This window comes from Hermetia illucens, chromosome 7 (genome assembly GCF_905115235.1).
Source record: "Hermetia illucens chromosome 7, iHerIll2.2.curated.20191125, whole genome shotgun sequence".
Lineage (NCBI taxonomy): Eukaryota > Metazoa > Arthropoda > Insecta > Diptera > Stratiomyidae > Hermetia > Hermetia illucens.
This window is the reverse complement of record NC_051855.1, coordinates 9,481,063-9,549,350: the sequence shown is the minus strand read 5'-3', so window position 1 is coordinate 9,549,350 and position 68,288 is coordinate 9,481,063. Positions and strand designations below refer to the sequence as shown.

At 41.0% G+C, this 68,288-nt stretch overlaps 1 protein-coding gene across 4 annotated transcripts; it reads right to left on the bottom strand.

The window, feature by feature from the left end:
* Positions 1–39,448: 39,448 nt before the first annotated feature.
* On the bottom strand, positions 39,449–66,683 carry LOC119660916 (glutamate receptor ionotropic, kainate 2). 4 transcript variants are annotated; one of them, XM_038069887.1, is made up of 15 exons: positions 66,499–66,683; positions 65,802–66,436; positions 65,554–65,715; positions 65,156–65,407; positions 64,899–65,074; positions 58,726–58,779; positions 54,846–55,013; positions 54,640–54,792; positions 54,376–54,579; positions 54,102–54,305; positions 53,908–54,012; positions 43,474–43,968; positions 40,444–40,641; positions 39,993–40,383; positions 39,449–39,931 (listed from the first exon to the last, which is right to left on the bottom strand). In XM_038069887.1, the coding sequence occupies exons 2-15, from the start codon at positions 65,923–65,925 to the stop codon at positions 39,651–39,653; spliced, it is 2,967 nt and encodes a 988-aa protein (XP_037925815.1). In that variant the 5' UTR covers positions 65,926–66,436; positions 66,499–66,683; the 3' UTR covers positions 39,449–39,650. The 4 variants fall into 4 exon arrangements, with proteins under 4 accessions (XP_037925815.1, XP_037925814.1, XP_037925816.1 ...); XM_038069886.1 differs by lacking the exon at positions 66,499–66,683 and having other exon boundaries at positions 65,802–66,485; XM_038069888.1 differs by lacking the exons at positions 43,474–43,968; positions 66,499–66,683 and adding an exon at positions 48,737–48,994 and having other exon boundaries at positions 65,802–66,484.
* Between the last annotated feature and the right edge of the window lie 1,605 nt (positions 66,684–68,288).

Sequence of the window (68,288 nt, the reverse complement as noted above, 5' to 3'; positions counted from 1 at the left end):
ACCTAAACCAGGCCAAAGTGAATTTTTTAGTGAGGATGCTGGGAATTGATTCATCGTCTGATGAGTTTCTTCAAGACGACAAAAGAGGAAGTAAGTTGCTTCCCAAGTGGTCGAGTCCGTCATCAATTGGGTGCGGGCAGCATCTGTCCTGAAGTCCCGCGTCAACCGGTCTTGCCATGTAATGGTATGCTGAACTCAACTAGGACCAATACTGTCGTACGCTTGTTTCAAATTTACACAAGATCCGTGTCGTATTACTAATATTTCCCCAAGATTTACTTCACCGAGAGTTTTTAATCGATCGTCAAATTGCCTACTTGAAATTCTCTTTGATATTCGACGATTCTGTTCTCGACGAAAGAATACTTTAGAAGACCCAGGAAAGAACTATTAGGAAGCTCCAATGTAGTTCTAAAGCCCCAGAAACTATCTGCATAGTTGAAAATCCTAATTATAATTGGAAAGCCTAAAAATAGATGCGAAACCTAACACCATTAAATAAGCTTAAGAATAGTCTGTTAATAATTGAAAAGCATTGAACAGTTGAAAAACTCCATAATGGTTGGGAAATTTCTGTCAACTGGTGAAGCCTCACAATAGTGGGAAAGCCGAACAATACAGTGAGCGCAATTTCTATATACGCACTTGCAATTTTAAGCCTATGGAAATAAATAAACGCATATCGACTGGTTACTAATATTGCCCCCATTGTATGTTATGACTTCAAAAATCCGATTTGGCATTGAGGCTATTAAATTTTTTAAAGTGATTCCTTCGATTTGGTCCCAGCATTTTAAAATTTGTTTCTTTAACTCAAGTACCGAGTTAATTGGCCTCCATTCGCGTAGACTTTCCTTGCAAGTATCCCCCATAGATTCTTTAGGGAGTTAAGATCAGGACTTTGAACTCGTCATTGCAAAATTTTTATTTGTTTGTCATTTAAAAATGACTTTGTGCATGCAGAAGCGTGTGCTGCGGCGTTGTCCTGTTGGAAAGTCCAGTCAGTGTTATTATTTTCATCTAAATATGGCATCAAAATAGCTTCCAGAAGCACAGTGTAGATTGCAGAGTTCATTTTGGTTGGTACGATTCCCAGTCGAAGCTTGCCGTGAAATGAAAATGCCTCAAAACCACATTTATTTTTTCTAGATCGTGCGAAAATGCATTAAATCCTTCTGGGCCATCAAGATTGAATTTCTTTTCATCCGAAATAAATACTGCCTTCCATTCTTCTTCTTATTTCGTCCACGATCTAGCCAATTTGAGACATGCCTCTTTATGTGTCGGTGTTAAGCAGCCTTTTTATATTTAATCCTGTCATCAGCATCCGAAATCTGCTGCATCCGTCACTTTTTAATAGGAAGAAGTAATTTGGACACGATCTGAGATGAATTCAGTTTATTTCTGGTAGATTCCACCTTGATCAGGGCCATTTCCCTTTCGCCGATTTTCTTATTTCCACGTTGATGTTTTTTTTTGCACTGTATTTTTCTTTTAATCTGAAGAATTTCCGCACAACTCTGTTGGATCTACCAATTTCCCCCGCGATTGGTCTCATTGTGTAGCGCTTTTCCGCGAGGCAGCGCTTTAATCTAAACACAAGAAATTTTCACGTCATACCGTTTATAATTAAAAAAATTTCAAAAGTAATTTTATTCACCTTTTAGCTACCTCCGTTTATAGAAATTGCGCACTTACAAACGATTGTTTTCAACCAGAAACAAAATATTCAACATTTTTCAGTTATTATTATTATTCTGTTAAGGGAAAGTCGGACTGCGTCCTTGAAGAACTATTGTGCCCTTTTTACTGGTAATAGTGTACCTATTGATCATAGTATCTCAAGCAGGCCTATAGCCTATAGGAACTTTAGTTAGTTCCCTAGTTCCAGATCTTTCAGCTTTGCATCTCGTATTACGTGTTCTCCCAGATGCCTCGACCTACTTTGCACAAGTGCCGGACACTTCCCAGGACGTGTATAGAGGTTTCGTTCTCCTCAAGCAGGCAGTGTCCTAGCTTCCCTAGGTGGTAGTTCAGCCGACAATGACCAGCGAAAATTCCCATTTGGAGGTTCTTTTTGGTGAGGTTTAAGCAATCCTTTGTGCGTATGGGTTCGTATCCCCCAATAAGTACCCTGGACTGCTCCATCTCCGGTAGGCCCGCTCAGTACAGTTCACTCAATCGTTCCTCCTCATTTCTTAGATTCATAGCCATGAAACCGTTTCCGATTTCACAGAAGGGTTCTGGCCTGTGTAAAAGCGTCCCTGCTCCCTTTTTGGCTAGTTCGTCCGCTGCCTCGTTGCCTTCCCACCCAGCATGGCCTGGAAACCAAAGTATCCAAACCCTGTTGGACGAGCCGAGTGTATTCAGTCTCTCAAGGCATTCCCATACCAGTTTAGAGTTCACGATTTAGATTTTTCAGCTGGACTATATGCCGCTGTTATAACGAATTCTCAGGAAGCCAAGGAACTTATATTTCCTTGAATTGTTTTACACAATCTTGGCATCATATGCATTTTCTAAGAAAAAGAGAAAAAATTTGACTGCTTATGTAGAAATTGCGTTCACAATAGCTGAGAGACTTCACAATGATTGACAAGTTTCATTATAATTGGAAAGCCCCGCAATGGTTGGAAAGCCTCTGAAAAATCTTAGAGTAATCAGGACGTTTCATTTGAATCATTCTGCGACAATACAAGACAAGACAAGCCAAAAGCCAGTTCTAAGATGCTTGCCATGTTATTAATTCTGCTAAAATAATTTTTTATCGAATTGATATTTTTAAACAAAGTATATATAACAATATGATTTCTACATATGTACAGAATGAGGTAGGAAAATCTCAATTTTACGGTGAAATATTTTCAGATTCAAATTAATAAAAAACGGGAATACATTTTGTTTCAAAGAAGAAATGAAAACATATACATCAGTGTGTATGTCAATGTGAAGATGAAAGCTATTAAGCGATATATATATGTATATAAGAGAACCATAAAACAATATACATACATATATATATAAATATATAAATAAGAGATTTTAATTTTAACTTCATTGACTAATAAAATAGGATAGAATCATAATGTGGATGCAGATGAATTAAAATATCAACCAATTTTTGTACGAATATATATATATAAAAATCTATATTGAATACAGAAAAAATATAATTGCATCTATATTTATTTGAGATAAAATTAAAATTAAAATGAACAAGAGCGTAAAATAACCATAATTTAAAACCATGACATCGCATACAGTATATTCACATTTGCAACAAATGCAATATGTTATTTTTTTTACGCAACCAAAATAAAATAATAAAATAGTTTGGGAAGTAACCAAAAAAATAAAAGATGAACGTATCTACACATAACGTGAGTATTTAATAAAACAGAACATTTTGAGAATAAAACCGAAAAAAAAAGAAGAAAAATTAGAGTTTCATACATAATAACGACCCACGTTATTTATTCATAAATATTATTTAAAAGTATTTATTTATAAACAACATCTCTGAGTATTTTTTATAAATTCTGATTTATAAATATTATTGATAAATACTAATTTATTAATAATATTCAAGAGTATTAGTTTATAAATATTATCCATAAATAAGTATTTATAAATATAAGTTTAATATTTTTATAATTTGTGTCTACGTAATATACGAAAAATTAAACAATTTGATTTGAAACTTTCTTAAAATCTTCAGATATAAAAAATAATTTCAATGAATTATTGATTAGAGTTTAGTAAAATAAAGGAATATAACCGTGCATTATAATGATTATATTATAAGAAAGGAATGTAATAGGAGAGAATAACAAATAAAGCGATATGAAATAAAGACTCGTCAATAGACCCTATGTATGTGTATATACTCACCAGAATAGTAATTTATTTAGAGTGTAAACTCCGATCTAGCAAAAATGATTTAAGAAAAGGAAATATACTACATAGAAGAAATATAGAAATATATATAATATATAAATATATCTATCAAATTATTTAAATTAGTAAAAAAGCGGTACTGATCGAAAATTCAATATAAATATATATTTATATAAATTACTAAATATCTCGTAAAATAAATCAAAGATATTTATGAAATTATCGTTAAGTATAAAGAAAAAAAAAAGACATTTTCAAAGGATATAAGTCATATTGAGAAAAGAACCAGTATCACATTTTTTGTAACATGATACATTTTTTTTTTTTTAATTTCAACTTTTGAGCGGTACAATAGTCTTGCGGAACACCTTGAAAAGTCATTTAATTTCTTTTTTCTTGCTACTTCTAAACCACACATGGAGATTTCTCTTCCACTATATAGTTTCAATCGACACTTCTCAATTTCTACAAATATCTGTATATTTCCTTACATTGAAAACAGAAAAACAAAAAAACAAGTTCAAATCCGTAGGACTAGCGCCTATAATTCTCTTTATTTCTAATTTCCATCTTATTCACATTCCATTATTTGCTAAATCCAATCTTATTCTCATTCTCTGTTAATATTTTATTCAGATAATTTTTATTATATTTAATAAATATGTTTATTTTTGGAATACGGTTGTGAAGATTATGAAATAAATGTAAGTTGAAAATAATAATAATAAATAAATAAATAGAAAAGAATACAAGCCTATAAAGCGTGGAAAAGAAGAAAATAAAATTCAAAGTTTAAATAATTAATAAATTGAGTGAAATTTGAATTAAAATTATAAGCATATAAGAATATGCGAGAAGAAGGTAGATCATATGCAATGTAAGTTCGCTTTATTTTATTTTAAGTTACACGGATAAACCGTTTTTATTTGGTTTTCTCGTTATGCTGTTTCAATTTTCTATCCTTTCTCTTTGATTTCATTTTTAATTTTCTTTTTATCTAATTTAAAAAATCAAATTTTTAATATTTTGTTCTCTATAATTCCTCTTTTTAAGGTTTTGTGTAAAACAAAACCTTATTAAAATCGATTCAATGTCTGCCTGTTTGTCTGTCTGTCTGTCACACGCACTTTGCTCCAAAACGGCTAAACCGATCCAACCGAAATTTGGTGGACAGATGGGAGCTATGAAATCTCACGCATACAGCGAGTGGCATAAATTTTGGGTGGAGTTTAAAGGGGGCTCTCCATACATGCAAGGGGGGGGGGGATTAAAAATTTTTTTTCTCCGAATATAGTTGTGTAGGGTGTACTTTCCGAAACTGACATTAGTTTTGGCATAAATTTCAGAGTGCGTGAGTAAGCAGTCAAAATGTACGCACTTGAAGTGAGACAGGACTCATTTTCGGAAACTACCCAACCTAAAAATCCGAAAAAGATCAGGGTGGTGCGCCTAGATGAAATCTAGGCCTCAAAATATGTCCCATTCCGATATCTGCTCAAATAAACTTACTAATAGTATATTACTACTTTTTAGAAATTTACTGAAAAACCCCGCTTAAATTCATCCTAGGACTTCCGGATTCTGTACCAGCATAGAGGACAATATTTTGTGTACTCGTATATGCGCTAAATTTCAGGCAATTAACGCCAAAGTTATAGCAGTTCAAACTTAGCAATTTCGCGCGAGTTTACTGCTTCCAAAGCCATACAAATCAGATGCTGACGTCATAATTACCCGGAATAATTGACATTCGCGTGGAATGTTAAAGTCGCATTTATGAAGAATGTACTTATCTGCAGCCCTTTTTAAGGTTTTGTGTAAAATCTAATCTTCGAGAGATGTCCTATTCCAGTATCTGCTCAAATAAATTTACTAATAGTATATTATCAACTTTTAGAAATTGACTAAAAAACTTCCCTTAGGTTCATCCTAAGTGTACTAAATTTTGCACCGACATAGAGGACAGCCTCGCGCATACACATGCCAAGTTTCATGAAAATCCAACTATTATTGGGAAAGTTATAGCAGTTCAAACTTATCAATTTCGTGCTAATTAACAGCATCCTAAGTCATACAAATAAGATACTGACGTCATAATTAACGAGAATAATTGAAATTCGAGTGAAATATTAAAATTCGATTCAAGAAGAATCTAATTCTCCCTAGCCCTTTTTAAGGTTTCGTGTAAAACAAAACCTTATTAAAATCGATTCAATGTCTGTCTGTCTGTCTGTCTGTCTGTCACACACATTTTTTATATTTGATGTTGGTTAAATTGTTGGCATTTGCTAATAATATTAAACTCAGGGTGTGAGGCGTATGAGGTTGACCATTATCAACACAGGGCTTCCCATCAAATGATTTATTTAAATCGCTTTCTAGAAAATAAAGGGCAATGGAATTTTTAGCTATATTGCACGGAGCTGTCGTGCACTCGTCGTTCCTCACATCTTTTTCTTTTTGTTCAGCCATCAGTTTACAAGCGGGGTCGGCCTGTGGTGATCGGTTTCGTCATTTTATTTTATCAAATGCCTGATCAGGATGTAATCTTGAGACCTTTAAATCCCCATCCAGCATATCAAGCCACCATTGTTTTGGCCGGCTTTTTGGTTGCTTACCATTGCTTTCGATGTTCTGACCAATACTGGTTATTGAATTCTCGTTAGTGTGAATTACGTGACCACACCATCGAAAACGCCTCTCTTGTAGTTTTTCCACGATTGGTGCAAACCCGTTCGATCGTGGATATTCTCATTTCAGACGTAATCAAAACGTGTCACGCCACCAGTGCAATGCAGCATCTTCGTCCCCATTACCGCAAGACGTCGTTCATTGACGTTTATAGTCGGCCAATACTCAGAACTATAGAGAGCGGCAGACGGACGACATTGCAGTCAATTTTAGATTTGGGACGTGCGCAATATGGTATTACCGTCTCTTGCTAAGCTTTGTGCCACAGTCGATGCTACTGGAACCTAACCGCTTGCCCCCATTCTATAGTCCTTCAAGCCTCTGTATGTTAGGTTTTCTTTTCTCCCGTTGTTTTGTTATTTTTTATCTCCTTCCTATAGCCATTTTGATCGGCGTATACAAGCTGTTATCTATGTACAATCTTCCAAAATTAGTAAATGCCTTTCTTACAACGAGGAGTGTGCCTAACAGAGCTTCTTTCTTTGGGGAGGAAGCTGAAATGAATTTATGAACAGAGCGCCGGAATTCTATTCAGATATAGACTATAGGCTTTAATTTCTAGGAAACCTTCGGGGAACTGATTAACATATTGCATCTGGCTACGCCTATTCAGACTAGAAGCGTAAAATCCATGATTGATGGAATCTCAACTACCCTGACACCTTTCAATCCTTTTCATTGTGAGAATACCTTGATTGCAACATGTTGTCATGTACTGAGACTGTGACTCCTCCCTTTATGTGCGCTTGTTTTTTTGTACTTTTCACCTTTTCTGAGGTATATAGACTTCCACTTTGCTACTCTAAAACTATGGGAATAATTTCTCCCATCACAAATACCGCTGGCTACGAAACATTGCGATAGGAAGACACTGCTTGCGAGCCACCTTCATTGTGTCTGCGTAAAGGAGCCATCCCAAATTTTCGAATTATCGAGAAAGACGGTCTTCACCGCGTTTAAGACACAATAAATGACTCCTACCGGATCTAGGATGTTCGCTTTAGCCGACTGCTCCGAATCTGTTAGAAGAACTTATTTCCGAGCCTATTGTACCTCAATAACTCGTAGAGAAAGACCTATGAGGATCCTCTCTTTGGTAAGGACGATCATTTCGGTTTTTCCCAGGGCTAGGCAAGATCGATGTTTCGTTGTCTTTCTAGTGACCAACCTTGCCATGATTCCCAGCATGCACTGGACGTGTTCGAATCGGAAGAGAACTTAATAAAAGGCGTTCCAGATATTGGTGAGCTTCTTCTATGACCGCAGTGTTCAAAGATATATCAGACTTTGTCGCCTCAGGTAACACCTTCCTCTGAAAAACCTTTGGCATTCTGCGAGAATTCATTTGGATTGCCGTTCTTCTCCTTACAGATTGCCTGATGCTCATTGTAAGTATAGTCTTCCCTAGCGTACCGACTCTCCAATTGATATGGCGCTCACGTCTGCCAATGGTGAACCCTGGATGAACATGTACCGATCACTGAGTTTCCCAAAATCCAAGCCAACTCGTTTGTTTTCCACACTATCCGCTCACTTTCGCATCCTGTTGCGCCACATCACTCTGCCCCCAAATGAAACCTAGGGGTTTCAGCGACCGAACCCGGAACTGCGAAGCGAACACGACGTTGTTTTCGGGCGCACACGGGCTTCAGCCTGGACAGGGAGACCGCCTTTTTGTGTCCACCGATCTCGAGTTGGAAGAAATGTTCTCCTCGCTCGAGAACGCGGTACGGGCCTTCATATGGAGGCTGCAGCGGTTTCCGGACGTCGGGTGTCGGGTGGGGGGAGTAGTTTTGATGCGTCGGAGATTGTCTCTCGGCAGAGGCACCAACCCCGACTTTGTGAGACCCGATCTCTTGTCGAAGACTGGATCACTTGGGAGTCTTGGGTTCTCCCCGTATACCAGCTCCGCGGGGCTGGCTGCAAATTCCTTTCGGTGGGTTGTACATAGGCCGAGTAGTACGAGAGGCTAGACGGATCGTCGCCTGCCATAATGGCGGCTTTGAGGGTCCGGTGCCAACGTTTTAGCATCCCATTGGATTGCGGATGGTATGCAGTAATCCGCTGGCGTTTAAAACCCAGGAGTTTGCCTAACTCCGAGAAAAGGGTGGACTCAAATTTCATTCCCTGGACAGTGATGACCACTGCAGGGACGCCAAAGCGAGGTATCCACTCTCGACAGAGGGCTTCGGCACAAGATTGCGCCGTAATGTCCTACAGAGGTATTGCCTCAGGCCACCGTGTAAACCTGTCGATGATTCTAAGGCAATACTTGTAACTGTGCGAATCTCACAAAGGCCCTACTATGTCGAGATGTATGGCGGTGGAACCCGGAGCTGTGGTTCGTACATCTGGAAGCACAGTTCCAGATGTTTGGTATAACGACGGACGCGACTCGCTTCAATTACGCGGTGGTCGGCCTGGATGAGGAGTCCATCCTACTGGTGTCCGACGTTGTAAAATCGGCATCGTATACGACCCTAAAAACCGAGTTGATCAGACGCCTGTCGGTAAGTGAGTCAACAAAACTGGATCACTTACTGGCGGGTTTAACATTGGGTGATCGAACTCCCTGCCAATTGCTGCGCAAAATGAGGCAATTGGGTGGGAGCAAGATCGACGATGGCCTAACGAAATCGCTCTGGTTGCGTCGGCTCCCGGAGGTCACCCAGGCGGTCCTCGCGTGCTTCTCCGGCTCGTTGGAGGCACTGGCAGCTGCGGCCGACAAGGTGCACGAGGTGTACGCACGCCTGACCATAGTGGCGTGAGATAGAGTCGGTCCACTATATATCCAGGTTTCTTGCTCGGAAAATATCTGGATCTTCGGCTCCTTCTCGCCCCTTCACTATTCCTCTTCACAGAGTTGTAGTTCGCTAATTATGGATGAATGGATAGATAATCTGCGGTAGTAAGTTATTCGTTGTTTCGCAGTGGTTATTGTTAATGTACATCAACCTAGTCTGAGGGCTTCCATGTATTCCGGGTATATACTTCTGACTGCATTGTGCTGATGGTTCAAAGCTTGTTTCTTCGGAATTCGCGTTAGTTCCGCTATCCTTCATGATATAGTTCTCTGCTTCGCATTCTCTGCATTGGTTGGGTCGCAACTGAGCGATTGGCTAAGTAAGTCAAAAGGAGAAAAATTATTTTATTAATTAGAGACCCTATTATCGTTACAATAATTTCTAAATAATTCACTAACGTTGATAATTCTTTTTGATTTTTTTTTTTTGCTAATTTAAATGAAAGGAAAAGGATAAATCCATATGGAAATGAAAATTTATAATGGTTTCAAATTGAGATACATTTTTTGTGTATTAGAATAATTATGATATGAAAATATATTATATGAAATTTTTTTCCTAAGCGGACATAATCGAAACTTAATATTATATAAGTTTATGGCTGACAAAATGAGGAAATAAATATATTATGCATATTACATATAAAAAATAGAATCTAATATTATACATGAGTAATTAAAGTTGAAAAAAAAACAAAAAAAAAATTAATATAAAATAGAATAAAGAAATATTAAATCATGTTTTTTTCTATATTGTGTGAATACAACGAATTTTATAATGTAATTTTTCGTTTTCATGAAACTACAATTTGAGAAAAAGAAACCAACATCAGATGAGTCTTTATAGAACTGAACATGTTAATATATAATAGAAGATAATTTATTTATATACATCTAATGTAGAAGTATTGACACGACGCAAAGCCTGCATTCGACAAAATAAGTCGAAACTAAAACCAAGGACATAAGCAAAACCCTATTCAGTGGTATCTAATAAAGTAATATGTCTATTATAACACTCAAAACAAGAAAAGATGAAAAACCAGTACATACATAAGAATAATCAGTAATTATTTATTAATTGAAAATTTGTATCTACATATATATTTATATTTAAATATATATACAAGTATAATGATTAAATATGGATATAAAGGAAATTATAAATCGAGAGATAAATGAATTTTCTACGTCTTTTTGAAAAAATTCGAATATTTAATTGTAATGCAATGTTATGAGAAATAATACTCTTAAAAAATGAATTAAAATTAATAAATAAATCCAAGTGAATGAATTTGACAAAGATAAAAACTTTCTAAAGAAATATGAAATACTTTATCTTTTTTATAACACTGAACAATAGGAAAAATGAAAATGAAATAACTTAAACGACAACACAATTTAATAATAACAATAAAATGAAAAAGAGAAGAAAAGGTCGCAGTAACGACAGCTTTTATTAGTAAATATAAAACTTCGATCAGATATAATTCTGATAAATATAAAATTGATTATTATCCAAAGAGGCTTGGGTATATCGAAAGTATGTAGGTTATCGATAAATAAAAATAGTCAGCTCTTTGTAGCTCCTTTTCAACCAGAGTAGAGTAAAAGCATAAATTTTATATTAATATAAATTATGCCTGTCGAGAAGGCAATGAAGCGTAATGTACAAAGGATGCTGCAAATGGAAAAAATGAAATAAATTGAATGAAAATGAAGTAAAAGCGAAAAAGGAGTCTATGATTGAAATAGAATGGAAAACATGGAAATGAAATTGGAATAAGTTGGAAAAATGAAGTAAAAAGGGATATAAAATGGATAAAACTGAAATAATCCTAAAACATCAAATAAAAAAATAATCACCAAAAATAAAAGACTTAAGGTTTTGCATTATAAATAAACTCAAAAAGCGAAAAAAAAATCTCAATTAAAAAAAAAATTGAATATAAGATCTAAGTCATCGTCCCAATTTAAAATAAATAGTAATAATAACATTCAAAGGTAAATATGGATTTCGAAAATAAGAAATAAGCAAGAAGAACGAATTAATTTGTATCATTCCAGGAGAAGTGATTGTAAACCAACGACGACACTCAAAGTTAAAATCTTTACACTATCGCTTGGTTGTATGCCCTCTATCTTCTACGTGATAGATTGAAACCAGATTGTTTGCTATTTTATTTTTCAAAGTTCTTCTCTAGATTTAGATCCAGTAGTAACTTTCTTGTAGCCGGTCGATATGTTAGCGTTTTCTGCATTAGCATTTAACAGTTCTTGCTTGGATTACTAAAGGTTTTCGCTATTCAGGTCTTTTCCTCCTTTCTTTAGAATGAGTACTTTTTTAAATTCTGAAGCTGTTATAAGAAATAGCGTGAATGGCAAAGATGAGGAATCCACTTTCAAATATAACACTTTCAAATGATTAAACTATAATGTCTGAATCGTTGGAAATACTACTAAATGCCAGAAGATTTATTAAATTAAAATTCTTTCAACCATGCTCTTATTTGCTTATTTTGATCCTTTGATGTTGATCCAAATAAAAATTAACTAAAGCAAGTCATAAAAATAGATAAACCAACAAGAAAGGTTATATAAAAAACTAAAAAAAAAAAGTTAGACTTATCATTGAAGCGCACAAAAAGAGATAATTATTACGAATAGAATAATTCCAAAGACTATAAACATTTTAGACAACAAATAGTCAGATTCACATATATCTTACTTTTATCCAGCATATTTGCTAGAATTTGAGTAGCAATTTTTCATAAACAATATAAATTTATCTGCAATTATACGAGAAGTTTCAGTATCGACCATTGGTTTGTTGTCAATAAAAGAAATTAAATACGTCATTATTATGGCGCTAAATCGGATGGTAACAATCAATAGACTGATTATAATGAATCCTGCATCAACATGCTAGGCAGTTGCATGCACGGGTGTAAAATAAATTCACCATACGTGAAACCATCCCGGCATCTTCTTATAGCATTCACCGAGTATTTTAGTGTAATTTTTCAGTTCACGTTTTGCCTAAGAATCAGTGTTAATTGCAAGCAATCAATAGTTTTCTCAGATACTAAATAATTAAACTAATTTTATTTATTCTAATTTCACAATCAACAAGATAAAATTTTAAAATCAATACTACTCCTGATTTCAAAATAAATATTTATATTTAAAAATTTTATTTCAATTAATAAAATTTACTAATATTAATATTTTCTGAAGCAAAAAAAAAAAAAAGATTGTTTTAACTTGAAAAATAATCAAATTTAGAAGAAATTATTAATTATCTACTTAAAAAAAATCATTGCATTCCACGTTCCCACACATATTTACACATCCGGACAAATGAATACATTTTACAACCAATATATCGAAAGTAATATAAAAAACAATTTAAAATAAGGCTTGCAAAAAGTGAAAAGTATTAAATTAAATGAATATTAAAATAACATAATTTTAAACAGAAAAAAAAAAATCGAAGTAAAAACAGTAAAACGATTTGAAGACTGATTTACACTATTGTATTGTATTAAAGAAAACAAAAAAAACGAATTAAATAAAAAAGGGAAATATGAAACAGAAAAAATGGTGCAAAGATCACAAATTATTACAGCATAAAGGCGGAAAAAGTCTGTGCATATGTACGTGTGGGGTGAAAAGCATTGAAATATACAGCTTTAAGTAGTAAAACCCGGGAAACAAAAATAAAGAAGAAAAAACAAAATATATCTGAGAAAGACAATTTTGCTTTGTAAAAAGAAAAAGCTTAAAAATATAAACAATCAAAACCAAAAATAATTATATATAGTAGAGAGAGAAATAATTAAAGATAAATTTGATGTAAAAGTCCAGACTTTACCAGCCACAACTTTTCTATTCATTTTATTTCATATATATATATATATATATATTTACGTGCACGGAGGTGGAAAATCTTAGAAAGACTCGTCTGGTCCAGCTTGACTGCACACACGCCGGAGTTATAGCACGTGCGGGATTTGCACCCACTACAAACCACTCACGGTCTCTCCAGCCCCAGCCCCAGCCTCACGGGACCACTATTCCAGCATAACTTTGAGGAGTGGGTTTAACTTTAGACACTCCTCCTTCCTTCCTCCACCGGCCCATTTTCGATTTTCATAATTGCAGAGGAAACCGTAAGCCAGCTCTCCTTTGACCTTCGTATCTCTGCAACTATACTCTCGGTTCTCCCGTTCTTTCTTAGCACTTGGTTCAGGGTCCTTCTTTCCATCGTGAACCTTGGGCAGTGAAGCATGATATGCTCTGGATCCTTCGGTGTGCCACTATATGCACGACAATTTGACGAATCACTTGCTATGGTAATCGGCCAACATCCTCTGACATCCAGACCTAAAGCGCTCAGCATTTGCTTATACTCTGGGTGGGGCATAGCAGCTGTATATGTGAACTCTTTTCACCTTCACTCTGATGAACCTTTCTACCAGGTGTTCCATTATTTCCTGCAAACCTTGCTTTCCGCAAGTCCTTAACGCTGTTTGGCCCGTTTGTTCCTTGAGGTAAATGTCACTATCGTAATTTCGATATGGCTCACTAATTATGGCCATGTCGATACTTTTCCCGCGGATGGTTTGCGAGTGTAGATCCTGCGCCGCCTCGCAATGCTTGAGATTGATTTGTATGTATCAAACTCATGTGCTACTTGTGTTGAGGGCTCCCCTGCATTCCGGGCACCTGCTGTTGCCCTCCTTCCCTTAGTCCCTTAGTCCTTGCTGATGTGGACCTTCGCTCCGCATCTCCGGCATTAGTTCGACCTACCATCGGCATTGGAACATGGCTTCGCGATGTGACCGTGGTCAAGGCATCTAAAGCACCGTTTCAGCGACACTTGATCTCTAATGCGACAAATAACCCAGCCTATTCTTACTCTCCTGCTGCCAGTAGTTTGAACGCTGGCTCCATTGATGATGGTGGTTTGGGTCCCACCGTAGGTCGTATCTTCTTCTTATCTCTCTTTTTCTAAGGGGCCACCATTTTCCAGGCTTCCACATCCTCCTTGGGGGTCCACACCCTCTCCCCGGAATTGCGGCTATATGAGGTTACCTAACAGTCCAGAAGTCCTCCTTACTTGCTCCACTTTTTTTGGGGGCCGACCCCTTTTTCTCTTAGGGATTTGCTGGCCAGTTGACTCGTTCAACCGCTCGCGCCGCCTATTTCTGGTTTTTCCTCTCTCGAGTTTTGAGTGGGCGTCACTTGTGTTGCCTGCTTACTATTTCGCCCGATACCTTCACTCCTCTTTCTTCTTGGATCTTGCCGTACGCCAACCTGACGCCTAGAATCATCGCCCTTATATTTTGGTGGATATTCCAGCGTTCCTTGATGAATTCGCAAAGCTTTATTACATAGTGCGATGAAAGCAGCTTTGTCGCTGCATTGTTTCCTCTTTCTCGTACCCCGCTACGCTCTCCCCCTTGGGAGAAGCATTTTCTTCCGGGGGGGATTGTGCCTGTAAGGTTGGATATTTGCAAAGAATGGTGCTTCTTCTGAACAGGACCGTCAATAGAACTCGATCGATCACGTTTGAAAGATTTGATGCCATAGTCAAGGTTTCCCTTATTGAGGCACTACGTCGTTAGACATCGATCGCCTCACTCCCAAAAGCTGCCGATACTTGGTTTCCGAAACTATGCACCGTTACTTTCACTCTATTCTTCTCCTAAATGTTTGGTTTTATTTTTGGGTATCCTTCTCATAGCCAATTTTTATCCATGTGGGCTTTTTTATTCTCACGTACGCAGTCTGCGCGTCCACACACGCCCATCTCCAGATGTGTGTGTTCCGTTATCCGCATGAAGGGACCCGCTTGATGGGAGATTTGGCAACTCCGCTGTAAATGAGTACCACATTGCTTTCTATAGGGTACTATAATCCTGTAAGGCAGCGTCATGGTCTTGAGTGAGGCGCTCTAACACACTTCAAGGGCCTGATCCAATTGCATTGTTGCACCAACGATGATATATATATACGTTCCTACAGGGATATGGAAAATCTTAGGATGACACCTCCGGCCCAGCTCCGCCGCACCAACGCCGGAGCTCTAGTGGGCGCGTGTAGAATTCGCACCCACTTAAAGCCCACTTGAGGTAGGTTTGCCCTTGGGCATTTGTCCTTCTTCTGCTCCCGACTTTTCTCCTCCTTTGCTCCTTCAGCAACTCCTCCTGCATTTGTACGATTGCGGAAGGAACTATAAGCCAGTTCTCGTTGAACCTCGGTATCTCCGTTACTATACTCTCCGGGTTCACGCTCCTGTCCAACGCTTGGTTTAGGTTCCTTCTTTCCATTGCGAGCCATGGGGAAGTGAAACTTCACATGTTTTGGATCCTCCTGTATGCCGCCACATCTAGGCAACTAGGAGAATCATACAACCCAAAGCGGTGTAGATACTGCTTGAAGCAAACCGGTCTTCATGTATCCGTTGGGAATGAGGTTGTGCGGCCACCGATCCTTTGTAGATTCGTCTCATCTGCGTTCCCAGAAATCATGAGATTTTGGCCTTACGGCATTCCCATATTCTGTGTGCTCCTCCATACGTCGCGCATGGTACAGGACACTTATTTCTTTTGCCAAAATGTCGACAGGGATCATGCCCGCGCCATCAATACTGCCTCATCCAATATGGCTCTAAAAGCACTGCAAACTCTCATTAGCCGGTAAAACGAGATGACCTGCTTTCGTCTCTGAGAGTTTGGAAGCGCCGGTGTAAAGCAGGATGGATCGCTATACTCCGCCTAGAAGCAACCTACAATATTCGGCAACATTTTTGCAAGCACGGCGGTGGCACTGACTGCCTCATGGCACGCATACTCTTGGTGTTCTCTAAACCCCAATTTGGTGTTAATTATCACCCCCAAATATTTGATAGCCAGCTTTGAAACGGCCATATATCCACCGCCTTCCACTTTCATAGTATCCTTTTGCCTGCGGTTGGTTATTAAGACCACTTCCGTTTTTGCGTTCGCCAAGGCAAGCTTGGCTCTTTCTAGCCAGAACTTTACTGCTCTCACTGCTTCCATCGCGTAGACCTCCACAATTGCTGAGTGTTTTGCTGTAAAAACCACAGCAAAACCCAAAAGTCGACAATCCTATTCCCGTCAGGGACGGGAAGTGCAAGCACCTCATTATACATGATATTCCACAACAGCGGGCCCAGTACCGATCTCTGTCGTACCCTGCCTCCTTAATTTAGGCATGTCTCGGAGGGGTTGGCAAGCTTTTATTGCCAAATTCGAAGCTCGTTTAGGGATGTCATCCAAATCTGGGGCTGTTGTTACCGATCCTACCACATATTTCCCGCAACTCCTCTACAGTTACTGGAGATATTATGCCCCAATGTAGTTGGACAAGCGTTTGCTTTCCGCTATTTTGTTCCCGAGCAAACCAGCCGGTATTCAGCAAGAACTCTTTTTCGAGTTCGATTCAACCTTGATTTCTATGCGAATTACCCGGTGGTCGCTGTGGGTATAGTCCTCAGTGATATGCCAAGCGACTGTTCAACTGATGTACATAGAATATTTTCACTCGCCCTGCTGTTAACAGTTTGACTGCTGTCAGCACTGGTAGACTGATGATGTCGGTTTGTGTTCTCTTGTAGGCTTTCCTCAACGTTTTCACTGCTGACTCCTATAGTCCGATAAGATCGAATTGCATCCCCAAGGTTTCGTGAACCTCTTACTTCGTGGTGATCTCATTTATATCTTTGCAGATTATAGTGATCTCCGGCCTGCTAGCCCTTATTTCGACTTCCTGTTCTAAAGACTATCCGATTTGGCTGAAGTATGTCTCTTGAACTTCAACATAAAGGCCCCTTTTTGGGATTGTCTAATGCGCCCCACATTACCTTTCAAGTTGGTGAATTCGGGGTTCCCTTCAATCTCCTGAGAATGTCAGTATATGACCCCTCACCTCGCTTTGCAATGATAATCACCCCCTGTCTTATCTTCCATCGATCGTTCCTTTTCTTGGATGCCACCTTTCTTCAGGCTTTCTCATCCACCTTTAAAGATCCACTCCCTTTTCCCAAGGTCGCCGCTGCAATCGTTTCGCCGGCAGCTTCAGACATAGTGCCGCCCAGTCGGACCAAGGGGCGACCAACCTAAGGATAGGCTGAAGGTACAGCGATGATGAGTTTCAAAGGCAGGTGTGTGCAACCATGCGAAAATGTATTGTTCCACTTCTACGTGATGCGGCGGTTCTAGACTACATAGATATATATATATATATGTGAAATAAATAAAAAGGCAAATCAAGGTAAATGTTATGTGGACTTCCAGATTTTGCACATGAAAAGTAAATTCAAAAACCATCCTTACATGAAAGATGCAATATACATAAATCAAAAAATGCATTTGTTATAATGAAGCAGAAATAGAAATGATACTGGGAAAGAAACCAAATGCTGATATAAAATGACAAAAAAACATGCATAAAAACAAAATGTTAATACCAGTATTAACGAAAACAATGTGAAGCTGAGATTGTGGCTATGGTATCCGAACTTTATCTTGTGTTGGGTCTTCCCTTTCAGTTGTTCTGTGTGATTAAGATCCAAAATTAGGCTGCATGCTCTTCTGCCACTGTTCCCTGCGATTAAAGTCAAGTCTGCTGCAATGGGTAGCGTTGATGGCCATCGGAATGATCAAACAAACTTGTATCTAAAGTGGAAAATATGGAAAATATATGGGCATCAAAAAATACCAGTAAATCCATACGTCCTCTCAGTCATGGTCCATAGGAATATCTATCTTACGTAGCCAACAATCCAAAAGTTGCTTTTTCCAAATATATGGACTGTTTAGTCGCACTTGGGGAAAGGGATCATTGGTGGAGTATTACGGTACCCTTTCCTTCCATTCTCTCTCTCTCTCTCTCTATCTGTCTGTCTATTTGGCCGTCGTTCCGTCTGAATCCTTGTTTTCTGCGACACTCTCGAATGTCCACCGTCATGTTTGACTGGAGCAGGCTCTTTATACATATTATACCACTTTTTTTCTCGAAATAGAATTTTTATTAGTACCAGGTGAATAAATTTTTTGACTTCTTCGTGAGGACCGTGTTGCTCAGCAAGCGCGTGCCCCATTGCTGCAAACAAGTGGAAGTAAAAAGGCGCCAAGTCTGGTGCGAAATACAGTAATGGTGTCCCTAACTGGTGTTCAGATAGCTGAGTGGTTAGAGCACAAGGTTGTCATACGAAAGGTCGCGGTTCAAATCTCACTGGTGCCAGTGTGATTTACATCGTGATTTGACGTTGGATACCAGTCGACTCAGCTGTGAATGAGTACCTGATTGAAATCAGGGTAATAATCTCGAGCGAGGGCAATGCTGACCACATTGCCGCCTACAGTGTACTTCTGTAGTGTGTCGTTACGGTCTTGAATGAAGTACTCTAACACACTTCAAGGCCCTGATCCAATATAGATTGTTGCGACATTTGGATTTGACATTTTCAAAGCGATGAAAACCTATGTTCTTTATTTATTTTTGACAGATGTCAAAACAATAAGAGAAAACTAACAGACTAACACAGCCATCTATGTATGAATAACTTGGGCCAACTATGTATGCAGGGCGTTTTCATATTTATACACCTGGTATGCCATTGAGTCAAAGGCGTTGATATTTTTGGAGGTCAAACTACCCTTCATTGTTTGTTGGAATGTAGTGGCCAATAAAAAAGACATCATGAAAAAATAATTCATAGGCTTGGAATAATTTGAGAGGTTGTCATTAATGATTTTTTTCCATTTTAAGCCACAAGTGTCAAATAAATGACGGAAATCATTATTGAACAATAAATAAAAGCATCAAAATCATATATATATATATGATAGGAGTATTCGTCTCTACATGAATGAATGTCCATAAATATAATCATTGACAAAACATTTAACAACAAATGGAGTTTGAAATAAATTTTTAAAAAGTCATTCATCTTAAATAAATAATGAATTTATTAAAAAAAAAAATTCTTTAAAATGATTAAATTCAATAGTTTTATTTTAAAACAGAGAGAAAAGGAAAAATTTGCGAAAACACGAAAATTTGCTAAATGAAAAGTTATCCAATGAATTATTGGGTATTAACACCCTTGAAATATTAGTTTTAAATCAGAATAAAATAAGAAATCCGGGAAAGTCAAAATAATTTGAAATAAATAATGAACTTATTTAAAAAACTTAACTATTAAAAAAAAAATAAATTCTGAAAGAAAATATATAAAAATATTCACATTGGCTGTGACTTTTACTGCCATTTATCTGGGAAAAAAGGACTACCATTGAACAAAAACAAGAGGAAACACTGTTTAAGAGCAAGGATGCAGAAAGAAACTAATTAAAAAATGAAAGAACATCAAAGATAAATGATTTGGTTGAAAATATAAATAAAATTAATTTCAATACATTGAACGAAAATTGAGAGCATATAAATGATTGAGTAGATATAGTAAAAGAGGCGAAACCTAGTGGCAGATTCACAAAAATTAACAGAGGAGATCATTTTTGGTTGAAAAATATTAGCTTTAACATAAAATACCCATTTCATTTGAAACATAAGAAAATTTTTACCGAAAATGAAATATTTTCATACGAGAATTTAGTAAAATTAAAGAAGATTATTTCTAATGGGTAAGGGAATCATTTTAACTGAAGAATGAAAATATTTAAACAGGAAATACTATTTTATGTTAGATAATTGGAAAAGTCAGCAGGAAACTTTAGAACTATTAAAAAATTATTTTCGGTAAAGGATTCCGATAAATGAAGCAGGAAAACTTTTCTTAGTGGAAGGGAAATTATTTTTAGTTGAATAACAGGAAAAATTCGGAAGGAAAAATCAATATTTAGCCGAGAATATTGAAAAATGTTTAATTTTCGGCAAAATATGAAAATTCTTAAAGAATTAATTGTTAGTTCAAAGAAATCCTAAAGTATTTGTTTATTTATTTTACACTGAAGTGCCCGTAAATTTAAACAAAAATAGTCACTTTCAACATGTTTAATTTTGCTTTCCTATATTTTTTGACTTCCATTTACCGGTATTTTGGGGACAACTTGTCTCATTTTAAGCTGGACGCCCAGGCAAAGAAGGTACAGATTGCCCACAAATATCTCTACGTGTAGATAAAACAGTATACTAGTAAGAGTCAAGTATGCTAACCATTCAGAAGCATTAAAACCAGAAATTAATTTTAGTTGAAACGTTATTTAGAGAATACAATAGAAGAAAGCCTAAAATATCATGAAATGTGATTGCTTCAATTAGATGTCTTATCCATATTAGTAACTCGAAGTTCTAAGCACGCCATCACCCAGACCAACTGCACTATATTATTCCTTCATCTGTTCTGTTTATTATATAGTTTTAATGTCTTCGCATTCTTTCGCGAATCTGTGAACACTCTTTAAATGCAGAAAGGGTTGAGAGCTAATGTCTGGGTTTCTGGATGAAATAAATTCAATATATAACTCAAGAGTCTCGCAACCCCTCAGATTCCATTCGAGTTGTTCAGGAAAGAGCTCAGAACCAGTAACGTTGAGGAACCACTGTTTTCGTTTTCTATGATTAAATTTTAGTTGTTGAGCAATGTTTTCTGCCCCGCTACATGGGTCTTTATATTTATAGAAATAACCTTTCCATAATTGTTTGGATATCAATTTGAATGTCCGATTCACATTTTTTATAAGTCTGGCTTATCATTCTGATAAAAAATTCCGTCATCCCATCACCTTCCTCTTCCAGTTTTGAACAATTGGATGGTGCGGGTATATGCTCTCAGTTTGTATTTAATTCGATAAAAAACTATGACAAACATATCCATATCATAAAGGTATATTATTAAAATGAAAGCCGTAATTTATCTTAGGAAATACCAAAATAATTGTATTCAACCCTAAAGGAATAACATGGATGAATTCCCGAAAAAATGTCAGCCTTCGAGTGTAAATTCTTCTGAAGTATTGGGTTATTTTTTGCTCTACTTTTTCCCATTATTAATGTCTTCACCAACTTTTAGATGTTTTTCTGAACATTTTTGAACTGGTAGTTTACGTAATATTATTTTACACTATTCTTTTAATGTTTGCAAAGTATTCTGTGATACATGTGCTTATCAGTCGCATTATATGCATTACGTTGAAAAACTTAACTTAAATGATAGTCAGCATGAACATCCTCAATCATAAAATCATAAAACCATAAAATCATAAAATCATAAAATCATAAAATCATAAAATCATAAAATCAGAAAATCATAAAATCATAAAATCATAAAATCATAAAATCATAAAATCATAAAATCATAAAATCATAAAATCATAAAATCATAAAATCATAAAATCATAAAATCATAAAATCATAAAATCATAAAATCATAAAATCATAAAATCATAAAATCATAAAATCATAAAATCATAAAATCATAAAATCATAAAATCATAAAATCATAAAATCATAAAATCATAAAATCATAAAATCATAAAATCATAAAATCATAAAATCATAAAATCATAAAATCATAAAATCATAAAATCATAAAATCATAAAATCATAAAATCATAAAATCATAAAATCATAAAATCATAAAATCATAAAATCATAAAATCATAAAATCATAAAATCATAAAATCATAAAATCATAAAATCATAAAATCATAAAATCATAAAATCATAAAATCATAAAATCATAAAATCATAAAATCATAAAATTATAAAATCATAAAATCATAAAATTATAAAATTATAAAATCATAAAATCATAAAATCATAAAATCATAAAATCATAAAATCATAAAATCATAAAATCATAAAATCATAAAATCATAAAATCATAAAATCATAAAATCATAAAATCATAAAATCATAAAATCATAAAATCATAAAATCATAAAATCATAAAATCATAAAATCATAAAATCATAAAATCATAAAATCATAAAATCATAAAATCATAAAATCATAAAATCATAAAATCATAAAATCATAAAATCATAAAATCATAAAATCATAAAATCATAAAATCATAAAATCATAAAATCATAAAATCATAAAATCATAAAATCATAAAATCATAAAATCACCAAAGAATAAAACCAGAACATAAAATAATGACATCATAAATGAATAACTCAAATAAAATGAAGCTATTGCGTTACCCGACTAACCAGGGACCGGAAAGAGCTTACTAACAGCATCAAATAAAAATATCTCAGCAATTCAGAGGAACTTGCAGTTTATTGGGTATGATTTCTGTAAAATAGAATCTGCAAAACAGTAAAAATATTTCAATCTGGAAAGAGGATCTTGTTTCAAGTTCTTCTTCTCAAGTTTTTCAGATTTTTATGTCAAACTGATACATCTATTAATGAATTCATTGATGACAAATAAATCTAGTGAATATCGCATGTAACTCTCCATACGTATATATGTATATATTTCTTGGGAAATACCAAATGAAATCGTCTAAAGTAATATTCGCCAAAAAAAATATTTATTTGATTCAATTACGATTGGAATATATATATGTATATAAACGGATAATTGCATTCAAACGTAATAAATCAAGTAGATAAAAATGTGAAAATTAAACTAATTTTGAAGAAAATTAAATTGAATAATCAACGAAAGGCACACGTTATCATTCTAATTTAATTAAATTCAAAGAGATAAAAACAGTGTGCATAAAATGTGAAAATTGGAAAGGAAGATAGTCTATAAATTCTATTATATGAAGAAATAAATAAAAATCGGCAACTAAAATATTTATTATATGTATATAAATTCCTTATAATTAATAATAATTATTATTATTGAAAAAGTACGTAAAAAAAAACAAACTCAATACATGTCATGAAGACATTCAAAAGATATATATAATAGAAGTGAATATATTATAGTAATATTGTAACCGAAAAGCAATATTAGGTTTTCTTTGTACTTGAAATGAGATGGAAATATAATAATAAAAGCCAAAAAAGGATAAATATCTATATATAAATATAAATATTGTCGTAATAGCACTGAATGGAAGATAAAAGTAAGATGAACCTCAAGCGAAAATGGTAACAATAAATAATACACTGTATTATGTACGCTCGATACCTTTTTGCTTTGCGCAGATGAAGCGCTTTTCAAACCTATAAATATTCTTTTTTCTGTTTCAGCCGAAATAAACAAAATATTTGAAGAAATTTGATCTTTCTCAAACATATTTTCAATTAAATGTATGTGTAATTACCCTTTCAATAGGCAAGCACTTTTTATGTGGAAAACATCAAAGGTCAGGACTTAGTGGTTAGAGCACTAAACTGTCGTAGTAGGTCACGGTTCAAATCGGTTGCGATTTTTTTTTGCTCCTGAGGGGGTGTTAGTTTAGCATAGGTGCTCCCTAAAGTCAACAGCGAGTTTCGTTGACTTTTGTCCACCGTCCATAGCTCAGCGAGCATTTCCCTAATTAAAAAGCTCCAAAATACACCAATCTATAAAAATAGGTTTGCCCTAAAATATTGACGAGCATTATCCATTTAACATTCACTCAATAGTCGAATGATCCCTCTACTTAGTACAGAGCCTATTAATTCAAAGTTCCTAAATTCATATAAAGTTTAGCAATAAAAATCTTGCAATCTTTTTGGTTTGTACCAGACATGCAGTCTTAGGGTTTTCTTACATTATGTCCGAAACTCATGAACTAGTTAAGAGTGATGAGTGTTTACTTTGAATCAGAGTTCTGCTTCTTAGCAGCTGACTTGACCGCATTGACCTTTTTCTTCACCGCCCTAAGTTTCACAAAATTAAATATTTCTCTCTCCTGACCATTGATCCTCATGAAGTTCCTGATTCCATTGTATAAGAGGCAGTCTTTCGTAGCAAAAAGTTTCGTATTTCCGTGGGAGGGGGGGGGGGGGGGGGGGATTTGAAGTAAAAGCACGAAGGACAAACCTCTATTTTTCAGAAGTAATTCATCGCATTCTGGACATGCAATTCTTCCTCGTGCAATTGTTATTTTGAAAGATACCAAGGGTAAATAGTACAGTTGTACATTACATCAGTAATAACTAATACAAACCAATACCAAATGAGATATTCGACTGAAATAGTGACTAAAAGAACACTAGCATTAAAGATAAATTTATCAATCGAAATAAATACGAAGAAAGATGCTTTTAAAATAAGCATAAATAAAACTTTCAAAGGATAATTTGAAAATTAAATAAAACACGAGTGAAAAATATGTGCATAAATTTCTTATCTTGTGCTTTCTCTCTTATATAAATATATTTTCTTAAATAAAATTTATAAAAATACATATATATATGTATATATATAAAATTTCCTACAGATATTTTTCTTTAAAATAATTATTAATAAAACATATTGTCTTTATTATTAGTGAGACGAAAAGGTGAATGGCAAATCATATTCGAAGCGCGTCGTAACTATAATAAAAATCGAGAAATAACCTATACATATACGAGTATATAAATTTATATTATATATTTAAAATTCAAGTAAAATGTTTATTAGAGTAACATATATATATATATATATAAGAAAGTAAAAAACCGAAAAATGCGGCGGCAGTATTTCAAAATAATATTTGAAACGTATAATAAATCCCCTTCGACTGTTGGTAGAATATAATTATATCGATTATAGTCTATAAATTAGAAATCGTGAAAAATAGAAAGAAAATCGGAAAAAAATTATATATGGTAATATCATAAAGTATGAAATAAAAATTAAATATATATATTTAAATATATTTTATTATTTAAAGCAGCGTGAGAAGAAAATTTACCAAAAAAAAAAAAATCAAAACACGGAAAATCTGTTACGTATGTTAGCAATCCTTTGGATATACTTGTGCATCCATCTATTTAAAAAAAAAAAAATAAGAATCGAAATACGATAAAAGTAAAAGAAAATGTCCCATTAGAGCGACACAAATGGATGATAACCTAATTATCGGGTCACTCTACATCCGATGTCATCAAAATTATACACCAAGAAATGCAGAAATTCTTTGAATTTGAAAGTTTCCCTCTTTTATGATTCCCGTACATAGATTTCTGATTGTTTTTTTGGATTATGAATATTGATTAGGTACATTTAAATGACAAAATGAATAAAATTTCCTTAATTTTTTGGTTTATCGTAATCTATTAATATATATATTTTTAACGCAGCTTTTTACTTTTTAAAGAAACTTCATTGAATACCGAAAGATGCTAGGCACCGTTACTTCCGACAAAATAAAGGTTATATTAAAGATCAAATATAAAAAAATATTTACATCCCATCGAATCTCCTAAATACACATTTCAATTTATTTGTATGTGTTTGTTGTATTTATGTGGAACATAAAAACAAGTAAAGGAAAAAATAATAAATAATCATTTTTTAAGCTATTGTTTTCACAGATAAAATCCAAAATATTAAATGCAATACTAAGGATTATTAAATATAGTTTCTTAAATATTTTTTCCCTTATAAAAAATATTTTTAGAATATCAGAAAGATATTCACGAATTATGCACGTTTTAATAAACGTTCGGAATGTGTTGTTATTTTATGTAAAATATTTTCATTATATTTGCAATATACACATATATATTAAATTGATCAAAGAAACTATAAATAACTCTACATTGTCATGGTAAATACATATATTTTCGTTTATATTTTTATCAATCTATACACAATTCATATATTATATATAATTTTCTAATACGTATGCAAAAGATGGCAAAACTACATGTTTTAAATAATAATAGGGAAATTGAGGGACAGAAAGAGCAAAAGAAAATAATAAAAACACAAGTTTATATATATATATATATACATAACCGGCAACCCAATAATAAATATAAAACAAAGTGCATATATTTTTATTTATATAAACGAAAGAAGAATTAAGAAAGCATGAGCGAAATCTATGCAATAAGATGAAAGACGAAAGCGAGATAATACCAAAAAAAAAAAGTCAAAGATAACCTTAAAGAATACAATTATAAGTAAATCCACACAGAAAAAGTATATTAACATATAAAATATGGAAACACAAAAAAGCGAGATAGAAGTAAAATGATTATATGTATGGAATATTTGACTCTAAAATTAAATAATAGACACATTTTTTATTACTTATATATATAAACTAAAATAATATTAATAACTCAGAAAATAAAATATACTTGAATAGAATAATTTTTCAATTGTTTTATTACTTATTACTATTCTAAATACAATTGACACGTGGACAAAGATCGTCATTTGTGATTAACATCATCAATGGCGCAACAAACGGTATCTGCTCTAGTCAAGTCAAGACTGATTTAAAATTTGGGGTGGGGTGGGGCGGCGCTATATAAGTTTTATGTCTTATGCTGCCTTCTACCTCACGTCAATCGGTCTTAACTGAAACAATTCGTAGGACGTACCTGATTTTCAGCTTTAATGACTGGACTATCAGTTCCATGCAAGGTAGAAAGGAAAGACTTAGAAATTCGAATATTCGGTTTATTTATATATTAGGTTGTTGCAAATGAAATGTCGGATTTTTCAATGAAGTGAAGTTAGTTATTATTTTAATGTTTAAAACTGCCGCAAGGTGACTCTGGTGGTATGGGATAATTGAGTATAAATAGTCGTTCGTTCGATCAAGGAGTCATTTCAGTTTCAATCGTCATTGAAGTTCCAAGTAAAACTCAAAGAAAAAAGCATGGAAGGGAGTCAAAAACGTCTACTTTTTCTAGATATATGAATTTAAACTTGGTCACAACGCAGCGGAGGCAACCAGAAACATTTGCAGAGCATTTGGAGCTGACGCAGCAAACGAACGAACGACACAGCGGTGGTTCGAAAAATTCCGATCAGGCGACATGACCCTCCAAAGTGAACCTCGTGGACACCCAGGACCATCGATCGACAACGACGAGTTCCGTTTGATAGTGGAATTTGATCCCCGATCATCGATTCGTGACATTGCAGAGAAAATAGGCGTACACTATTCGACAGTATCTCGGCACTTACAACAGCTTGGAAAGGTGAAGAAGCTTGATAAGTGGGTTCCGCATGAACTCAACGAGCAAAACATGGCGCTGCGAATGGAAATATCCAGTTCTCTACTCAACCGCAACAGGAACAATCCCTTTTTGCGCAGAATAGTGACATGCGATGAAAAGTGGATATTGTACGACAACCGTCGCAGATCAGCGCAATGGCTAGATGCCGATCAGCCTCCACAACACATGCCAAAACCGAGCCTTCACCCGAAGAAGGTAATGGTAACTGTTTGGTGGTCTGCATCTGGAATTATTCATTATTCGTTTTTGGAGCGTGGTGAAACAATTAATGCAGAGAAATATTGTGCCCAACTTGATGAAATGCACGAGAAATTACGTGTTCAGCGGCCTAGATTGGTCAACAGAGATGGAGTGATACTGCTCCATGATAACGCCCGACCTCATGTTTCCAGAATGACGGTCCAAAAATTAAATGGATTACGATATGAGACTCTTCCTCATCCACCATATTCACCCGACCTCTCGCCAACCGACTACCACTTTTTTAAGCATTTGGATCACTTTTTGGCGGGGAAACAATTCAGCAATGAAGTAGCTGTCAAAAGTGCCTTTGAAGAATTTCTTAGCTCTAGAAACCCAGACTTTCACGAAACTGGAATAAATGCCCTTGTATCTCGTTGGGAGAAGTGCATTGAAGCTGCTGGTTCTTATTTTGACTAATAAAATTAATTTTCATAAAAGTTATAGTTTTTTGAAATTTTACTCAAATATCCGACATTTCATTTGCAACAACCTAATAGTTCAAAAAGCCCACGGACCCTCTTCCCGCCTAACCGGACCGAGGGGCGACCAACCTAAGGATGGGCTGAAGGCAACATCCAAAGGCCCGCATCACAGCGATGATGCGTTTTAACGCAAAGTGTGTGCGACCATGCGAAAATGTATTGCTACATCCCGATTGTCGCAAACACTTCAGCCAATGACGCGGAGGTCCTACACAACAGAGACATGGATCTTATATTGAAGACAGTGCGGATCAAGACTGAAACCCATTAGGTCAGATTGTTACCGGACAGGACTCTTCGGACTATAGCACAGGTTGCAAGGATAACTGCTTTTTGCATCTCCATGTATAGTCCAGCCCTAAGATCGAGCGTTTTCAGCGCTTTATGTAAGTTCTGCGGGACTAATCCCGTCGCTGAAATTATTACTGGGACTACTTGGATCTTTTGTAGTCTCCAAGTCTGCTTCATATCATCTGCCAAGGGGCCGTAGTTCCGGATTTTTTCGTGCTGTTTTTCAACAGTGTTCCGGTCCAACGGTACGGCTACATCGATTATAAAGCACGCTCGTTCTTCCTTCAGAAGCAGAACTAGATCGGGTCTGTTATGATTAACACTGTGGTCGGTGGCAATAGTGTGGTCCCACAGTAGTTTGACCCGATCATTTTCCAAGATTCTCTGCGGAGTATACTTATAGTAAGGATGGTAGGTTGCCACTAAGTTATACTTCAACGCAAGGTTTTGATGGAGAATCTTGCAGACGGAGTTATGACGATTGGTGTACTCGGTACCGCTCAACATCCTGCTTGCAGATGTTATGTGCTGGATGGTCTCCTCTTCACAGTTGCATAACCTACAACTGGAGTTGGTGATTGAGGAGTCGTGAAGAATGTACCGTTTATAATTTTTTGTTGGGAGCGAAGCATCCTGAATTGAAGTTAGGAATGCTTCGGTCTCATAGAAAAGTACACCATTTGTCAACCATTTGTTGGAGGCTTCGATGTCAATGCCTGACAACAACAAATTTTTTATATGACCTCCGTGAATGGGTTTCTCTTTCCACATGTCGATCTTCTGTTGGACTGAAGTAACATTCGACATGGGATCCCATTCTCTGCTTCTCAAGTTCAAAGGAGATAATTTATTATCTGCCATGACGGTAGCCTGATGTATTTGGCTAGAGGATTGTTTCTCATAGAAAAACTCACGAAGAGAATGCACTTGATTGTAGTGCATCGTTTTTAAATCAAGTACCCCCCTTCCTCCCTGATGACGTGGGATAGTGATCCTCAATTTTTCGGCAGCTCTATTGTGCATGTTGTTGTTTGCAAGAACTACCCTTACCCGTCTATTGACAGATTCTAAATCAGTATTACTCCACTGTATCACACCGAAAGTGTATAGAAGGACGGGAATGGCAAAGGTGTTGATTGCCATGATTTTATTTTTCCCGTACAGCTCAGTTTTAAGGACAAGATCCAGACGCCGCTCAAATTCCCCCAGCAACTTAGATTTAATTATTGCTACAGCAGGTGTTGTTGCTTGCAATATGCCGAGGTATTTGTAGACGTCGTCCGAATCCATGCCCTCAATTCGGATGTTATTTTGGCTGTATCCTTCATTGTCGGTGTGTTTTCCCCGAACAATTGTTTTTATGCGACATTTCTCCAAACCCAACTGCATGCCGATATCCCTGCTGAACTGGATGGTGATGTCCAGCAAGGAGCGAAGTTGGTTCTCGTCTTTGGCATACAATTTGATGTCGTCAATGTACATTAAATGGCTTAATGTACATTTCGACAATATGCCATGCTTGACTTGGAACCCGTATTTGCTTTCATGCAAAAGATGGGATAGCGGATTCAAAGCCAAACAAAACCACAGTGGGCTTAGAGAGTCGCCTTGGAAAATGCCACGCCTGATTGGTATCTCTCCTGATGTTTGCGAAGATACCGATAGCTTCGTGCTCCAATTCTTCATTACTGTTCTCAGTAGAAGAACAACATTCGGGTTGATTTTATACAAGCGTAACACTTGTAGTAACCACGAATGTGATATGGAGTCAAAGGCTGATTTATAATCGATGTAGGCTGTCGAGATGTTTCGTTTTTGGTGGACAGCCTGCTTTACAGCGACCGTATCAATTATAAGCTGTTCTTTGCAGCCTCGGGAGCCTTTTGCGCATCCTTTTTGCTCCTCAGCTATCAATTTATGAACATCAAGATGTTTTGAGATGTTCGCGCACAGAACTGAAGTGAAGACCTTGTAGATGGTAGGAAGACAAGTAATTGGTCGACATTTTGAAGGGCAAGAGACACCCTGTTCCTTGGGGATGAGGAAAGTTATCCCCTTGGTGAAAAATGGTGGAACTAAATCAGGATCGGCAATCATCTGATTAAATTGATTTGCCAATATCCTGTGAGTGCTCTTGAACCGCTTCAGCCAGAAGTTGTGAATCTTGTCAACTCCTGGCGCCTTCCAGTTACCTGCCTTGTCAAGGACTGCTTTAACGTCGACTTCAGTTACGTCAGGCATGGTCATTACGGGGAGGGCCTCGCATGAACGCATAAGGTGTGGGAGCCACGCTGCTTCTAAATTGCAACGACTGGATTCGCTCCAAACACTTCTCCAGAAGTCTTCTGCCTGATCCAGATTGAGATTACTTTCCCTACCTGAGTTGATGAGATTTTTGTAGAATCCTCGTTCGTTCTGGAAGAACAAGGTGTTGTCTGTCCTTCGCTGAAAGCTTTTCTGATACCTACGGATGCGATTGGAGCATACCGCAAGTTTCTGCTTCAGCACCTCGAGGATTTCTTCGATTGGCATATCATTGGACAGATGGTAGTTTCCAATGATGTTCGCAACGCATCTGTGCACTCTTGGCGATGGATTTCCAAGGAGTGCTTGCGTCACACGACCAATCTCCTTTCTCAACTTTTCGACTCTTTTGTTGAGTCGAAACACCCAGAACGGTAAAGTCCTTCTGCGCATACCTATGTTATTCGCTCTAAGATGTTGGTTATGGAGACGAATAACCGTGGCAGCTGCAACGTAGATCAGGCTGTGAACCTCTGTAGCAGTAATCTCGCTAGCCAAACGATCAGCCAAAATTCTGTCAACGGCAGCAATGATGTTAGCAGTTGCCGAAGTAAACTTCAGTTTTGGGATCCTTGGCCAAGCGTCTGGGAGAATCTTAGCATACTCTGTGAATGCGACCTGGAATGCGGTCAAAGCCTCATTATAAATTGGGTCGACATCCCCAGTTACTAAGCTTCTCCTGACTACTGGATTCATGGAGTGCCTTACAGGTGGAGTACTTGTGTTACTCCTTTGACTAGTCCGGTAATTTGATGACTCCAGCCCGAGCTCAAGTGAAACCTCTTGGAAGATTTGTTGCCTAGTTGGTAAGGCAACTCGGTTGTTATTCACGATCACTCGGTACTGGTTGACGACGTTCTGTTCCGGAACATGACTTAGCTCCGGAAATCGGGTTATGAACGCGTCATGTAGTCGATGTCTGTACCCTGATGGATTCCGTTCTAAATCCGTGACACGGTAATAGGCGCGGACGATAAATTCGTTGAGTTGGTTCGTCCAAACCATACGACGCCTAGGTCTCCCGTCCCTGGTGGTTGACGGCATAACCGCCAAAACATCCAAGGGCGAAGAGCCGCTCTGATGTTGTTGAACGACCCTTAACCGTGTTGGGTACTGTCTTCGTGTCCCTGGGGTCCCATTTAAAGAATTTAAACCAAAGTCCCCAATTTTATTCCCACGAGTAATGGGGAACCAGTCAGCCCTGCAACAGAGCCCCAATGTTGCAATGCCCCATGGTTACCTCCAAAGGTAGGGAAGGTATTTGGAGGGGAGCCGCTGAAATACAGTGCAACGTCACTGCAATTCATCCGATAGGCGCGTCGATCCCTTCACCCCGGATTACGGATTTGTTAAGGAGGTTTACTCCCCCTGAACGGGAAGAATCGGTAAGGGAGGACGAACACAAAGGGAAACGTTCTGCTTGTCCGCGGCTACTTATTTACAAGATTAACTTGCGATATTCGTAGCTGACCCGGTGGGTCATGTCATTATCCGCAACCCATGACACGCGCCTGGTCGCATGCAGCTCTGCGTTTGCAACTCAGGTGAGGATAAACCTGGTACGCCAGGGGCCATATATATATATATATATATATTTTTTTTTTCTTTATTCATGATCTTAACCTTCTATACAATAGCAGAACTTATGGCTGTAGATACCAGACTCGTCTTTACTCTACAAAATTAAAATTTGCATCGCAAATAAATAAATTCGTTCTATGGTATGAATTACCCAAGGAAAAGTGCAAAAAACCTTGTTCAAAATTACTAAATCTACTTAACCTACTTAACTTAACTTGAACTACCTTAACCTAGAATTTATGACGAGCATAGGATATTTATTAGAGGGTTGCCAGCAGTTCTGCAGTTGTTCATAAATCTGACGGAGTTCGATAAGCATAAATCTTCAACATATTTGACTTTTGCCTCATTGTGCAGTTTTTCAGTTGAAAAGTCAAACGATTTGTTTAAAATTACTTTGAGGATTTTATTTTGCGCACGCTGAACTTTAAGTTTATGTGTTCTTGCACATTGAGACCAAACCGGAGCACAGTATGAAATAATTGGTTGGATAACCATTCTAAACATAATCAATTTATTGTCTACCGATAATTTAGAATTTCTGTGTAGCAGCGAGTAAAGCGAGCAAAATGATTTAGATATCTTGGAACAAATTGAATCCGTATGATCTTTAAATGTAAGTTTTTTATCCAAAACGACTCCTAAATATGTTAAGCTATTACACCACTTAATACTCTCCCCAAGAAAATTTATGTCTCTGCTTGGCAGCTTAGCTTTGCATCTGTTTTTCGTAAAGAACACAGCTTGTGTTTTAGAAGGGTTCACTTTAATCTTCCACCTAAAATAAAACTGATACAGAGAATCCAGCTGGTTCTCAAGAGATGACATAATTGTTGAAGGATCGTTAGAGAAAGAAATAATGCCAACATCGTCGGCAAATGCAACTAGTTTACACCCTGGGGCAATTGGAATGTCCGAGGTGTAGATATTAAACAGTATAGGGCTTAGTGGAGAACCTTGAGGAACCCCCGCTGGAATCGATCGATCTGAGGATTGTTTGCTACCAACTTTTACTGTAAACCTTCTTCCAGTTAAAAATGATAGTAAAAGCTTGACCAGATATATTGGAAACCTGAACAGTAATAGCTTGTATACCAACCCATAGTGCCAAACAGAGTCGAACGCTTTGTGAATATCTAAAGTAAGAAATCCTAAGGACTCTTTATCTTTGAAAATTTTTTGGATTTCGCTGGTCACCCGAAACACTTGATGTGAAGTTGAATGTTTAGGTCTGAAGCCAAACTGTAAATCAGGTAATAAATTCGTTTGATTTAGAAACTTATTAACACGAGCTAGAATACCTCTCTCAAAAATTTTGCTGAGACTAGAAATTAAACTAACAGGCCTGTAACTGTCAGCCAGTTTTGGGTCTTTACCTGGTTTAACGATGGGTACTACCGTAGCCTCCTTCCAAACTTTTGGAAAATAAGAGAGCTTTAAGCAGCTGTTCACGATGAAATTATAGTATACAATCGCCTTTCTAGGAAAGTTCTTAACCATTGAGTTCGTTACCCGATCTGGACCTGGAGCCTTTTTTACCTTCAAGTGCTTTATGATTGCCTTGATTTCTCTAGGGGAACAAAGTTCACGAGCATCGAAGTCACAGAGAGAAGTACGCAGTTTTTCCACCCTCTCCTGAACGGTTTTGTTGAGCAAAACCGATCCTAAGTGGTCTGACGCAAAATGGGCTTTTTGGAACTGATTTGCTAGAAGTTCCGCTTTAGACTCATCATCGTAAATAATATCACCGGCGTTCCGCATGGGCGGAATAATTTTCTTCTTCTTTAATAATTTATTTAATTTCCATAATTTATCACCGTTTTTATGAATTTCTTGAAGCATTCTACCCCATCGCTTGTTTTTAGCACCGAAAATTCGACTTTGAATGGCTTTAGTAAGCTTATTAACCACGGTTTTTGTGCTTCTGATTCGAGTTTTCTGCCATTGACGCCGTAGGTATTATAGTTTCTTGAAGAAATTAGGAATTTGGTTCCCTCATCAATGACTTGGTTTGGAAATAAATCGGCTTGCTCAGGATAGGATGCGAATTTTATGGCACTATTAATATGGCAATAAAAGGTACTAATTAGGGAGTCAATTTGGTCGGTAGAGCTGATCTTTGCTAAATTTAAATTTTTAAACTGTATAATATCATTCAAGTATTTCTTAACTTTCAACCAGTTTATTCTAATTCTATCCACTGATTCATTTGAATTTGATAGTGAAGTCTCAGAAGTTAGTTGGAAAGCTACTGGTAAATGAGGCGAAGATAGTTTGTCCCCTGTTACAGGTTGGTCGATGCTGATTCGGCCGTTTGAAATTACAATATCTAATGTAGAGTCGTATCCCCTAGGGTTCAAAAAGGTGGGTCTTGTGGGAGTGTGAATAAAAAGATTTCTTTCACAAACAAGATCAAAAAGTATTTTGCCAGCCTTATTCGCTTTTACACAGTTCCAATGACGGTGTCGTGCATTTAAATCACCACGCTCGGGTGACATCGACCGCTTTCTTTGCGTCACGGTTGGCATTCTTATAAATTTTGCTAATTAGCAGGCGTTTTATCATCGAGAAATTTATGGTAGAGGCGTTTCTTTTCACGGACCTTCATTTCAACATCATCATTCCAAAGCCAAGTATCTCGGTTGATGTACCGCTTACCCGGCTTGGTGACCCCAAGGGTTGCAGAGGTCGCTTTGTGGATCGTGTCTTTCATTTGGTTCCATGATTCTTCCACATTCGTAATGGTTGGCAATCGTATGAGTGAGACCGTTTCTTCTTTCTTCTCACCAAATCGCCACCATTTAATGCGCGACGTGCCAGTGCGTTCCTCACGCTGTTTTATCGGTGGCTTAATTCGCAGGACGTCAATCAACGGCCGATGTTGAGGTATGGTGGTCTCATAGGGAACGACTTTGCAATCAGTGACAGTGGTAAAATGTTGGCGTCTTATGAGAATATAGTCGATTTGCGTTTTATTGTTCCCACTATAAAATGTGGGAAGATGAGACAATCGTTTGATGAACCATGTATTCATAAGTACAAGGTTATGGGTCTCCGCAAAATCGATTATACGCTCGCCACCTTCATTGCGCGCTCCGAACCCCTTGCTCCCATGGCACCTGTTACCGTCTGCCTTTTCACCCACATGACCATTAAGGTCGCCGGCAATGATTATGTAATTGTCAGCAGGCACGTGACAAGTCTTTTCATCGAGAAGTTGCCAGAAGGCATCTTTCTCGGCATCAGGTCGACCTGTATGTGGTGCGTACGTGATGAAGAAGTGAGTAGTGCGATCAGCTGATATAAAAGTGAGCTTCATCAGGCGTTCAACTTCTTTAATGGCAATGCCAACACCATATTGAGTGTGTGGGTTACCAAAATAGAGAAGTTTATAGCCATTTTTACCGCGTTCGCATTCAATGTCGCAGTTGTTGACACCTGACCATCGGGTTTCTTGCAGAGCGCAGAGCGCCTTTTTCGAAGAGCTCTTGCGAGCTCCTCCGTCTTTTCAGTTAGGGTACCAACATTTAGCGTGCAGACACGTATTTCTTTTGTTTGTTTTGTTCGGACTAACTTGCTTACGTCCTGACGCCGTCCATGCAGCAAGAACCCTTGCCCATTTCTCGACAGGACGGGGGCCCGTCATGTTTGTAACGACATTGTATGCATTTTCTTGCAGAGAGAGAGCACCAAGACAGATCAGGCAGGATTTAGCATAGTGGAATAACTCCAACTATACTCTATTTATGTCTTTCGCTGATCTCAGGATTTTATTTTTGTTTTACTAAGGATAGTACAGAGTACGTTGCCTCAAACCCTCCTCCTTTACCTGGGCTTGGGATCAGTATACTATGTTAATAGCATGGCGGAGTTTCGTACTTGAGTACAATCATCAATTTATACTAATTGAAAGTTGCAAGACACAATGCAATTGAAATTCTAAGACCCTTACAAGTGTTATGAGAAATTAAAGTTGCAAGATACAATTCATATTCTAAGAACCTTATCGATTTGCAAATGGAATGGCCGTTTTGGTACTAAAATTTTAAACGACTGTAAAGCTTACAAAAATTTATTTATTTAATCAAAATAGGTGCCAGTCGATTAAAAACACTTCTCCCAGCGAGATTCAAGAGCATGTGTGCCAGTTTCGTAGAAGTCCAGCTGTCAGGTGTTGATAAATTCGTCGAAGGCAATTCTGACAGCGTCTTCGTTCCTGAATTGTTTTTCCGTCAAAAAATGATCCAAATGCTTAAAAAAGTGATAGTCGGTTGGCGAAAGGTCCAGTGAATATGGTGGATGAGGCAGACTCTCATACTGCAATTCGTTCAACTTTTGAACCGTTGTTCTGGATACGTGGGGTCATGCATTATCGTGAAGGAGTATCACACCATCTCTGTTGACCAATCTCGACCGTTGAATACTCAATTGTTTTTGCATTTCCTCGAATTGGGCACAGAATTTCTTTCCATTTATTGTTTTTCCAGGTGCCAAAAAAATAATAGTAGATAACTCCAGCTGTAGACCACCAAACAGTCACCAATACCTTTTTCGGATGGAGGCTCGGTTTCGGCATATGCTTCGGTGGCTCATCAGCATATAGCCATTGTGCTGATTGGCGACGATTGTTGTATAATATCCACCTTTTATCATATGTCACTATTCTGTGCAAAAAGGGATCGCTTCTGTTGCGGGTGAGTAGAGAACTGCAAATTTGCATTCGAAGCGCCATGTTTTGCTCCGTAAAGGGCATGTGGAACCCTTTGTCAAGCTTTTTCACCTTTCCAAGTTATTGCAAGTGCCGGGAAACTGTCAAGTAGTGTACGTCCCTCACGGACTGACGTGTGTCGCATTCGACTAGCAAACGCAGCTCGTCGTTGTCAATCGATGGTCCTGGATTTCCACGTGGCTCACTTTGAAGGTTTATGTCGCCTGACTGGAATTTTTTGAACCACCGCCGTGTGGTTCTTTCGCTTATCGTATCAGCTTCGAATGCGCTGTTAATGTTTCTGGTCGCTTCCGCTGCTTTATGACTGAGTTTGAACTCATACAGAAAAAGTATACGTTCTTGCCTCTTTTCCATCCTTTTTAAGTTTTCGTTTGATAAACAAAACCTTATTAAAATCGGTCCGTCTGTCTGTTTTTTTTTTTTTTTTTTTTTTTGAGGAAGTGGAAATCTTCAAAAGACTCTGGCCTGGGCACGCTAGAGTGTGGGATTTTTACCCACTAAAACCACCCCGAGGAACCACCTCCACCGAGGAACCAATACATCACGGGGCGGAGTTAGCTCACTTTAGCTAGGTCTGCTTTCGTCTACCTGCGGGGCTCGTAACCTCGTGTTCCTCACCTCTTCTGATTTTCGCAGTTTATCCTGGATTACAGCGATCTTGGAATTCATCGCATCCCAGTCTTCCTGCCAGGCTACCAGTCTCCGAACAAAACTTTCCGGAGATAGCACTTCACCTAGAGTTTCCTCTAGGTTCCTCCTTTCTTCCACAGACCTAGGACACTGGAAGAAAACGTGCACTGGATCCTCTGTGACCCCGCTGTTTGGACAATTAGGCGAGGTGTCCAATTTAAACCCGTACAAGTATTGACGGTATCCTCCATAGCCGGTGAGAAACTGGGTGAGACTATAATTGATCTCTCTATGTTTTCTCTCCAGCCACTCCCCGATGGAGGGGATTAACCTGTAAGTCCAACGACCATTTTCTGACTGGTCCCATTGCTGTTGCCATTTGCTTATGGACCTCTCCCTTTCGGTTTTTTTCACCTGAGATAAGGGACAGATGGACCAGGTGTTATAAATGTTCATCATTTCGGTTGCCAGGATGTCAATCGGCATCATTCCCGAGATGACGAACGCAGCATCGTCTGAGACGGTCCTGAAGGCAGAACACACCCTTAGGGATCTTCTTCTGTAACCCGCACTCAGTTTATGTGTATTGCCTAAAACCTGCAGTGCTTTTTCCCAAACTGGGACTGCATACAACATGATAGAACTCACCACATGGGCAGCTTGCAAGTATGCCGCGGGCCTCCTATGTTGGGCATCATCCTTGCCAGAGGAATACTCGTGGTGGATGATCTTTTACAAGTATGCTCTATGTGCTGCTTAAAATTAAGTCCTCCGTCTATCATCACCTCCAAGTATTCCTCCGGAACCGGAAGGTTGAGTACATCATTATACATGATGTTCCACAGTAGTGAGCCTAGTACAGAGCCCTGTGGGACACCCGCGGAGACAACCTACTCTTTAGGTCCATCATCGGTATCATACCAGAGTGTCCGCTCTTTCAAGTAGCTATCGATAATAGCGGTGGCGTAGGTGTGAACACCAATCGTCGCCAGAGACTTTCGTATAAGATTCCAATTGGCGAGTTAAATGCAGTCCTCACATCCAGGGTCACCACCACGCAATATTTGCTGGTACAACCCCTTCCGTGAATTGCATTTTCGGCCAAGCCAGTAACCATTTTGATGGCATCAATGGTTGATTTGGCTTTACGGAACCCATACTGCCCCTTTGGCTCTCGACGACTGGAAGTAATCTATTATAAATGACCCATTCCAACATTTTCCCCATAGTGTCTAGAAGACATATGGGTCTATAGGAGGACGGTTCTCCTGGAGGTTTGCCAGCCTTAGGCAACAGCACCAGCTTCTGCCGCTTCCATGTGGCAGGAAAGATACCTTCCGAACAGCCCCACGAACATATCCGGTCTACATTTGACGGCAAGTTTGAGGGCCTTATAGGGTATGCCGTCAAGACCCGGGGCTTTACTGTCGCCTATTCGACTGCAGATCTCCATCTCGTCGCTGGTGACTGGTGGTATCGGCGTCACATTCAGGGGGCGCTGGAAGGTGTCAATACCCTCCTTAATAAGTCGAGCATAAGCTCCGATCAAAAGTTGATCAAAGAATCCCCAGGACATCAGGAACTTGTTAAGGTTATACGAGTATGCATGTGAACTTAGCGGAAGGCTCGCGTAAACTAACGCAAAATATTTAAAATTTTTAAATTATTTAAAATCAGTTGACACAAAGACATATAGACTTTATTGTATACACATAGTTTTCTTTGAATAGTTTTATATTTTTTTTCAACCCAGCTTACTATCTAAAAATTTAATTTCTCCTATTTCGCATGGCATCTCTCCATCTCTGGCTTTACGTGAGCCAGGACCTTATAGAATGTGTTCCTTTAGTTATTTTTAGGCCAAATTAACTGAAGAAATTATAGTGAACACCATTTAAATGAGCCATTCCAATACTACCCGGAACGTATGTAGTTGCACCGGGACTACATTTGGCACAATTACGTTTCAATGCTGGTCGTTGTTTGGACGCGTGACAGTGCATTGCAAAACGCAACTCCTCAGCCATTTCAGAGCATAAGGATTGGCGGTCGGTCTGCGCATTCTTCTTGGAATTCCAACAGAACTCTAGAATGGCCACTACGACAGCAAGTGCCAGACCACAAAGCAGGACTACAAAAACTCCGCCTGTAATTAAAAAAGGAAAAGGTTAGGAAGAAGTTGTTTTAACTGTGGTAGTTACTGTTACCAATATTTTCAACCCCTAAGGCGTTGGCTTTAGACTCCTTACTTTTGTCGTCACGATTGCAAACGTCTCCTGTGTTTTTCCACCATTTATCGTATAAGATCTGAATGACGCCTTTCTCCTGAAGTTCTAGGATAGCCAGTGATATTATATCTCGCCACTGCGATCCTTTCGGTGTAGCGATGCCGTAACCTTTGGAGTCCAACAATCCTCCGATTTGAGTTAGATTGCAATCTCGCTGAACAGCATAATCTAGCATTGTCGACTCCATAAGAAAGGCATAGTTGCCCTTAAGGACTCGATTTATGCCTTCCTCGTAGGTTTTCACAAACACGGTTGAGCGTTTGCTCTCCATGAAACGCCACATTTTTTGATAAATTCGAATTTTTGAGTCCTGCGAACCGAGTCATTCTCTGAGGTAAATTGTAAGGGTAGGAAAATTCAAACAACTCACCCGAAAAAATGTCATAGTTGAACCTCCTTCGAGGGTACCATATGAAATGTCCGTTTGGTCCGCTAGGTCAGCAGCACTTTCAATGGGTGTTATCATACGTTCAACTGTTAAAAATGCTGCTAGGTTTGCTGTATAGGATGATATAATTATAAGGGTGAAAAACCACCAGATTCCTCCAACTATGCGTGTTGATGTCGCCTGCATGATAAGAGTCAAAGAATAGTTTACGGCTGTGTATCGAATTTTACATGGTGTTAGCATGCAGGCAAGCAAGGATTAATTATACTATTTTGGTCATAGGTTAAACTAGCAAGAAATAGTGGGCCCTGGTTAGTACATAATGGAATAGGTGTCAGCTAGCTCAAGAATAATAGGATTTCTAAAGAGCATGCTTACCAAATTTTCGGGAAAGTGAACAGAAATGCTTGTTAGCCAGAAAGAAGTGGAAGTAGGACCATTTCAACTTTTGAGCAAGGCCAGAGTGACTTAGGTAAAGGGAAAATTTAATTCTACGCTTATACCTGAAGCCAAAAGGATCTGGGCCTTGAAGTATGTTAGAACGTTTCATTCAAGGCTATAACGTCACACTACAGAACCACGATACACCCCCCCCCCCCCCCCCCCCCCCGATATTATTACCCTGGTTTGAGTCAGGGACTAATCCACAACTGGTCTGACCCCTCGGAAAAATGACGAGCATATTCCAGGCGGAGATATATGCCATTTCATTGGCAGCAGAAGAATGTCTGCGACAAAAATGGAGGGGTCGCACCATTCGAATCTGTTCCGACAGTCGGGCGGCATTATCAGCACTAAATGCCAGTTGGTGTGGAGTTGTCATCAGGTGCTGCTGAAATTTGGCTGACTGAAGGACACATTACTGATGTGGGTGCCGGGGCACTCTAACATCGCCGGTAATGAGGAGGCTGACAGACTGGCTCGCCGAGGATCTGGATCCACAATGGTGGGGCCAGAACCAGCTCTTGGAATCCGTCCATCTACTGTCAAGTCTACTCTGAAGGGTGAAATTGCACAGGTCACGCAATCGAGTGGAGAAATTTGGACTTTTGTCGGCAAGCGAAAATCCTTGGGCCTCTAGGCCCTTAAGAAGTGGGACATGAAAACCCTAGTAGGGCTTTTGACGGGACACTGCCCCTTAAACTGTGCAGCCAATGTGAGGAGGAGGAGGAGACGGCCCTGCACTTTTTATGCAGCTGCCGGGCATCCTCAGATATCAGACGAAGACACCTTGGCAAGGTTTTCTTCAATGAAGAATCTGCGCACTCTCTGCCTCTGGAGAATGTTCTAAGATTCGCTAAAGCCTGCGAACACCGTAGGCGGGAAGCCATTGAATAGGCAACTTACGGGGATAGTACAATGAGCCTAACAGTGGCCTGAGTGCTCGGAGCTGCGGCTCCCCCCAGTTAACTAAACTAAACTTGGTCCACTCGTATCCCGCATCTAGTCACGATGTAAATCCGTCTACCACCAGTGTGATTTGAACCGCAAGGTTCCATTGCGACATCTTAGGGATCTAACTACTAAGCGATCTGGAAAATGTTTATGGAGCTTAACAAAAGGATGGGGTTTCATTTTCCGGCCAGTACCAACACTGATCAGAAAGAAACTTCCTCACAGGTGACAATCGGAACAAATAGCATTAAAGATCCATAAATCAGAGCTTAAAATCCCATCTGAGACGATAAAGCTGCTAAAATGGGGCCCGGGTATGTATCCGGTCTGTCGTTCAAATTGAAATCTTTCATAGTAAAACCTGCATTTCAAGCAATGTAGGTTAGTTCACCCCTTGGGGGAAGATTATGCTACTGAAACAGAGTCAGATGAAGTTACCTAGCATAGTCTATTCTACTATATAAGGCCATCTTTTTGGGCGGAGTATGTTGTCTTCCCAGTCCTCATGTATTCCTCGGAGACTTGGGTTCTTAGCAATAAGAATTGACCGCGTTCGAGAGAAGAATTCTCCGAAGAATTTTTGTGGTCCCCTACATGAGGATGAACCGAAAAGGAACTAGCCAACAACATCAAACGGCACTGGTCAAACGGGAAGAATAAAGATAGGAGAATACAACTTTGAGACCGTTGATCATTTCTCCTATCTAGGGTCGAAAATCACAACCGATAAGTCAGCCAACAGAGCCTATTTCAACTTACAAAAACTGTTCCGCTCGAAACGTCTCACCATAGGATCAGAGCTCTTACTGTAAAAGACAATGATCTTGCCAGTCCTCATGTATTCCTCGGAGACTTGGGTTCTTAGCAAGAAGAATTGCGAACTCTTGGCCGCGTTCGGGAGAAGAACCCTCCAAAGAATTTTTTTGGCTCCCTACATGAGGGTGGACGATTCGGTAGCCTACATAACGATAAAATCTATGAGCGATACCATGACCGTCAAGTTGTGGATAAAATCCGGCTCAATAAGTTACGGGGGCGGGTCACTTAATCCGTATGGATAAGGATGATCCAGCCCGGAAAGTCTATAAGGGCAATATCTATGGTAGAAAAAGAAGACGAGGCAGAACTTGCCTGATATGGAGCGATGGCGTAGGTCAGGACGCCAGACAGTTTTTAGGGATAACAGAGCTCCGAAAGGTGTAATTTTCCACCATTCAAAGCCCATGGAGGAGAGCAGGTGGTTATGAGATTCCAAGATGGTGTACTTAAGATTCTGCAATTCAATAGAGGAAATTGTGAGGGCCGAGTGAGATTAGATCGTGGTAAACGAGGCAACAGTGACTGTGCAAAAGAAGTGCCTGTGCGAAAGTCAGGCAGCAGGACCCTAAGGGAGCTGGCCAAACCATTGATTTTAATGATAAGGAATCATATCAATAGACTACTTCGTACTTCGGTCTCAAATTCTGGTTGTTGTTTGGCTTGGCTTGTTTGGCCCAAACCGGGTACTGTGGGTATGATAGATGGCTCAATGCCCTGTCTTACTAACAAGCATGTTTTTTCATTCAAGGATCACTCTGCCGCTAGCATAAGCAAAATAAAAATAGAAAAAAAAAGAACCTGCGGATTCAGATCGGATCCTTGTTGCATTAGTGTTCCAACGGCAAACCAAAAGCTATTCGTTAACGTAAAGTCATTTTCAATGCTTATCAGCTCCGCGGTTACTTCATGGTTATGTATGTTGTCACAGAACGACTCTTCGTTTTCCTCACGCCTGTCATCTTTTTGAAGATAATCTTCTGATGTTCCAAAATGGCTGATGGTCTCTTCAAAATGTCCTGGCTGTGAACAGTATTGTGTGTTTGCCATTTGGAGGGCATCACAGTCACATATGTGGGTTTCAGCGTCAAGACCCTTATAATATGATGTTGTTCTAGATGTTGATGATGCCATCGGGCAAGTTGGCTTATTGGTTTGCCATTCGAAAGGAGAAAATCTGGCGACTATCCAAATTGTCATAGAGACCAGCATGTAAGCGAATGCAATGTAGAACCAAATTTCGACGGCCAGTGGATTCATGAAGGAGAAAGACCGATTTTGAATACGTTCCGACTTCTTTGTGGATAATTGAAGAAAGAAAAAAAGGGAAATTGGAAGCTTTAATAGTAGAAGATGGTTTCCGTCGTTGTGAATAAATAGCGGTTTGTAGATTTGTGGAGTGTTTTGCAAAACTGAAAAACGTCTTTGTTTCACTTAGGGTCCATCCCTCACGGTAACCCCTCAACCCCCTCAGGGGACGTTAACATACTGTTGTCGATGGGAACTGACAACTTTGACGTCGATGGGGTGATGTGAACCTAGCTCTGCCAAGGTGGTAGTTGTGCCGTGTATCAGGGGCATTGAACCAGTATTAGTAGACCGCGTTGCCCCGAGCAAGCGCTAATCCGTCCGTGAGTTCCGGGATCAGCTGATCGTAGGTCAGGCCTCAGCGAACTGGGGTAGGGACTGGAAATGCTTGATAATCTTGTTCTCGACGCAAGGGGCGATTTCAACGCTTGGGCCCTTGAGTGGGGTAGCAGAGAATCAAATGCCAGGGGACGCAGTTTATTAGAAGCTTTTGCTCAGATGGACATAGTTTTGGCTGACGAAGGTGCTGTAAACACCTTTCAGAAAAGTGGGTCAGGTTCGGTTGTAGACCTGACGTGGTATGTCCTGGTGCGTCAGCGAACGCTACACCCAAAGCGATCACCAGGCGATCTTCTTTGAGGCATGTATCCAGCCACAGTGCAAAGACCCATCATGCCCGAAACCGAGAAAGATTTCTGGGTGGTCTGCAAAAACTTTGGACGAACAGACATTCGTAGAGGTGTGATTCGATCAACGTGATAAAACAGGCGCCTCTATGGAATGAGCTGTCCATATAGCCCAAAGCATCGCCAAAGCATGTGAAGCGTCTATGCCTAGGAGGTGCTCATTCCCCAGTAGGAGACCAAACTACTGGTGGAATGGTGAACTGACTGGTCCTCGATCAGCCTGCCACCAAGCCAGAAGAACGGCTCAGAGGGCGGTAGGTATATAAGGCAGTCCACAAAACCATCAAGCTCGCCATCCAGCGAAACAAGAGAAATGCTTTAAGGAGCTCTGCTCAGAAGCGGACGTAAACCCGTGGGGGGGGGGGGGGGGGTGCCTACAGAATTATGATGGGACGATTCAGAGGCCGTTCATCTCCGGAGATCACGTGTCCCACCCTCTTGCTGAAAATCATCCAGGGGTTACTCCCCCAGCAAGAGGAGAGCACTGACACATTCCAACTACCTCTGAATGTAATGGCAATTTCGCCAGTCATCAGAGACGAGCTGCTGGATATCTGCGCAAGAATAGGACACAATAAAGCGCCGGTACTGGACGGAGTACCGAATAAGGCCCTTAAGCTTGCCGTGAAATATTCGCTGAGTTGTTCGAAGCGTGCAAGTCCGAGGGGATATTTCCAGCGGCATGGAAGAGTTGGTACTTCTGCCTAAGCCTGGTAAACCTCCGGGTGAAGCACCCTCATACCGACCCATATGTCTTTTGGACACTGTGGGGAAAATGTTAGAGCGGGAAATCTATAATAGATTACTCCTGGTTGTTGAGAGCCAAGGCGACCTTTCAGATCGACAGTATGGGTTCCGTAAAGCCAGATCAACTATTGATGCCATCAAATTGGTTATTGGCTTGGCCGAAGATGCAATTCACGGAAAGGGTAGTACCAGCAAATATTGCGTGATAGTAACCCCGGATGTGAAAAATGCATTCAATTCGGCTAATTGGAATCTAATACGGAAATCTCTTGCGAAAGTTAGTATTCCCGCCTATCTCGCTGCTATCGTCGATAATTATTTAACTGAAAGCAGGCTCTGGTATGACACTGATGACGGGCCCCAGGAGTACGTTGTTTCCGCGGGTGTCCGGCAGGGCTCCGTATTGGGCCCACTACTGTGGAGCATCATATACAACGATGTACTTAATCTTCCCCTTCCGAGGGGAGCCATAGTGGTGGGTTACGCTGACGACATAGCGCTGGTCGTTGTCGCAAAGCATCTCGATGATGCTGAGTTATACTCAAGCGAGGCAATCGCTGCTGTTAAAAGTTGGCTAAAGAGCTCTGGTTTGACACTTGCGGAGGAAAAAATAGAAGCGCTCCTCATAACTAAGCGCCGGAAGAGAAATTACGCCTGTATTAGAATCGGGAATCATATCATCACTTCCAAGCCGACCATCAAATACTTGGGGGTGGTGAAGGGAAGGGAAGCTCCGCTACAAGCAACACGTGCAGTATATTTGCGATAAATCATCCACCGCTAGTGTGGCCCTGGCCCCGATTAACATCTTGGCAGATGAGATGGCGAGCATATACAATGCGAAACCAACCTCTTCCTTATCGCGGACGAAGAAGACTGAGAGGGCGAGATCCATAATTAGATGGCAAGAGCGGTGGGAACGCTCGGGAAAGGATCGGTGGACTCACGGGCTCATTCCTGCCATCAAGGAGTGGTTGGAGAGACGACACGGTGAGGTTTATTATAATCTCACCCAGTTTCTCACGGGGCATGGAGGATATATCCAATACCTTCACAGGTTTAAATTGGAGACCTCATCCGATTGTCCAAATTGCGATGGAGTCCCAGAGGACCCAGAGCATGTATTCTTCCACTGTCCGAGATTTGTGGAAGAAAGGAGGAATCTAGAGGAGACTCTAGGAGAGGTGCTGGTACCGGAAAATCTGGTGCCGAAAATGCTAGCACATCAAGAAAATTGGGATGCGGTCAACTCCATGATCGCATCTATCCAAAATAAACTGCAAAAGGCAGAGGAGAGGAGAAAAGCGCGGTCACGTGCGTCGCGTATAGAAGAAAGGTGACAAAGAGCTAGAGTGGGCTGACTCCGCCCCGTGATGTAATACCTTATGGTGGCTCCGCGGAGCAGGGAGGGGTCTGCCCCGTCTTCTTTTCCTACCATAGATATTGCCCTTCTAGATTTTCCGGGCTGGATCATCCTCATCCATACGGATTAAGTGCCTCCCCCACCGCAACCTATTGAGCCGTATTTTATCCACAACTTGACGGTCATGGTATCGCTCATAGATTTCGACATTATGTAGCTTACGGAATCGTCCATCCTCATGTAGGGGGCCAAAGATTCTTCAGAGGATTCTTCTCTCGAACGCGGCCAAGAGTTCGCAATTTTTCTTGCTAAGAACCCAAGTTTCCGAGGAATACATGAGGACTGGCAAGATCATTGTCTTGTACAGTAAGATCTTTGACCCTATGGTGAGACGTTTCGAGCGGAACAGTTTTGGTAAGCTGAAATAGGCTGTGTTGGCTGACAACAACTATGCGCGGATTTCCTCATCGTAGCTGTTATCGGTTGTGATTTTCGACCCTACTTTTCCCGTTTGACCAGTGCGCTTGGATGTTGTTGGTTGGTTCGTCTTCGGTGCTGACGTTGCCACCATATATTTTGTCTGGCCTTCATTGATGTGCAGCCCAAGATCTCGCCCTGATAGCCGCCTGCTCGATCTGGATGAAGGCAGTTTGTACGTCTCAGGTCGTTAGTCCCATGTTGTCGATATCGTCTACATAGGCCAGTAGTTGGGTGGACTTAAAGAGGATCGTACCTCTTGCATTTACCTCAGCATCACGGATCAATTTCTTGACGACCAGGTTAAAGAGGACGCATGATAGGGCATCCCCTTGTCGTAGACCGTTGTTGATGTCGAATGGTCTTGAGAGTGATCCTGCTGCTTTTATCTGGCCTCGCACATTGGTCAGGGTCAGCCTAGTCAGTCTTATTAATTTCGTCGGGATACCGAATTCTCTCATGGCCGTGTAGAGTTTTACCCTGCCTATGCTATCATAGGCGGCTTTAAAGTCGATGAAAAAATGATGCAACTGATGTCCATATTCCAACCGTTTTTCCATCGCTTGCCGCAGAGAGAAAATCTGATCTGTTGCTGATTTGCCTGGATTGAAGCCTCTTTGGCATGGGCCAATGATGTTCTGGGCGTATGGGGCTATCCGGCCTAGCAAGATAGTGGAGAATATCTTATAGATGGTACTCAGCAACGTGATACCTCTATAATTGCTGCACTGTGTGATATCTCCTTTTTTATGTATGAGACAGATAATGCCTCGTTACCAATCGTCGGGCATTGATCGCTGTCCCATACCTTGAGCATGGTGAACCACTTGGTGTAACTGGTCGCCTCCATATTTAACCAATTCGGCTGTAATTCCATCGGCTCCTGACGACTGTTTCTCCTAAAGTTGGTGGTGGCAGTATTTGTCCGTCGTCTTCAGTTGGCGGGACCTCCAACTCGCCGATGTTCCAATTGTTCAGTAGTTCATCAAAGTACTCAACCCATCGCTCTAATATGCCCATTCTGTCGGAAATCAGATTTCCCTCTTTGTCTCGGCAGGATGAGCATCGAGGTGTATAAGTCTTCATCCTGCTGACTTGTTGGTAAAACTTGCGCGCCTGGTGCGTTTGCTCTCTGTACTTTTCGAGTTAACAGACTTGTTGGTTCTCCCAGGCTTCCTTTTTCCGTCTGAGGTTGATTCTGCAAATTGGAGGAGGAGGTCTTATCCCCACGGTTAGCCTCCTCTTCTTGCAGAAATTACTTGGAATCAACACGGTAGGATAAGTTCCAAGAACTTCCGGCGGAAGCCGTTCCTAGTATGGATCGGGTATAAACTAGGACCTTATGAAGTGTCACCAAAAGAGGCCAAAGGATCTGTATGAAGCATAAAAGCACACGCTAAACAAACATGCAATTCTATATAGGAAAGTGCAAAAAAGGCAATCTAAAAATCAATACAAATTCCACATGCAATTTCCGTCTCACCTTTGGGTTAAGACCGGATCCTTGTCTTAGAAATGTTCCAGTTATAAACCAAAAACTATTCGATACGGAAAATTGATTTTCTACAATATCGGAATCTTGTAAACAAGGATGTGGATTGTTCCATTCGTACGGTGAAAAACGTGCCATCACGAACAGCGTAAAGGAAACGAGTAGATACGCAGCAAGAACATATAGCCAAATTTCGACGGCTAAAGGATTCATAAAGGAGAAAAGTCGTGTAGGTTGACTTGTTGGTACCTGAAAATGTCCTTCTTTGTAGTTTTTTTTTTTTTCAAATTGTAACATAACGCTTTGCTATGGAGGGTAGAGTTTGAATGCATTTGATTCATCATTTTTTTTTTATTTTTATTTTATCTTTTTTTGGAAAAAATCGCTAGAAGAATGTTTGTTTCCCATTAAATGTAATTTTTCGATTGTATACTGTGTATCGGGAACCATTTATGCCCTTGTTTTGTTCTAACATCTACGGAAGATATTTGGTTGGGAAAAAAGAAATGTCGTACTTTGCCAATAGATGGCGACCCTTAAAGATATCTTGTGTTGTACTTATCGCATCGGGTCATACTATACGGCAAGTCTGTGCTACGAGTGCCTCTTTGACAATCTTGTGATCGTACGGTTCAGTCTTAAGTTATAGCACGTCAAAGATGGAGTCCACCAAGGAAGAAAGTCGTCATATTTTACGTTTTTACTACCTGACAGTTAAAAATGCAACGAAGGCGGACGAAAAACTTTGTGAAGTTTGTGGCCCCGATACTGTAACGATTCGCATAATGCAGCGTTGGTTCGCTCGATTTTGTTCTGGTGTAGTGGATGTCGAAGATACACCCCGTACTGGTAGGCCAATCGTCGTAGAAAGATAAAATCGTCGAAATCATCAAAGTAGACCGGCATGAGAGCATTCTCTCGATTGGACAGGAACTGGATATAGACGATAAAATCGTTTGGAACCATTTGCAGAAGATTGGATTTCAAAAAAGCAGATTTCTTGGACCGAATCAACGTCTGCAATTCACTACTGAAACGGAACAAATTCAACCCATTTTTGAAGCGGATGGTGACTGGTGATGAAAAATGAATCACGTACGATAACCTCAAGCGAAAAAGATCATGATCGAAGCACGGCAAGCCGGCTCAAACATCGCCAAGCCCGGATTAAGGGCCAGGAAGGTTTTGCTGTGTGTTTGGTGGGATTAGAAGGGAGTCATCCACTGTGAGCTGCTCAACTATGGCCAAACCCTGAATTCGGTCCTCTAGTGTGAGCAACTTGACCGTTTGAAGCACGCCATTGACCAGAAGCGGCCAGGATTGGTCAATAGGAATGGTGTTCTTTTCCATCAGGACAACGCTCGACCCCACACATCTTTGATGACCCGCCAGAAGCTACGGGAGCTCGGATGGGATGTCCTATTGCGCCCACCGTATAGTCCAGACCTGGCACCAAGTGATTACCATCTCTTCCGATCAAGGCAAAACAGTCTTGATGCTACTAAGTTGGCCTCAAATAAAGCGGCAAATTTCGATCACAAATACGACATTCCCCTTTTCCCCAACCCAATATTACATACCCACACTAATCCTGTTTTACGTTAAATGTTTTGTTCTATCACATATACTGTATATTGGGAAACATTTGGTCCCTCCTCCAGTGTAAGATCTTTTGAAAATCCGACACTGAAGATGGAAACCATTTTTTGCTGCCTGAGGAAATGTACAAATGGCCCCCGTTATACAGTCCATGTGATTGAACAAAAATAAATAAAATAATAATAAAACTCTGCCGAAGCCGGTCCCAAGCCCGGTTGTGAAAGGAGGAGGGATGGATAGCTTCAGTCTGAATGGCTGTAAGCCACCGCAGCGTCTCAGGGGGTAGGTGAGGAAAGTGCAGGAACTTTGCAGTCTTGCAGATTACTCACTAAGGAAGCTATCTTAACACCTGGCAGCTAGGGATAAAATGCACCACCAACAATGAGAAGAAGGAGATATTTAAGGTCCGGTACTGATAACCGGCGGGAGTCGTCTGACTTGGTGACTGGGTCGGGCTCTCGTAATGGACAGCACGGGCTCCAAACCGCTAGTCGTGGGGCGGTTCGACGTCTAGGCGCCACGACGACCAGGAGCACAGCTCCGCCTGCTGCAGCTGTTTCGCCACAATCTGTGGCGACCACTTCAGCAGGTTCGCGTAGGAAGCGGATGAAATGGACTGAAGAAATGAACCTCTTCATCATCCGCTCCTACTATGAAATAACGGCGGGGGCGGGTACAACATCTCACCGCCCCTTGTTGCACCAAAGATTCGTCGAGCATTTCCCGCTATTCGCGCACGTGACTGTGCAGCAAGTCACAGACCAGTACCGCTTTATTACTCGCAGCGATACAATCCCGGCCACCATCAGGGAAAGTGTTCGACTTTAAGTCATCGGGGAAACTGGTGACCGAGAGTCGATGGGGACAGAGGCGGCGGCATCAACAATACCACGCCGCATTGCAGGCAACAGGTTCAGTACTCGCCGAAGCACTCTTCTCCACCGTCCAGCTGAGGTTTCCGTTGAGGTTCGGGACGAATTCCAAAGAGCGTGTATAGAATTCACAGATATGGATCCTTTGCATAGACCAGGTATTCCCAGGCTCTATGCATCTCCAGCAACTCCGGGAATTCTATCTCAAATCAATGATGAGATTGCATCTCGACTATGTGCTGATATGTCGCTGCTGCAACTACAATCACTTGTGTATTGTGGTGCAGTTGCGGATATCAGATTGCACGGTCAGAAGATTCGCTTTCGTGTTATTGGTTTGAGTGACAAAAGAGATCCACCATGGAAAATTCGTCTGGAACGTCGGCGGGACTCACTAAGGCAGGACATTGCTAGACTGATTCAGATCAGCACTGGCAGTGCCAGCCGACGGGTGAGAAACAAAGTGCAGAGGATTTACCGGAACTATGGCATCCCCTGTGAGGCATCCGTTGTTGAAATTCTGGACACACTAAAACAGAAACTTTTTGTCATATGCAGTCGGTTACGACGGTATGGCGAAAGTTATTCCAGACGTGTCCATAATGCAACATACGCGAGGAACCAGCGGAGTTTTTTCAGGTCCCTCAACGAATCCCAACAGAGCGCCCAGACAATACAGTTCTCGGTGACGGAAGCGAAAGAGTATTGGGGTGGACTTTGGGGGTTACCTGGCCGGCATGCTGAACATGCTGAGTGGATCACCGCCGAAGGCACCCGCCATGCCAATACACCTGGCATGAATTTTGCGGATGTTACCGAAAAGGAAGTTCGACGAGCCATAAACATCTCGAAGAACTGGAGGGGCCCAGGTCTGGATCGGGTGCAGAATTTTTGGTATAAGAAATTTACCAGCGTACACAGTCGGTTGGCACGCAGTATAAATGAGGTCATGAGTTGGCCGGAGGAATTTCCACCTTTCCTCACTGCGGGGATTACCTACCTTATCCCTAAGAAGGACACGGTGCAGGACCCCGCAGACACAAGACCGATCACTTGCTTACCAACCCTCAACAAATTCTTCACGTCCATTATTAGTGGAAGGATCAATGCGCACCTCGAGACCAACAACATTCTGTCCGAGGAGCAGAAGGGCTGCCGAGTTGGGTCAAGGGGTTGCAAAGAGCAACTCATTATCGACTCGGTAGTTGTAGGACAAGCAACTAGAGGCCAAAGAAACCTCTTCAGTTGCTATATCGATTATCCAAGGCGTTCGACAGCGTTCCGCACACCTGGCTAATCGACATCCTACATCTGTATCGCATTGATCCGAAACTAATAAAGTTTTTGGCGACAGTCATGAAAGGGTGGCATACCACCTTATCGGTGCGTACATCCGAGGGTGCTAATACCTCAGAGCCCATCCGTATACGGAGAGGCATCTTCCAGGGGGACTCGTTGAGTCCCCTTTAGTTTTGTATGGCACTGAATCCCCTTTCATGGCTACTGAATGATGCTAGAGGGCATGGTTTTGCAATAAAATATGGCCTACGTGCTAAGTGCGAACTGACACACTTGATGTACCTAGATGACATCAAGCGGTATGCTGGTGGTTATCTTAGAAGTCTGTTGCGAATAATCGATATGTTCAGCCGTGATATTCGGATGGAGTTTGGATTAGACAAATGTCGAATCCAAGCCATCCGCAAAGGTCATCACGAGCCGCATGCCGGACATAGCATTGGTGAGCTCCACATCGAAGCTATGACGGAGACAGACTTCTACAAGTACCTAGGAATTCTGCAAGGAACCCATGCTCGAGTTGGTGATCTGAAGGAAGCTCTGCTGTCCGAATTCCTGCGACGTGTAAAGCTGGTGCTGAAATCGCATCTCTCGGGGAAGAATAAAATGAGCGCGTTGAATGTATTCGCTATCCCTTCACTGACTTATGCATTCGGAATATTGCCGTGGACGAAGACCGATCTGGAAAACGTCCAGCGGCGGATACGGACAACTATGTCCAAATTCCGAATGCATCATCCAAAGTCTGCCGTGGAGCGGATGAACCTGCCTCGTGACATCGGAGGTAGGGGCGTGGTTGACGTGGCAGCAGAACATCATCGCCAAGTCGACTCGTTGCGCGCTTATTTTTACAGCAAAGAGCAGGCGAGTCCCTTGCATGCGGCTGTCTGTAGGGCAGACTGTGGACTGACTCCACTTAACTTGAAGGATCGATTTTTCAATCCTCTGAGTGGGGTAAAGTCGAAACAGGAGCGGATCGATGAATGGAAGTCGAAAGCAATGCACGGTGAACACGTGAATTGTCTTTGGCAGCCATTTGTCGATTTGCATCTGTCGAACAGATGGTTGTGTGCTGGGGAGCTCTTTGCTGAGACGGAGGGGTTCACTTAGTGCTAGTATTAGGTAAAATCCGGCATCTGCCGAGATTGTGATAACTCGGAAATAAATAATAAATGAAGTGGGAAGAGAGACGAGGGAGGACGCAACTAACTTAACAGGTTTCGTACAAAAGAAGGAAATGATTTCCTTTGGTAATTAACTGATCCTCTGCAGATCTCGCAGTGATAGAAAGAGCAAATGGTTTCCGATATACAATATAAGCAGCCCCCCAAACACGGGACTACCTTATATTGGTTCACCCAGGCTAGTCGAATGAAAATTTGAAAGACTTACTTTAAATAAAATTCCGATTCCCAAATTCATGAATGGTTTCGTGAAGTCAATTACGCTTTCTCTGGCGTAGTTTATTGTCATCGAGGCTACAGCTAAGTCAGCTCTCTGGAAATTTAAAAAAAAAGAAAAATGGAGGCAGTTTAGTGGCGCATATTTCCTTTGGAAAAGGTTATTTACCCAAAGAATAAACCTACCCTTTCCATCAACTCCCGTACTATACCGTTCCACTGCTTCGTTTCAGGATCAAAAACGCCATACATGTGATCAGGTACTAAACGGATCTGATACTGAAAGCCAACCTGTTGAGCAATACCCTTTAGCAGATCGATACAGAATCCTTCGAATCGTGCATTGCCTGTTGCATTTTTGTCATCCTTGAGCATTACATACGGCTTTTCCTGGCAATAAAATTAAAAATATTTTTAGATTTGTTCTAACTGAATTAAGAACTTTTATTTAGCTCCATACCACCCTTGTCATAACGATGAGAGTTATATTCGTGGCATTAGTGTCATAGAAAGCCTGGGGATTCGTCACATTAATGCCATCCGTTGAGCTCCAATATCCAACTTTTTCAATGTGTTCTCGTCTCAATTTGAGGAGGTCAATTTTGAAATTAGACCGTTTGCCTTCACTAAACTCCACATGACCGGTTAATCCATCAATTGTTGCCTGGAGATCCGGTTTACCAATTCAAGGATTAGACTTTCGTGAACATATCAAACAACCTACGGAATTGATGTAATTATACAAGGACAATCCATCCCTCCAGGGTTCCTCAAGATCGCACGATAAATTCTTTGGTGCCAGCGTGTGACTACGATTGAGAGCTGTTAAACCAGCCGCAAAAACATGTACCGAATCAAAAACTAGAGCTGGTTCCGCCTTTGAAAACTCTATATAACTAGGAGACAATCATGGTACCGTCAAGAACTTACCTGAATAGTTCCTCCACTTGTGTTCAAGATACTTCGGCCACTATGTTCAAATTTTCGCATATCATGCAGAATTTCATTATAGCGTTTAGATTCGACGTCCACCAGGCGAAAAGCTGTTATATTGACGCTATTATATTTGAAATCCTCTAAATCAAACATCTCAATGTCCTTTTTGGGGGAGTGTTATAAGGAAGTTAATTGAAATATAATTTGAAGGAAGTAACAAGAATCAAATTGCTTATTCAACTGGTGCAAAATGTGGTCCCTTTCCTGTTAAGCAGCTTTGTTTCGATTCGGTACGTCGTCGGACTACCAACTAAACACCTCCCCATCGTCAGAGAGCTAGCCTGGAACCGTTTGTCACATTACTTCGGGCTAGTTCCCGAACTCTCCCGCTTTGCGGAGCCTTCAAATCAGGCAATGCCTTTCACCAACGGGAGAGGAGAGGAGGAAGGGAACTGTCAGTTCAAGAAACCCCCTGCCATCCGGCTCCTCCACCGGTCGAGTTCTATCTTCTTAGCAACGAGAAGGGCCCGAACGTAATGGGCAACACGGTTCCACATGTCAGCAGTCCTCAGCATCTCTTCGACAATGTTGTCTGCAGAGAGATCCCCTGTGTTTAAATAGAGCTGCTGACGAACCCCATCCCGCCTTCCACAAGAAAAAAAAGTGTTGTGGGCGTCGTGTTGTGGGTATCCTCTTGAATTATCCAACCAATTATCAACTTATGGATGGTCTATGTAGGATTTGGTCTTTAAGCGGGACATTATCAACGGCGTAAACCCGGTATCCGGTCTAGGTCTGCCTTAGTAAGGAACTCCAGACACCCCGGTTCTGTGCCGAGGTCCACCAATACGATATCCCTAAGAGCTGTCTGACGTCCTGGTCTACGTCATCGATCCATCTCATGCAAAGTCTGTCACGTCTTCTTCCGTAGATATTGCCCTTATAGACTTTCCGGAATTAGGCGATCTATTTACCGTAACCAATTTAGCCGGATTTTATACACAACAACACGGTGGTGGTATCGCTCATATATTTACGGAATCGTTTATCCCCATGTAGGGGGCCAAAAATTCCTCGGAGGATTCTTCGGCCAAGAGTTCGCGATTTGTCTTCCTAAGAACCACCCCCCAGGATGGTGTTTCTCGCATTTACGTTTGCATCGTGAATCACTTTCTCGAGGGCCAGGTTAAAGAGGACGCATGATAGGGCGCTTTGTCTTAGACCGCTGTTGATGTTGAATGGTCTCGAGAGCGATCCTGCCGCTTTTATCTCGCCTCGCTGATTGGTCAGGGTCAGCCTAGTCAGTTTTATCAATTTCGTTGGGATACCGAATTCTATCATGGCTGTGTACAGTTTTACCCTGGCTATGCTGTCATAGGCGGCTTTAAAGTGATGAAGAAATGGTGCAGCTGATGGCAACAGTTTTTGCATCGCTTGCCGCAGAGAGAAAATCCGATCTGGAGTGAAGCCTCTTTCGTATGGGGCGATGATGTCCTGTGCGTATGGGGCTCGTCCCCACATACTCGAGGAAGGCGATCAGACCCGAGTCTGCAAGGGACTCATTCGAAGTGGCTTCGGCCACGAAACCTCACCGGAGGTTATCTGGTACCATGGGAACCGGGACAGCTCTCTGAGAGCATATTCTCCAGGAGAATTCCTGGAGGATGTGTTCTCGGCCCGGTTATTTGCGGTTGGCCCCCTAGTGGGAGTTTCATGGTGGTTGTAGTTATGCCTACATCGTGGGCAGAGCTCCTCGGAGCTCAAGCGTGGAGTTGCTCTGTACAACTCGGGTCCCGTACCCCTTAGTTGCGGCAGAGGTGTTAGATAGGCCTCACATCCACTGGTATGAATGCTGAGCCTGCACTCAGTATAAACCAGGACCGCTGTGCTTGTTCCAAAATCAATTATGCCTACGCGGGCAGGTACTCACGTTAAACCCCCAGGACTTTCATGCGCGCATGCGGCCATCCGGCCTAGCAAGATAGATATAGATACTACTCAGCAAAGTGATTCCTCCTTCCTGATTGCTGCTATGCGTGATATCGTTTTTTTTAACATTACTCGATATGCAGCATTCTTCCGTTCCGTTGCTAGCTTACGTTTATTGTCGAACCAGCTGTTGCGACTTTTCTTGCAACTGGGGCCAAGTATGTCTGTGGTCGTATCAATGATAAGGTTCTTCAAGTGGTTGTGAAGATCATTTGTTGGTGCTTCATCTCCAGGGCATTTGTTAGCTGCGATTATTACGGCATCCATTTCCCCTCTTGTAGGTGTTACGGACGGCTTTGTTGTGAATGGCTTCAGTATTCACTCTAACCTGATTGTCAGGAGGGGATTTTAGGCAGTGTTGTAATTCGAGCTCGAGGCATTATGCCAACGAGATAGTGATCCGAGTCTATATTGGCCCCCCTATATGTTCTGACATTCATGAAGGCTGAGAGGTGGCGGGGTTCAATCAACTGGTGAAACTGGTCATGTCTGGAGAGGCCCATGTATGTTTGTGGGCCGCTTTCCGCACAAATCAGGTATTTCCAACAATCATATCGTTGTGATACTGCTAGCTGAATAATCCACAGTCCGTTATCATTGGTGTCCTCATATAAGCTATAGGACCCGCCTGAATACGTCAAAATCTCCAGTATGATTTTGATATCGTACTTGGGACAGGCTTCGAGGGTTCGCCCAACTGCCTCGTAGAAGGTACGCTTCTCCGACTCTGCAGTCTCCTCTGTAGAGGCGTGAACGTTAGTGAGGTCTATATTTTTAAATTTGCCTCGCAAACGCAGTGTGTATAACCTTTCGCTTATGTCTTCAAAGCCGATAACAGCAGGTTTTATTTTTGGTTGATTAGGAAACCTACTTCCAGCATATGGTTTACTGGATGGCCGCTATAATATATGGTGTTGTGGCTCTTCACCAGGAAACCGGTCCCTGTTCAGTGCATTTCTTTCAACGCTATTACATATTTGGACAGCTGAGCAACATTCGGTCTGTACAGTTGGCGTGCTTTCCATGAGAAAATGCATACATCGTTGCTCCATTTTCGTTGCCGGGTTCGTCGTTGTCAATTCCATCTTGTCCGAGGCTCCTTCCGAGGCGATCCTAAGAGCGACAAACTGGGGGACGAGCGGTTGAAGGGCAGGCGCATCGCAATCTGCAGTGACAGCCAAGTTGCATTGAGGGCATTGAGTAGTCCTTTGATCACCTTGAAAATCGTTCAAGAATGCAGAAACAGTTTGAACTCTATCTCTAGATTCAATGCGGTGGAACTACTCTGGGTACTTGGTCACTGTGGCGTAGAGAGAAATGAAATCTCGGATGCTTTATTGAAAGAGGGGTCAATCTCCCTTATGCCGGGACCGGAACCAGCATTTAGAGTATCAGTAGCATTGGCTAAGTCTGTTTTCAAAAACTGCAAACAAGCTTCCCATAATGACAGGTGGCAGAGCCTAAATGCTGCTCGACACACCAAACTTTTCCTGCCAGAACCGAACATGCGTACCGCAAAGTTTATCCTGTCGAAAAGCAAGAGGACTTGCAGGTGTATTGTGGGCATTTTGACAGGCCATAATTCATTAGCTGGGGATGTGTTCAGAATAGGAATTACTCAAGATGATACGTGTCCCTCCTTTAATGAGGAAGCAGAATCCACGGAACAGACATTGAATAGATTTTGATAAGGTTTTGCTTTATACAAAACTTTAAAAATGCATAGAGTGGTCTAAATTTTTATTTTTGCGCATTGGACTGATCTGACACTTTTGCAAAATGACAAAAACTATGGAATAGTTTTGATTGAAAAAAAAAACGATTCAAGCTGTATTCTGGACCATATTTTGCAACAATTTAAGATAAATCAATTCAGAATACTTACAAATGTTGTGAACATGTAGTGATACCGGTAATCATTCATTTGGAGCTGGAGTATCTAGGAAACATCAAATTTATGAATAACGAAAATAGAAAGGATTAAAAATGGACAAGCATAGCAAAGCGACGACTGCCTTAATTTCAACGAGCTTTAGCGTAGAGATATGGGCGTCATGCCTTGGGTTCGTACCTCGGAGGTCGAGGTGCACCAATTCGATATCCCTAAAAGCTGTCTGACGTCCTGACCTACGCCATCGCTCCATCTCAGGCAGGGTCTGCCTCCTCTCTTTTTCTACCATAGATATTGCCTTATAGACTTTTCATCCATACAGACTAAGTGACCCGACCACCGTAACCTATTGAGCCGGATTTTATCTACCACCGGACGGTCATGATGTCGCTCGTAGATTTCGTCGTTATGCAGGCTACGGAACCGTCCATCCTCATGTAGGGGGACAAAAATTATTTAGAAGATTCTTCTCTCGAACGCGGCCAAGAGTTGCAATTTTTCTCATAGTCTGTCTCAAGAGCGGGGTGGGGCGGAGGTGAATATACCCAAGAAGGGAGGAGTTGAGACGTCAAGCAGTAGATCCAAGGTCAACATTATTATACTGCTAGGACAACAACGAACAAATGCCACTACTTAAAAAGCAGGGACAAGCAAAAGCACGTCTGAGATCAATATATCAGACGTCAGGAAGGAGATTGACCTCAGTGGCGCAGGTGCTGAATAGTACCTGCGTTATTTCAAAGAAAGCCTGAAAACAGAAGAGGCCCTTAAGAAGCTTCAGGATAGACCTAAACCATCTTTATTGGAGCCAAGGAAGTGGGGAGCAGCGGAGATTAGCCCTCATGAGGAGTATGTTCCCAAAAAATCCAAACCTGGGGAGAAAACCCAGGTAGGTCAGGGGTGAAGACAGGAATCAGAAAGTTAGAAGGCAAGGGTAGACTCTTCACGATCGGGGTAGTTGATCGATCCCTGGAGGTCATCAAACGTCGGAGTTGCCATATCAACTATCAATTTGGCAACATATCTGTGCACGTGCACAGGGAAAAGCCGAGGGAAGACATCTCGGAGGGGACACCGGTTGGAAAACATACCGAGATCCCGAAGAAATCTAGGAAGCCATAGGGCGAAAGGACTGGATCATTCAGGGGAGTAGACCTGCTGCCCAGTGAACAGCAGAAGCTTGACTACCTATACCTAGATCTTCTAGGGCTTAGGGTTAGCAGTGACGCACAGGAAAGCGCCATTTCGAAGGAGAAGAGTGTTACTCCGACAGTGGAGAAAAGCTCCAAACAATAATGGAGCCAAAGGTCAGCACTAAGAAAGCCCAGATAAATCTCCACCATGCATCATGCGAAAGCTGCATCTACGGTAATTGGAAGGTGAGTTCCAAGGAGAAAATTGGAATAGTTCTGGTCCATGTCGAAAACACTTGTTGGAAAGATACAAGGGCTCTGATGACTTGTAGGTCCATAACAGGAAAAAATGGGGTTGCAGCCCGAAGATACTACTTTGGATATACACTGCAATAGTAAGGCCAATGATTATTGTGAGGCGGTAATCTGGGAAGAAAGAACTGAATTCAGCACAACAGGCGAGGGAGTTACACAAACTTCAAAGACTGGCTCGCGTGAATGACAAGGAGGTTTCACTTCGATAAGAAGTTTGAAACACGTTGGAGTAACAAGGCAAACTGACGGAATGGCCGTCCTTAGCAGAAGGAGATGTAGACACAGCTGGTGGTACAGTAGATACAGTAGAAGCCGCCGGTAAAAGGAATCCATTTGACTCCGGTACCAAAGCGAAAGTCTGAACGACACGCTGAATGGCGGCCAAGGTCGAGGACTGCTTATTGAGCAGCTGCATCAGACAGCGTGGAGCCATGGCAAGTGCTGCAGCCATAAGATATGTTTTTAGTGAATTTTGCTCGAATCTCTAAGAATATTGCAGGAACACCTAGGCATTTGATGTGGTAAGGTTTCCCACAGTAACCGTCGCAATCGAGGAAAACTCAACGTGCCAGAAGAGTCGCGCCTGGTCGGTTATGGAGATGATGTCGTGGCGCTTGTTGTTGGACCCACTATCGAACAGGCGTAAAGCGGACAAGGCTGCAGCTGGAGTTTCGGCGTTAAGTAGGCTAATGGCAAATATTGGGGGTCCGGGGATCTCTCTCCAGACAACATTGTCGAAGAGATGCTGAGGAGTGCTGACAGGTGAAGCCGTGCCCTGCCCTATGCACTGCTTTATGCAAATTATGTTTTCCTGGCGTCTCATGGCAAAAATGATCTCGAGTAATTTGTTCAAAAATGGAATGATCGCCTCTTGCAGCATGGCCTCAGATTGAATCTGAATACAACTGAGGTTTTGACGACCGATCTCCATGAAACAGGCACAATCACTTTTAACGGCAGTGACCTATCCAGAACTGAGCGATTTTGATATCTCGGATCAATGCTCAATGCAGAACTGCGTTATCAAAATTGCGTCTTAACGCAATATAGACGAAGTGGCGTCTTTGATGGTATGGTCACGTACTTCACGCTAACAAGAATTCACTGGCCAAGATTGGTCTGAACTTCGAAGTAGATGGTAAGTGACCACAAGGTGGGCCGAAACAATGGTGACTTGATACGCTGGACGGGGATTTAAAAGCTTCGCGATTGCATCCAGATCAGCTAAATGTCGAAACCATTCACGACGAGCCGACCCGCTTGGGAACAAGACAAAGAAGAAGAACCATAAAATATCAAGTATGGGAGAATTAAGGGAAGATAACTCCGCCATGCTATTAACATAGTATGCTGGTCCCAAGCCCAGGTAAAGGAGGAGGGTTTGAGGCAACGTACTCTGTACTATCCTCAGTAAAACAAAAATAAAATGCTGAGATCAGGGAAAGTGATTAATAGAGTATAGTTGGAGTTATTCCACCATGCTAAATCCTACCTGATCTCTCTTGGTGACAGGCCCCGCGACAGGTCGACCAAGAAAATGCATAGAATGTCGTTACAAACATGATGATCGGATTGAGTCACAAGCCTCAGAGAAATGCTAGGGCGTCCACCTCAGTCGACGCGGCAGGACGGGCCCCAGTCCTGTCGAGAAATGGGCAAGGGTTCTTGACGCATGGACGGCGTCAGGACGTAAGCAAGTTAGTCCGCACACAACGAACAAAACAAATACGTGTCTGCACGCTAAATGTTGGTACCCTAACTGGAAAGACGGAAGAACTCGCAAGAGCCCTTCGGAAAAGGTGCATTGACATCTGCGCTCTGCAAGAAACCCGATGGTCTGGTGCCAAAAGCTGCGACGTTGAACGCGAACGCGGTAAAAATGGCTACAAACTTCTCTATTTTGGTAACTCTCACACGCAATATGGTGTTGGCATTGCCATCTCAGAGGGTTTCCGTGATGCCATTAAAGAAGTCGAACGATTTGATGATCGGCTGATTAAGCTCACCATTATATCAACTGATCGCACTATTCACTTCTTCACCGCGTATGCACCACAGACAGGTCGACCTGATGCCGAGAAAGATGCCTTCTGGCAACTTCTCGATGAAAAGACTTGTCACGTGCCTGCTGACGATTACATAATCATTGCCGGCGACCTTAATGGTCATGTGGGTGAAAAGGCAGACGGTAACAGGTGCCATGGGGGAAAGGGGTTCGGAGCGCGCAATGAAGGTAGCGAGCATAAAATCGATTTTGCGGACACCCATGACCTTGTACTTATGAATATATGGTTCATCAAACGATTGTCTCATCTTCCCACATTTTATAGTGGGAACAATAAAACGCAAATCGACTATATTCTCATAAGACGCCAACATTTTACCACTGTCACTGATTGCAAAGTCGTTCCCTATGAGACCATCGCACCTCAACATCGGCCGCTGATTGCCGTCCTGCGAATTAAGCCACCGATAAAACAGCGTGAGGAAGGCACTGGCCCGCCGCGCATTAAATGGTGGCGATTTGGTGAGAAGAAAGAAGAAACGGTCTCACTCAATACGATTGCCAACCATTACGAATGTGGAAGAATCATGGAACCAAATGAACGACACGATCCACAAAGTGGCCTCTGCAACCCTCGGGGTCATCAAGCCGGGTAAACGGTACATCAACCGAGATACTTGGCTTTGGTATGATGATGTTGAAATGAAGGTCCGTGAAAAGAAGTGCCTCTACCACAAATTTCTCGACGATAAAACGCCTGCTAATTGGCAAATTTATAAGAATGCCAACCGGGAAGCAAGCAAAGCGGTCGCTGTCACCCGAGCGAACCATTTCAAAAATCTTTACAATAAAGTGGACACTCAGGATGGCGAGAGAGATCTGTATCGACTTGCCAAAAGCCGTGATGAACGCACACAGGATATCGAACACTTCTGTTGTGTTAATGACAAGAACGGTACTTTGCTTACCAACCGTCGAGCCGCAACGGATAGATGACGAGAATACTTCGAGCAGATTTCAACTGAAGAATTTGCTCATCCTCCACTTCCACAATCATTGCCGACATTTGGAGCAGTTCCCCCAGTCAGCGCAACTGAAGTCGAGGAGGCAATAAAAAAATGAAATCGGACCTGACGACATCGCATCTGAGCTCTGGAAAGCGAAGAGCTGGGACCCAACACTGCGGCTCAGTGAATTCTTTAACCGGGTTATTCAGGAAGGAAGCACACCATCTGACTGGCAAGAAAGTACCACTGTTCCAATACGGAAAAAGAAAGGTAGCCCAGCAGAATGTTCAAATTACCGTCCGATCCGGTTACTTTCCCATACCATGAAGATTTTTGAACGCATTCTTGACAACCGTATTCGCGAAATCGTTGAAATAACCGTGAATCAAGCCGGATTTGTCAAGAACTGCGGAACTACTGACGCAATACACGCTGCGCGGTTACTCATGGAGAAACACCGTGAGAAGCATCGCCCTCTTTACATTGCCTTTCTGGATCTGGAGAAAGCGTTTGACCGTGTATCACACGAACTCATCTGGTATGCTTTACGACAACACTTCGTGCCAGAAGAACTCGTGCGCTGGATTCAATTGCTCTACCACGATCTGAAAAGTAAAGTTCGAAGTATGGCGGGTGTATCAAAACCGCTTCGTGTCTCTGTTGGAGTTCATCAAGGAAGTGCCCTCTCACCACTCCTCTTTGGCCTTGTTATGGACACGGTCACACGGGATATCCAACGTCCAGCGCCCTGCACACTGCTTTATGCAGATGATGTTTTCCTAGCATCTGATAGCAAAAATGATCTCGAGCAACTTGTCCAAAAATGGAATGATCGCCTCATGCAACACGGTCTCAGATTGAAATTAAACAAAACTGAATTTTTGACGATCGATCCCCATGAAACAGGCACAATCACTGTCAGCGGCAGTGATCTGCCCAGAACTGAGCGATTTAAATACCTCGGGTCAACGCTATCAGCCAATGGAGTGCTGCGTTATGAAATTGCTTCAGGCATTAACGCAACCTGGATGAAGTGGCGTTCCACAACTGGTGTCCTTTGTGATCGACGTATCAACGAACGTCTCAAATCTAAAATTTACCGGAATGTCGTCCGTCCAGCCGCTCTCTATGGTTCTGAGTGTTGGCCGACCATAAAAGACAATGAACGTCGTCTTGCGGTAATGGAGACGAAGATACTACGTTGGACTAGTGGCGTCACACGTTTAGATCACATCCGAAATGAGGATATCCGCGATCGTTATGGGGTTGCACCGATCGTGAAAAAGTTGCGAGAGAGGCGTCTTCGATGGTATGGTCGCGCAATTCGTGCAAACGAGAATTCACTTGCCAAGATTGGTCTGAACATCGAAGTCGATGGTAAACGACCAAAAGGCAGACCTAAGCAACGGTGGCTTGATACGCTGGATGGGATTTGAAAGCCTCGAGATTGCACCCAGATCAGGCATTACATAGAGCCAAATGGCGAAGCCGATCACGACGAGCCGACCCCGCTTGTGAACGAGACAAAGGCTGAAGAAAGAGAAGGGAAGATGAAATGGAAAACTGTGGTTTAAGAAATGGAGTTAAGTGAAAGAAAGATCAAACCCTGGCTATTTATCTTTCTGTGCCTTTAAATCTGAAACTCACTGGAATGATGTCAAACAGTCGAAGCTCTCTACGCTCTCTGAATTCCCATAATTAACTTACCGCTCGGAAAAATTGATTAATAAATTTTGGATTCGTATCAATAATTAATTTATAAATTTCTTTCTGGCGAATTTCACGTAATACTTGTCGATATGTATCAGGTGCTGCTTGTCGTATATACATTTCAGCCTTCGATGCTGGTGTTGTTCGCATAAGTTCCTGCTGCTTGAAAAGTCCTTTTTTTGGAGAAATTCGGTATAAAACAAACAGATGGATTCAATTCGAAAGTAACAATGAAAGGAAGCAATGAAATTTACCATAGTCCTCTTCGTAGACAATTGCAACTTTTGTCCAATTAAGGAACACAATCAGATCACGATAGGCACGATTCATATTATGCTGGGATGGATGTAAATTTATCGAAAATTCTTTTATGCTAGTATCCAAATCAATTCGAGTTTCAATATGCGGCACATCGAGAGCCTCGCAAATTGACTGAATATGGGGACCTAATAGTGGATCGGACGGACCAAAAATCGCTTGGATTCCATACTCCATTTGGCGGCAAACTGCAACAATCGATGCGGAAGGATCAAGGAAAAACATACATGTTAGGAAGCACTTGTATCCAAAGGTGGTTTCAGGCATTTCCCGTCACCAAAAAAGCAATCAAAATAGTGCACAATGGTTGAAATCCAGGGACGAGAGAACTGACCTTTCTTCGAGGTTCGAAACGAGTCATCGCGCGGTACATATTCAATGTCGTATACCAGCTGAGTCTTCGGCAGGAGCATCTTATCCTTGTTTATCTTGTATACGGCATATTTGAAAGCCAGTTCCGTGCTGCTGTCCCTCTGATCCTCTGTGAAAATAGCACCTAAAATAATGATAGGAAACATACATAGGTACCTTGCAGGATTCGTCGCTTCGTATTAAGCTTCACAACACATGAGAGGTTCATACCGATTTTTATGACGGGCGGCAGAGCCCGAACACCGACAATAGGCGATAGGAAGCAAATCAGTTTCAAAAAATACAGAATATAACGTGATGTTTTCCAAGTCCCGCACAATTTGGCCACATACATTATTTCCGACGTTATTACAACAAGATTTCAGTAGATTACCTCCGATTAAATGGTTACAAGGGGATGACCTAATCATCTTTGCACCATCTAAGAATAGAGAATGCAAGTATTTTTGGCAACCATGTCGTGCTCCCAGTGGTCCTTTATATTCTCAAGTTGCCCGGGTAACCTCGGTAGAATCAACAAACATTCGGAAGGGAAACATCCAATTTCGCACCCTCAAATCCTTTTCACTAACGACAAATACACTCGCTTTAGCGGAAATTCACTCGGCGTTTAGGCTTCAGCAGGAAACTGTTTACACTTCTCACGTTGCCAGGAATGGAGGAATCGATTTGGTGAAAAAAACTTGAAAACAACAGCATCATATCCGCCACTATATTACTTTCACAACGAAAGGAGGGGTGGTGAGTTGCGGGATACTTCACTCAAATGGAAAACCGAAAAAAAACTGAAGAATCGAATCTCTCCCTGCAAGAAAATGTATGCCAAACGGAAACCCATCCAGAAGCTAAAACGGCGGAATGCAATGACATGACCAAATGAACTGGATATGTACCAACAAACCCTTACCCGCAATCGGGGGTGGTAGTAGCAAACAGCGATTGCATCAAGTGTATATGTGTCGCTCGTCCTAAGCCATGACCGGGTTGTTAGTGGGCGGTAGTGACGGAATCCAATTTTCCTCGAAATCAATTTTCAGTAAATGAACTGAATGAATTAGTGGAGAAGCCAACGAGTAACTTGACGGGTGGGGGTGGATACGTTACAAGTGCGAAATCTAACAAAGTTGGTAGAATTTTGTGCATCGGCCAAGGGGTTGGAAGAAGAGGAACATCATGGGATGACGCGGAAGGATTTTGCGCTTTCTCTTTGTCAACTTCTCATGTTGATATCAACTATACACTGACATGGAACATGGATACGAAACTGAGAACCAAACCTACTGGGGTGCTGCGTAAAAATGGCGTAATAAGACATGCAAGTGTGCCGAAGAGTTGCTATAAGCCGAGAAAAGAGGCTATTCCAAAAGAAAGCCATTGAAATGAGATATAAGCCGTATCTGATTACCTTTCAGAAAGAACCGGGGGGCGGATTAGTGCTAATAGTTTTGTGTCGTCATCTCAGCTCCCCGAGTCTAAAAGGGTTTAAGTACCTTCTGGGAATATTTTTCAGTGCTGGAATTTCGTGGTCGTTCTTTGTTGTAGTTATAGCAGAAACCAAGACTGTCTGGTCCTAATTTAAAAATCACTAGACATACCCGGAATTGTTAAGAGAACTGATGGCATGTTGATAGTCAGTAATCGCTTCGAGCTCCCACAGTGAACGAGACCAGCGAAACGTATCGATGGATGGATAAGGATGTAACTTGCATTGGATCGGATTTTATTGCTCCATTATCCCGTTTGTTGGCTTATTGTATGTCCTACCAAAGTTCGCTTGAAATAATGCGTGTATGAGATGTGGGAAAGAGGTGTAGCCCCTGAGCACTCAGACTATAGTGGTCCATTGCACTCGACGCTTCCGTCTAAGGGACTATCATTATTATCATCGCCCATTGCAGAGCGAACTTGGTAAAAAACGAGAGGAGGAAGGGACATCCGAAGGAGACTTCACTCAGGTACTCTCCAGGGCTGAAAAGAAGAAGGCGAAGAGGATCAAAAGACAACAACACGTCGTGCCATCAGAAAAACCTCTGCCTAAAACTAAGGCGGACACGAAGGACGGAGCGCCAAAAGAAAAGGTGGGGAGACGAAGGAGGACTAGACCGCCAGCTTTGCTTATTAAGCCGACGGAAGCCAAGACTTTTCCGGAAGTCCTCAGCGAAATCCATTACAAAATCAAACCGAAGACAACGGAGCGGAGGTGTCTTCCATACGTAAAACGAAGGGTGGTGGAGTCTTAGTCGAACTAGGCCCGAAGACTATAAATAAAGTCACGTTCTGTGAAGCAGTCAAGGGGCTTCTAGGCGAAAAAGCTTTGGTTTCTAGCCTGGAACCCACGTGTGCTTTAGAAATCCGAGACCTTGACTGTCTCACGGAAAAGAACGAGATAGAAGAGGCCATCAAACGCGAATGCCCGAAGGTAACCAATGTCCGGCCAAAAACTCGCTGTGGTGGAAGTTGCCGAGCAATACGCGAGGAAGCTTCTAAACAGCGGGAAAATAAGAACTGGTTGGGTAATGTGTAGAATACGAATTCGGGCCGCCCCAACCAAATGTTACAAATGTTTGAATTATGGGCACACATCTGCAAACTGTCGGGGACCTGACAGAAGGGCAACATGCCGTAAATGCGGTCAGGCAGGCCATAAAGCGAACAGCTGCAATGAAAAGGAAAAGCGCGTCCTATGCAGGAACCGTG

What these genes read in the sequence shown, in the direction of transcription:
- LOC119660916 (XM_038069887.1), bottom strand. Translation starts at nt 65,925, where the DNA reads ATGTATGTGGCCAAATTGTGCGGGACTTGGAAAACATCACGTTATATT. An exon ending in GCCGCCCGTCATAAAAATCG is followed by an intron (nt 65,716 to 65,801) that starts GTATGAACCTCT and finishes TCATTATTTTAG; the next exon opens with GTGCTATTTTCACAGAGGAT. An exon ending in GATCCGATCTGAATCCGCAG is followed by an intron (nt 40,642 to 43,473) that starts GTTCTTTTTTTT and finishes CTTATCATGCAG; the next exon opens with GCGACATCAACACGCATAGT.